Source organism: Adiantum capillus-veneris, chromosome 8 (assembly GCF_014529385.1).
Source record: "Adiantum capillus-veneris isolate H3 chromosome 8, ASM1452938v2, whole genome shotgun sequence".
NCBI classification, from domain to species: domain Eukaryota; kingdom Viridiplantae; phylum Streptophyta; class Polypodiopsida; order Polypodiales; family Pteridaceae; genus Adiantum; species Adiantum capillus-veneris.
The window spans coordinates 42894768-42966856 of NC_140938.1; positions in this window are offsets into that span (position 1 = coordinate 42894768).

Genomic DNA, 72089 nt, shown 5'->3' on the forward strand with positions numbered 1-72089 from the left:
TGCACACACACTAACCGCACCTTGTAGAGAGAGACGAAGACAAGGAAGGCATAGCCAATGGTGTGGATAGAATAGATTAACTCAAAAAAGGGACTAGAGATCTACCATCACACTAATACAACCTCACTCCACATAATCAAACAAAGAAGACTAATAAGAAAGAAAGTGTAATTGATTATTAGAAATCAAGAGCTACATGGGCTTGGAAAGCCTATGAGCCTCATGACTATCCACTCTACAAAGAGGAGAACTCACCCAAGAATGACTTCCCATTAAGCATAGGGCTCTTTTATAGCTTTGGGCCTCAAACCCTTCAACTATGGGATAAAGTTGAGCTCTTTAGCCTAGACTTATACAACTTTGGAACTCCTAAATAAGCCCAAGCCCTATACAATGAAAAGGAAATATTGTGCACTATAGCATATCCACAACTTGGTGCATAATTGGTGTAGCGTGTGTTAGCCGTTGCTAACATTCCCCCCTTCCTAATTTGGCTCACGTTCTCGTGTGCCGGTGAAGCAAGACACGATGACATGGTAGAAAGCAAGTCCCATGGAAGAAATGTTGAGCTGCAAAACATAAGAACAAGTAATGAGTATCAAAGGCCACCAAGAATGAATAAAACATGAAGCACAAATTAACAATCATGCAAAGTGATTTTTTGCTTCTAAAAGATGGATCAATCATAGTAAAAAAGTAGACAACATAAAGCAAAAAAACACCTAACTATTGTGAAGATTAACCACTTCAAATTTTAGTTCTATGCATGAAACACAAACAATCAATTATGACCCTAGGCTAATGCAAGTTCATAAACCTACTAGCCTAAAAACCATGTGAAAAAGAGTAATGTTGTTCTCCGTGTAGAGTCACCTGATTGATAAAGGTGTGCTTTTGCTATGGAAAAAACCAGTTCTTGATTGTAGGCCATTCTTTTGGCACTCCTGATATGCAAACATGCGGATATGTATATTACCCTTGTACAGTTACTCCTTACTGCTACCTTTGATTGGTTTATATATTAGTGTCTTCTCGCTTTTATAGACTCACTTTTTGACTTTGAATCAAAATTGGAAGTATGAATTAATCAAAAAAATGTGTTGTTAATATGCAACATATCATACACTGTTTAGTTCCTTGCTGGATACTGTACCCCAGTTATTGGATACTTGACTTAAGCCGAGTATATTGGTTTGTGGATAGCTAGGATGTGTGGGATAAAACTGAGCCTGTTTTTTTCTTTAAAAAAAGCTCGATAGTCGATTCAAACCAGGTATCGACTGCATTGGGGTTTCTAGTTGGTATTCTGTTTGTGACTAGATATTTATTTGATGTGACCTTGCTTTAAGGTAAATAAACATCTCTATATACTGTACCCAGTTGCTGGATGCATGACATATGCCGAGGATTATGGTGTGTGGATTTTATATTGGGATGTGTGGCTAAACCTGAGCCAGGTAAAAAAAATCTCGATGGTCGAATTGAACCGGGTATCGACGGCTTTGGTGTGTCCAGTAGGTATACATTATAAGACTAGATATTTTATGATGTGACCTTGCTTTAAGGTAAATAGCACATCTCTCTCTCTCCATTTACACTCTGTAGTGTATTTTTACCTCTCTGTTGTGTCGGGCTGCCTGCAACATGTCTTGTGCCTGCGCTAGGGTTGAGGTGGCTTGTGAGTATAGTCACATATACTGATGTAAGGTCAGACCGGATCTTCTGCGGGGACTATCCCTGAGTATCTGGCCCGTATGGGTGGCGTCTAACTTTGTAGCAGGACTGTGACAGTGGTGGATCTGCTCCCGATTCGCTTCACCAATGTATAAAAGCCCCCTAAAATTGTGAGTACTCTTACTCAGTTGGCATCGTACTGTATTCACTTGTGTGCATTCTACACTGTGTGGGTGAGTGGATACTTCCTATTGGGTGCTCAATCATGCCGAAAAAGAACGTGAAGGATACTGTGGACGCTTCGTCGTCTCCTAATCTACAGGTTTTATAAAATTCCTTGTCTTACATTTGGAATCTCTGTAGCTTCGCTGTAACTAGTTTTTTGAAATTCTTTAAAAAAAACCAGGTAGTCTGTTACCGTATATGTAACCTAAAGCTAATATGTCACTCTGAAGCTTTGTTGATGAAATGATTTGAAAATTTGGAAACTTGTTCCAGATACTTTTTACTGGTCTTTTGGAGATTAATGAATGTGTTAGGTACTCTTTTGCTGCTGTGTGACAGTTTGGAAATTATATATTTCTTTGACTAATGATGGTCGATGTCGTAAAATAAACAAATAATTAAGTTGCAACCTGGTTCTGGAAACTGAGTGAAAGGCTCGTTTAAACTAAGTATTGCCTGGATTTTTGTGAATGATGGGAGTTGTATGCATGGTTGCAGTTTAAAGTGCCGTAAAACTGGTTTATGAGGAAAATTCTGTTTTTTTTTTAAAATTGGGGGAAACTGCATGGTAAGAGGCCGTTTTTGCTACTAAGGAAAGAGTATTGTATGTACTTTTTAGAATGGAATTGTATATTGAGGCAAAGATGTTAAGATTCGGTTAAAAATCTGCTCAATAGATTAAATTAACTCGTGTAAAAATTAAAAAAAACCCAGAAACTCACAAATAAAATGAGCTGTAATGATCATATAATGTGGATTTGATATTTTGGATTACGGCTTCACTAATTTACTACTGTCCTGTGTATAAAATTACAGTCACTTGATAAATTTAAATCTCTTGGTAAGGTTCCTATTGCATTAGATCTGCGGTACACTTGTTTGAGGGCACTTTATACTGGTTTCTGTAAAGGCGTCCTGACTTCTCTTAGTGCTTGTTCTCTTATTCATGATAAAGCTAAGAGTTGCTACACATCCGTTATTGAATATGAGTGGCAATACATACTCGGTTTGTATATTGAGCTAAAGTATTGTAGCACATACTGGATTTATTAAAACTGGTTCCAAGATTCTGGTTTTTTTCACATAAGATGATGTTTCTTTTGATACTGTTCGGTAAATTACCTTTACTTCAACTGAGGAATTGAGTTATATATGGCTTGGCTGCGTTGGAACCTCGTCTATTATATAAAATTTGTTCGTCTTCATTTGCTGGATTGAAAAGAAACACTAAAAAATATAGAAGCTGACTCTAACCTAAGCATCTTGCAGTATATACAATAGTGCTTCTAGGAATAGGTTATAAAATCCTCGATTTTATGGAAAGTCGTATAAACTCCCTTTTATACGGATCTGTTCTGGTTTTTTATATGTCGTATCTGTCTCAGACCAGGTCCGAGTCTGATCGAAGGACTGACTCACCTAGTGCCTTATATTTTTTTAATTAAAACAATTGTCTATTTCTGGCTAGTGATACAATATAACAAGACATGACTTGATAAGCATTAATATTTCTTGAGAAATGTAGTTTTTTTATAAAAATATATATATCAAAAGATTTAGAAAAAGATGGTTTAAAAAAAAGAGAGATATATGTATATTAAATTGAGGAATGAACAGGTACATTGCTACTTTATGGTGTGCAATTTCCTTTATCAGATTGGCAAAATTTGCCAAAGAATGGTTTATTTCAAAACTAAACAAAATACTTGTTAAGAACAAAATGTTTTTTTTAAGGTGACATGGATAACAACTGGGATGCCCTGCATCACCTACGTACAGTCACGTGCTAACGAACTGTTTTCTTGTGGCTATGGGTGCAGGTGAGGGCTACCTTCCTTGATTAAATTGTCGAGTTCTTAACAAATGGAGGATATCTTAATGTGACGCAAATTTTCCCAGACTTTGGGTTTATGGATTCTTGAACTATATCTTGTTATCTTCATTACCTTGGACAAAATTTATTTTCAACTGCAAATAAATTATTGTGCAATACCACTGTACTTTTCTAGAATTCATGGTCTGTGAACAGCTTGTGTTCGTTTGCGTATATGTATTTAGATTTAAAACTGCTACACACACACACACACACACACAATGTAGCTTGCTCAAGTGTCAGAGGAGAGGGAGGCTTTCACTCAAGGTGGAGCCATCTCCCAAACCCTTGGTTGACGACTTTATGGAATGCTAGCATACATAGGCTTGTTGCATGACATCACGTTTTGAAATCATAGTATGGTAGGGGTAGCATGCTATGGTAGCCTATTGGCATACATGGGGGTCATTTGCATGACAACATGCTATGGTAGCCTATTGGCATATATGGGGGTCATTTGCATGACAACATGCTATGGTAGCCCATCATGGAAAGTACTCATGAAGACCAACAACGTCAATGAGGCTGCTACATTTTGGATCATGGAAAATGTGGACTGGCATGGCAATCTCAGGCTGCATAGGATTCATGATTCACAAAGTTAATGCCTAGTCTACAATGTGTGATCACAGAGCCAGTGAGGGAAACCTAGTATAGGGTTGTGTTCCAACCTAGAGAACTACATCCAATTGGATACTCTAAAGTGCATGGAGCACAGCTTTGGGCATCTTGAAGATGCGTGACACTATGCAAGAAGTGTTGAATGTTGTACTTTTTTTCAATCTCTCTCTCAATCAAACTTAATTACAAACACTATAGATACTCTCTCTCTCTCTCTCTCTCTCTCTCTCTCTCTCTCTCTCTCTCAAAAAATCAAACATAATCACAAACCTTGCATTGACGAGAGGGATTACTTGAAATGCTTAGTGGCTCCAAGGATCTTGCTCATCTCCAAGCACGTTGAGCAGCCCCGATGTAGATTTCGGTAATGGACCAATGCTATGATAGAAACTCTCATGGTGGCAACATCGTGGAAAGAAAGAAGAAGGGTGGTAGAGACACCATACATGGAGAGGTAGGGGCTAAGACTACATAGATGTAGAGGGCAATGGGGGAGAAAGATATAGTGGAAGAGGGATAGTAGGGGAGTGGGATGCGTACAATGGTATGGGTTGTAGATGCAACCTTGTGGGGAGGAGGAGAGAGAGCGAGAGAGACAGAGAGAGAGAAGTCAGAGAGGGAATAAATTCCCTCTCCTCCTCATGATTATGATGCGTTGGCCTCCACTCCTTCCTCCTCTATTCCTTGCAACCTTCTCTAATATTGCTCCTTGGATTACTTGTGACACATGGCACATGGCAGTGCTAGGAGCATTAGAAGATAATAAGATGTATTGTAATGGGTTTTAGACACTAATGCAAACCCAAATTTTGGTAGTAAGAGCTACCTTTTTGCATTAGATTCATCTTATGAGCTTGAGGGATTAACCATGGAAAACTTACTGCACCATGTAAGTGCAAGGGAGGGGTTCTTTTTACAAGTTACATAAGCGTATAAGTTAGGGGTAGGCCCCCAATAATTTATCTCCCAAGCTTAAAAATAAGGGAAGGGGGTATCATATTTAGGGGGGGGGGGGGGGGGGGGGGGACCTGACTCGGGTTGACTACTTGAAACAATTGGTCACCAGTGTGCACTAGAACTCGGATGAATTTTGGGAAGTTTTTTTATTAGGTCACACATCAAATTTTTCATCAAGCCGGTCATAGATAAGGGCTGATTTGGAGCAGGTCAAGGGTTGATTTACACCAACTTTGGATGGGTCAAAATTGGAGGAATAGGTAGAGTGCAAGCAGATTGAGCACATAGTTTGAGAGTCAAACTAAAACACATTGAGGGTACATCTAGTTATCAACACAAGTGGTTCCTTAGTATGTTGCTAGTCACTATGCTACACACTCTTTGACTAGTTTTACTCAATTAGATCATGTGAGTTTAAAATTTTATATGTAAGATAGGGGTATGCTAGTTTTCTTCATTTATTGCTGTATAAGCGTAGAAAGGGGGGTCATATTCCCTAATATGAGTTGAGGGGTTTTATCAAAGTTGTCCGCTCGTAGGTGGCCTCCCATTTTGTATATAGAGTGAATCCCCCAGGCTTATGATCCATAAGTAGTTACCCTGTGTAACCCATATTAGCCTTCTCAATTAGAATCCATGCACTTTGTGTAAGCTTCAACTAATGGGGGTGTTTGTTGGGGTAATCCTTTAGCTTACTCTCAATACATGACCAACCTTTAAATCCCAAGCATGTTAAGCATGCACCCTTATGTGTATGCATGCATGCATCCTACTACATAGATTTCCCCAGCACATGCTTCTTTATAGTCACATGCTATTTAGTATAGCCACATGTTACTTGAGCTTTTTTCCACATGTAATGCATATCATTTTCCAGCATTTAATGCTACCTTCAAATTTGAGCCTATATAGGAAATAACACTGTGAGCGGGATGGAAACACACACAACGCCTCTATAATGACCCGACACACACACACACACACACACACACACACACACACACACACACACACACACACACACACACACACACACACACACACACACACACACACACACACACACACACACACACACACACTATGGGGCACCACTCGGCTTACACAATCCACCTGGCCGAGGCAGGGAACACACCTATGGAGTGAGAGGAGAGAGACTATCCGTTTTCCCACTCCACACAGAGAGATACACATGCACACACACTCAAAAAACTCAGCTCAAAAGAGGATAATTTTTTATATTTAGATACAATTGAGCTTGGGCCAACACCAATGGGGCAAATAGCTCACACAGTATGGGTAAAATAAGCCAGATACAATCACAAACTGGAGCAGAAGTTTCGCTCATAGGAGAAACTTACACAGCCAAAACAGCAAAAAAACAGTGAGGAATTTGGCAAAATGGACAATGCCATCGCGTCTGGAATGGCCCAAAACCCCAGTCTACAATGTCAAAGTGCTCAAATCCGACCTCGGATGAGCAGTTTACGGCCAAAACAGGCTCCAAAAACTCCAAAAACACACTTGCGACTGTTCCTCCTCTTCTCTCCACGTTTTTTCTGGTCTTCTCTCTGTTTTTCGAGTTCCCACACTTAGCTTTATTACTTGGGCACCCTTGGCATTTTAGTTGACCTCAAACGGACCCCGAACAGACCAAAAACTGACCTTGCAGTGCATAGTTGTCACATTTTTGCATCATCCGCACACCTGGCACTCGACTTTTTTCAATAATGCATCCCGCCACCACGTGAAGTGGCCCAAACATATGATCCTCATGATAACCTTTCTGCATAATTATCACAAGAAAACATCCACGTTGTGTGCGTACTCATCCACATGCAAGTATTTACCCCATTCGACCTCGTGACGCCACTAGATGCCATCTGACGCACCTGCTTACCTCATGTCGTCGGCCCGCGGATAGCTTCCTCGAGAATTTTTACATGCTACCAACTCCTCATTAATAGGAAAAACACACTGGTACTGGTAATAGTGAAAATTGATGCACTATGTACATGATGTCCTACTTGTACACATGTGGGCCCCACGTAACCACCTGGCTCTGGAAAATGGGCAATCCTTTATTTGATGCACTATGCATGTGTATGTACATATGCACAATCCCTTGCTCCAAAAAACTCCTGAAATAATTTGCCCATCCCCTAGCCTGCTAGATCATTCATGATCAGCAGCAGCAAAAAGAGATATGAGACTCGCTGCGTCACAGGTCTCCTCATCTCTCACACACATTACGTGCTCCACAGACAGCTCATCTTGCTCCACCATCATCAATCTAGCATAATACAATTTAAGACTCCATTCATTTACCCTTGACTTATGTAGAATCCCATCCAAGTTAGCAAGCTGATATGTACCATTCGGAAAACACTCCACTACCTTGAAAGGGCCTTCCCACTTAATTTGAAACTTATTTTGGAAGGTGTTGTCCAGCTTACTGTTGTACCGCAAAACCAAATCATGCTTCTTGACACCCTTACTTTTGACGTTTTCATTTATCTTTGCCAAACCCTTATCCTGCATTTGCCCATAATATTCCAATGGACTCATCCTATCCAGCTGAACCTCCTGTAACTGTAAGAGCCTCTCTTTGAATGCATCACTAGGCGGCCCAAGAAACTTCTCTAGCATCTTTACTACAGGCAACTCTACTTCCAAAGGCAATAGTGCTTACTTTCCAACTCTACTTCCAAAGGCAATAGTGCTTCCTTTCCATATACCAAATGAAATGTAGTAAACCCTGTACCTGTCTTCACCGAGGTACGGTAAGCCCATAATGCACTAGACAATTCCAGATCCTAATTCTTTCCTTGGTCCTGATAGCCATTTTTCGGCTTTCCATAATTGCCATAGTAAGCTACCTCACCCTATCAAATCACTCAAACATTTTGGTTATCCCTACCATTTCACTGTACATAGGCGTGTGTGAGTTAGGGGACTTTTCCCATATCTTCTTCAAAACCCTCAATTAGCTAATCACTGGGCTAGTTGAGCCAAAAAAATAAAAAATATAAGTATATTATGGCCCATTTGTGTGTAAATATTTCATTGTATATAGGGCCTAAATATAAGGATTTTTCATAATTATTTTGGTATTTATTTAAATATTTATACTTAGGCGTGTGTTATTTATGCTATGTACATTGACTCACCATTACCATATTTTTTCTTACCATTTTGCATACTCTTTATTCCATATAAAAATAATTTCATGCAAGCTTCTCTTATTTTTTGTGTAGCTCCATCCCAACAAAAATCCAAAAAAACTAGTTTTATTTATGTGTATATTTTTTCACTATTGTGATTTTTCCTTCCTACATCTATTCTCTTTTACTCTCATAAATTAGAACACCAAAAATATTCATCTTTTTATGGTAGACTTATAATTAGAGAGATTTATTTTTCCCCCTTTATATTTTTTCCACCTATATTATTTATATTTGACATGTACATATTTGATTTTCTTAGTTGTACTATTCACTTATATCATGATCTCAACAATATCTTCAATTATAGACCTACCAAATAAGGTCAAGGGTATGTGGCATGCATGCATGCACCATGGGGAGCTCACTCTTGGAGGTATTCAAAAGAATCATCCAAAGAAGGACCTCACAAGGACCTTGTGCAGTGGAAAAAATAGTCGGTTTTGCTGAATTTTTAAAGATCACATGCTCCCCGAATTTGAAAAGGTGATACAAACAAAAGTTGTAGCTCGTGAGCTGAGCTTTCACCTCAAATTTTTTCATATTTTTTTGAGCTATGAGCTGTGAGATATGATTTTATTGGTGGACCCCAGTTTGCCCATGCTATGCAGCCACACTCCCTCTTCCACTTTATCATTTTCCTCTTTCACACACACTCCTCCCTCTCCTTCCCACTCCCAAACCTGCAACTCCCATGTCCTAATTCACCCTCTTCACCATTTCCACATCTCTCACACCTCCATAGCCTTCATCCTCCATTTCTATACCCTATGTGTCCCACTTTCTCTCTACATATATGTCCATATTACCATACTCTCTTCAACTTTGTAAAGAACTTCAAAAAATCAGCAAAAATCCAAAGATAACCTCTGCAAATGAAGGATTTTATCATGAATTTTTCAAGGTTTGAAGATAACATAGCTTCATCGACACACGCTACTTCGCCATGCTGACCGCTTCTTCTACCGATGCTGTAAAGAGGTGAATGTCAACTTCTCAAAGCTTCAACCTTGCTTTACAAGCTTATCCCTTCTCTAACTTTTCTCATCATATATCTCACCATTTGGTGCATGATTTTGTAAATATTTTTTAGTGATAATTACTAACTACTAACCACTAACCTTATTGTAAAATGCACCCTCTTCTAGAGTAGGCCCTCCCAAATTATTCACTGAATCCTCTCTCCTTTCATCCTCAAAAATTCTCTTCCCTTGAGCCCACATCCATGTGACTCAAAGGACAAGAGAGACCCACCCTCATTAAAAAATATATATATATATATATATCTATGCATAATCTTTTATTCCTTCAAATAAACTTGATTAGGCCTAATCCAAATCGGGGCTTCTAAAACCTATAAATAGAGCCCTTCTCTCCCTTGTAAATCATCACATGATCACACTACACTACACCACTCTCAACACATAACACACCACTCTTCAAGCCTAGTTTTGTAGAGTGTGTGCATTGTGAGTGCTCTATTTCATCACTACACATAGGTGCATAGAGAAGCTTGAAGTTAGTTATGCCATCTAGAGGAGTGAAGTGATACTATACTCTGCAATCACACTTGTAGCCTACTCTTGTCCATAAATAAGATTCATAGTTTTGGGTGCAATTGTATGCTGCAACTACGACTCTTCTCTCCAAATTGACTTGATAAGTTGGCTCATCAGGTGGTTGAAGGTATATTGTCCTTGAAGTTTGTTGTGCCATTTCATGCTTGGTGGTTTGAGGGCTTGTTGAATTGTTTGCCAAAACTTTCAATTGTAAGAGGGTGCTCGGTGAGAGGGCTCCCGTGAACCTAACACAATTTGTGTATTGGCAACAAGGTCAAGTTTTGTGTTGTCTCTCTATTTCTCATCAAGATTTGTGTGCATCTAGTCTTTAAGGCTAAGACTGAGTTGCTCAAGTTGATTTGTGCGCTTTACCTCTCTCTGGCGTGGTGAATGTTTGTGTTTGGTGTGTGTGGCTATCTTGCATTCCCCTCTCATTGTGCATTTGAGTACAAGGAGATATCATGTGCGTCCTAGTTTGCATCTACAACTAGGTGGTGCCCCTTTTCTTGTTTGGTTTTTGGATGTGGGTTGTTGTTGTCTCTGATTGTGCTTGCCCCAGCCCCAATTGAGGAGCACGGGAGCCTCGAAGGGTGTTTAGAGGCCGCTCTTCTTGTTGCCTGCCCCGGACCGCCTCAAATTGGTGCCCCCACGGAGGAATGACTTTGTGCTTATTGTTGTTGTATTGCGTGAATGCTTGAATTTCAGCATAATCAAGTAGATTATATGAATCATGAAAACTTGTATGACCGAGTTTAATTTCAAGGCAACAAAAATTGATCTAGAATATGGTTTGGATTAGCATAACATAAGAAAGGAAAAAAATATTTTCACATAAGAATCTAGAATTCATGCTAAAAGACCTTTCAAAACTTTGTGTAGTTAGTTGATGTCATGAGAGAAAATGATTGTTTGGAACTAATCTTTGTGTGGTTCTAGCATTGAGAAACTATGACATGCTATACCTTTGATGATATCCCAATCTTCTTCGGAAATCTAAAAGAAGATGTTGATGATTTTCTTACTGATTTTAGAATGGTTTGTCGTATCCTTGGTAAAAGGGATGACATTGAAAAAGGGGATTTTCTATTGCTATGCCTTAGAGGCAATGCTGAGCAATGGTTTTGGAGTATGTCTTCTCAGATTGAAGATGGATATACCCAATTTTACAAAGCTTTGAAGATCAGATTCTCTAAATTTCCAACAACAGAGACAACATGGGCTTCATTAGGGAGACTTCAACAACATGGTGAAGACTTCAATGGGAAAGATGTGGATTTAGTTCTACATTTCCAGATGATGTAAAAATGGAGCAATTTATTTCGGGTTTGTCTCCATTCCTAAAGACTAAGGTTACTTGTAGTGGACCCTCTACCTTTGAAGAAGCGGTCACTATTGCACGAAGGAAGTTTCACAAGTACTTCTACATCAAAAATGGTTTCCATCATGCTGGAAGAACCAACCATCATGAAAGTGTTTCTATCAAGGAGTCATCTCCTTTGCCATACTTGTCTCCTTCTACTCCAACAAATATTGAAGAAGTTACTTACATGCCAACTGATTATTCAAGTGCTAAAGTGTGTGGCTATCTCGCATTCCCCTCTCTTTGTGCGTTTGAGTACAAGGAGATATCACGTGCGTCCTAGTTCGCATCTACAACTAGGTGGTGCCCCTTTTCTTATTTGGTTTCTGGCTGTGGGTTGTTGTTGTCTCTGATTGTGCTTGCCCCAGCCCCAATTGAGTAGCACGGGAGCCTCGAAGGGTGTTTAGAGGCTGCTCTTCTTGTTGCCCGCCCCGGACCGCCTTAGTGCTCTGTCACTTTCGAAAGAATTTGCACCAAGTCACCATTGAATCTTTCATTTAAGCCATTACACTGCGGGTAATAAGGAGTGGTATGCTGGTGCCTAATCTTCATCTTCACACATAAAAAGTCTAGCAGTTTAGCTCTAAATCCCGGCCCCTTATCCGAAAGGAGCTCTAGTGGCACCCCAAACTTGCAACATATTTCATCATACACAAATTTTGCATCATCCTTTGCAGTGATCTGTTTTACTGCTATAGCCTCTACCCATCTAGAGAGATAGTCCACTGCAGTCAAAATATAGCTTTTGCCCCTGCTTGTGATAGGTAACGGGCCTATTGCATCAATCCTCCACTTCTCAAACACATCAAACGCCATAATGGTTTTTCGTAGCTCTGGCTTCTGTTAAGTATGGAGCCTGATTTGCCCTTGTAATTTTCTGTGGTAAAAGTGTACATTTGTAAGTCCCTCATTATGAGGAGAAGCCATCATGCGTGAAGGAAAAACACTCACCGAAAACCAAAATTTTCACGGACAAGAATCAAGGGCAACTTTAGAGGCCTCAGGGGCGGAGGCCCCCGAGACTTTTTTTTCCGCCGGAATATTCCTTTTCACTGGAATATTATGGCCAGACGGCGGCCGGAAAGTGGTCGGAAAACAACCGGTTGGTTGGCCGGTGGCCGGTAGTCAATGGCCGATGGCCGGTGGTCGGAAGTCAATGGCCGGTGGCCGGTGGTCGGAAGTCAATGGTCGGTGGCCGGTGGCCGAATTTAATGGCCGATGGCCGAATTCAAAAGCGGACTTGTCTTCTCAAGGGCGGCCACACTTGGGCGGATTGGAGGGTCCGATTTGGACTTATTCGCACAAGGGCGGCTACACATGGCTGTCTCTCATACGAGAGGGCAGCCCTTTTGGCCTATAAAAGGAGGCCATTTCTACACACATTATATAGTGTGAAGTTAATGCAACAAGGTGAGTGTGAGGTGGTGAGAGTGAAGCAAGGCGGGAGCTCTATCAAGGATTTAATCCCTTTGTAAACTACTTCTTCTTTTGAAGTGCTAAAGCCATTGAGAGGCTGCTTTCCCGTGGACGTAGCCCACATTGGGTGAACCACGTATATCGTGTGTACTCTCTCTCTCTCTCTCTCTCTACTCTATAATCTCTTGTGTGTGAAATCTATCTCTCTCCATTAAGTAATCTACTCAAAAATCTATTTAGCTACGTCTTATTTCCTAACAACTGGTATCAGAGCAAGGTTTGCTTGTAGCTAAATTATGTCAAGGAAAGGATTCCTTGAATTGAGTGGGAGTTATGGCGGAGGAAGGGAAGCTCAAGATTGAGAAGTTCAACGGCAAAAACTACCAACATTGGAAGATGCAGATTGAAGACTATCTCTACCAGAAGGACCTCTATTTGCCACTAGGCGGTCTTGCGAAGAAGCCCGCAACAATGGCAGATGAAGCATGGATTGTCCTTGATCGAAAGGCACTGGGAACAATCCGGTTAAGCTTGGCGTCAACGGTGGCCTTCAATGTTTCGGAGATGAAGACCACGGAGGACTTGATGAAGTCACTTGACGACTTCTACGAGAAACCATCGGCATCCAATATGGTATTTCTTATGAAGCGCTTGTTCAATCTAAAGATGGCACAGAATGGCTCAGTTGCAGAACACCTGAATGACTTTAACACAAACATAAGTCAACTTCGATCAGTGAAAATCAATTTCGATGACGAAGTGCGAGCTCTCCTTATACTATCATCTCTACCGGATAGTTGGGACAGCCTTGTGATGGCTGTAAGTAATTCTATCTCTAGCACAAATACTCTTAAGTTTGATGATGTTGTGGGTGTTCTCCTAAGCGAGGAAACGCGAAGGAGAAGCATAGGAGAATCATCAAGTGCTGCACTATCAGTGGAAACAAGAGGAAGGCCTAAGGAGAGGTTCAAAAACCAAAAGGGTCGTGATTGCTCAAGGCAGAGCAAGTCACGCACAAAGTCAGTTCTTGAATGTTGGAACTGCGGCAAGATGGGCCACGTCAAGAAGGATTGCTGGTCCAAGAAGAAGAAGGAGACAGAGTCTCAAGACAACAAGCCAACATCGGAGGCCAATGTGGCAGGTAAAGTAGAGCAAGATGCTCTAATTCTCTCATTAGACAATGTGTCTAATTCATGGATAGTAGATTCCAGGGCTTCATTCCATGCGACACCACACAAGCAACATTTCCAAGACTACACCAAAGGTAATTTTGGGTATATATACTTGGGAGATGATGAAGCTTGTGAGAATGTCGGCAAAGGTACAATTTCTGTCAAAACTGCTAACGAAAATGAATGGAAGCTTAAAGATGTTAGGCATGTTCCTTCTCTTCGCAAAAAATTTGATCTCTACAGGACAATTGGACGATGAAGGTCACAACATTGCATTCGGAAACAAACGGTGGAAGATCTCAAAGGGATCTTTGGTGGTTGCCAAGGGAGAAAAAGTCGGTACACTTTACTTGTGTACTGTTGGCATGCAACCTTCAGCTTGTGCAGCAACTACAGAAGTTGACAGTGCGGTGTGGCACTACCGACTTGGGCATATGAGTGCCAAAGGAATGCAAATCCTTCAAACAAAGAAGCTTCTACCAGGTTTGAAAGAAGTGGACTTAGAGTTCTGTGAAGATTGTGTTTATGGTAAACAAAAGAGGATAAAATTTCAAAAATCAGGAAATGAAAGAAAAAATAAAAAACTTGAGTTGGTTCATTCTGATGTTTGGGGTCCCGCAAGTACACCATCACTTGGTGGCTCATTGTACTATGTAACATTCATAGACGATGCGACTAGAAAAACATGGGTTTATGTCATGAAGAATAAATCTGATGTATTTTCCATATTTCAAAGGTGGAAATCCTTTGTGGAGAATGAAACAGGTACCAAAGTTAAATGCCTCAAATCCGACAATGGAGGCGAATATTGCAGCCAAGCTTTTGAAAGCTTTTGTGCTAGCAATGGCATTCGGAGGCAAAGGACAACCCCAAGGACACCTCAACAAAATGGGATTTCGGAAAGGATGAACAGGACAATCATGGAATGAGCACGAAGCATGCGGCTACATGCAGGCCTACCGCTTGAGCTTTGGGCGGAAGCTGTAAGTACGTTTGTGTACTTAATCAATCGGTCACCCTCAACGGCATTGGATGGGGGAGTTCTAGAAGAGGCATGGACAGGTAAACCGGTGAATTATGCATTTCTCAAAGTGTTTGGGTGTAAGGCTTTCATGCACATAGATAGAAGCCTAAGATCAAAGCTAGATGCAAACTCCAAAAAGTGTTTCTTCATTGGCTATGGAGAAGGAGACTTTGGGTATCGCCTATGGAATCCTGAAGATGGTAAAATCTTAAGGAGTAGGGATGTAATTTTTAACGAACAAAATATGTACAAAGATTACTTGGAAAGAAAACAAACAAAAGAAACAGGTGATGAGTACATGGAGCTTGAGGACGGTGAAGACTCAAGGACTGCAAACGGTGACAATGTGCAACAACTTCAACCAAATGAGGAGCCTCAACCTATTCCCCGAAGATCTACAAGAGCAATTAGACCTCCAGAAAGGTTTGTTCCTTCCTTCGACCATCTCTTGATCTCAGATTCTGGAGAGCCGGAATCATACGAAGAAGCTATGCAACATGAATCCAAAGAAGAATGGATGAAGAGCATGCAAGTGGAGATGGACTCACTACATCGCAACCAAACATGGGAGTTGGTTGAGTTGCCTAAAGGTAAGCGGGCACTTCAAAACAAATGGATGTACAAGCTGAAGGAAGAAGAAGGTGGGAAGAAAAGGTACAAGTCTAGGCTTGTGGTAAAAGGTTTTTCTCAAAAGAAAGGTATCGACTTCAATGAAATATTTTCTCCTGTTGTAAAAATGAACTCAATTAGGCTTGTCTTAAGCCTTGTGGCTGCTCATGATCTAAATCTCGAGTAAATGGATGTAAATACGGCATTCCCTCACGGTGGCTTAGAGGAGGAAATCTACATGCTTCAACCAAAGGGGTATGAAGTAAAAGGTAAGGAGAAAATGGTTTGCAGATTAAAGAAGAGCTTGTATGGTTTAAAGCAAGCATCAAGACAATGGTACTTGAAGTTTGATCGATGGATGTTGGATCATGGATTCACAAGATGCAACTCGGATCACTGCGTCTACACGAAGAATTTGGGAGATGGAAAATTCATCATCCTAATGTTGTATGTTGATGACATGTTGATTGCAAGTGCTACCATGCAGGACATCAAAGACCTAAAAGAGGAACTGTCCAAATCTTTTTCAATGAAAGATTTAGGTGTTGCAAAGAGGATACTTGGTATGAAAATATCAAGGGACAAGACGAAGAAGACAATAAAGCTATCTCAAGAAGATTACATCAAGAAGGTACTAGAAAGGTTTGCAATGCAAAATGCAAAACCAGTTTCTACACCTTTGGCTGGTCATTTTAAACTAACGAAGGATATGTGTCCAAAGACACAAGAGGAGATAGCCCATATGTCTAAAGTTCCATATGCTGCAGCGGTAGGTTCTCTAATGTATGCTATGGTCTGGACAAGGCCAGACATTGCACATGTAGTGGGAGTTGTGAGTAGGTTCATAGACAACCCAGGTAAAGAGCATTGGCAAGCTGTGAAGTGGATACTTAGGTATCTAAAAGGGACAACAACAAATGCTTTGTATTTTGGAGGAACTCATATTTTTCTAGAAGGGTATGCTGATGCAGATATGGCAGGTGACAAAGATACTCGAAGGAGCACTACTGGCTATGTGTTCACGGTTGGAGGCACAGCAGTAAGCTGGGCTTCAAAGCTGCAGAAAGTGGTTTCACTTTATACCACGGAAGCAGAGTATGTAGCAATGACGGAGGCAAGCAAAGAAATTCTGTGGCTTCATAGATTCTTAGAAGAGCTTGGATTCAAACAAGCCAATTGTGTCTTGTACAGTGATAGCCAAAGCTCTATCCATCTTGCGAAGAACTCAGCCTTTCATTCAAGGACAAAGCACATTGAGGTGAGATATCACTTCATACGCACTCTTTTGGAAGAGGGACAGCTAAAGCTAGGAAAGGTGCATACAAGTGAAAATCCTGTAGACATGTTTACAAAGGTGGTCAACAAGGAGAAGTTGAGCTTTTGCTCATCTTCAATCGGCATTGAAGGATAAAAAGCCATAATGGAAAGCAGTCACAGGTTTGGTTTGGAGATCAGTCTCCAAGTGGGAGATTGTTAAGTATAGAGCCTGATTTACCCTTGTAATTTTCTGTGGTAAAAGTGCACATTTGTAAGGCCCCCATTATGAGGAGAAGCCATCGTGCGTCAAGGAAAATCACTCACCGGAAACCAAAATTTTCACGGACAAGAATCAGGGGCAACTTTAGAGGCCTCGGGGGCGGAGGCCCCCGAGACTTTTTTTCCGTCGGAATATTCCTTTTCACCGGAATATTATGGCCGGCCGGCGGCCGGAAAGTGGTCGGAAAACAACCGGTTGGTTGGTCGGTGGCCGGTAGTCAATGGCCGATGGCCGGTGGTCGGAAGTCAATGGCCGGTGGCCGGTGGCCGAATTCAAAAGCGGACTTTTCTTCTCAAGGGCGGCCACACATGGGCGGATTGGAGGGTCCGATTTGGACTTATTCGCACAAGGGCGGCTACACATGGCTGTCTCTCATAAGAGAGGGCAGCCCTTTTGGCCTATAAAAGGAGGCCATTTCTACACACATTATATAGTGTGAAGTTAATACAACAAGGTGAGTGTGAGGTGGTGAGAGTGAAGCAAGGCGAGAGCTCTATCAAGGATTTAATCCCTTTGTAAACTACTTCTTCTTTTGAAGTGCTAAAGCCATTGAGTGGCTGCTTTCCCGTGGACGTAGCCCACATTGGGTGAACCACGTATATCGTGTGTACTCTCTCTCTCTCTCTCTACTCTATAATATCTTGTGTGTGAAATCTATCTCTCTCCATTAAGTAGTCTACTCAAAAATCTATTTAGCTACGTCTTATTTCCTAACAGCTTCAACACTCTCTTCCCAAATGCTTGACACCTATTGCAAGACCTACACCAATGGTGAACATCCTTGTGAAAACTAGGCCATACATACCCCTCTTGCAAGATCTTATGTAAGGTGATCTTTAGAGAAAAATGGCCACCACATGCACCCTCATGATTCTCTTCCAACACTCTGTAAAGCTCCTCCCACCAAGGTACACGTCTCAACACGAGATCATCCCCTTTCATGTATAAGACATCACCAATCAATTTGTACCTATATGCTCTACGCACAAAACCATACTTCTTAGACTTCTGAATCTCCTTTGGAATGATTCCTGCTAGCAAAAACTCCTCTTCTTGAGCCAAACTTTCTCGGCCATGATAAAGAGGTAAAGTGGTCCTCAACACAAATAGCTCCCCAATCATGCTTTGGGCTGCTTGATGTGCCTCTGCATTTATAGCATGTTCAATGTGTCTGATGCTCCATGCTTCAAACTTTTTTAACACGCCTTTAATTCTGAAGCACATTTCCTTCCATGAGGTGTTCTTGCTCTTCCACACACCCAACACTTGCTTCACAACTAACAAGGCATCACCTTTTATGCTCAACCTTCTAATCCCAAGCTTCAAACAAATGTGTAATCCGACTTCCAAAGTAGCATATTCAGCCTCATTGTTACTATGTACGTCCAATTTGAACCCTCTCTTACATACTAGCTTCCCCTCTAGATCGTAAAGTGCTATACCCCCTGAAGCCACATCATGGCTCTTTCTGTATGAGCCATCAAAGAACAACACATGTGCATTGCTGATCTGTGGCACTTCTTAAACTACCTTTCTCACCACCTCTTCCTTAACAAGGAGGGGATTCTCTTTGTAAGTCAACAAATCAGCTAGGGTAGCTCTTGTACTGTCTTCCACTAAAAAATAGAACTCAAACTCTTGCAAATCAATTACCCATTTCTTGACCACATTTGACATGTTAGTGCCATTAATTAACTGTGTCAAAAAGGCATAACATGTCAAGAAAACAAAAGGTCGTGGTAGCAAGTAATGACGAAATCCTTGACACAAGCAAATATTACACTGGCCATCACTAGCTCTACTTCGGAGAATTTTCTCTCTGCTACGAACTTCACTCGGCTTGCACAATACACTGGTCTATAATGACTGCCCTCCCCCTTTTGCAATAGCATGGCTCCAATGGCATCATCCCCTACTGATGGATTTACATAAAAAACTTTCTCCCAATCAGGAGCCTGCATGGATGACAAACCCCCCTAACACCTCTTTAACCTCTTGAAACACCTCTTTGCACTTGTCATCCCATTGCAATGGATCATGCTTTTCCACTTGTTGTAATGGATAAAGGAGCTGTGAAGACAATGGAATAAACCATGCCATGTACTTCACTTTGTGTATAACGGTTGCCAATCACTTTGTACTCGTAGGTGATGGAAGAAGAATAATAGACTTAACCTTGTCTGGATCAGCGTCAATGCCATTTTCTGACACCATGTGGCCCAATAACTTCACCCTTGGCTATGCTAGATGGAATTTCTTTGGATTTAGTTGTCTTCCACATTCATCATATCGAGCCAATACCATCTGTAGCTTCTCATGGTGTTTAGCCCTACTATTGTAGACATAGAAGTCATCCATAAACCAATGAATGGTTCCAATACCCAATTTGCTCTCTCTTGATAGAAAGATGGTCCATTTGACAACCCAAATGGAAATATCGTGTAGCAATAATAGCCCCATGGCGTAATAGAAGTTGTTTTTGTGCCGTCTTTAAGAGCAATCTTCAATTGAAAGTAGCCTGAAAAGCCATCACACACACTATACCTCTCATAACCTGCCACTGAATCCAAGATCTGATCGATGAATGGAAGAGGATATGGGTTCTTCTTAGTGGCTGCATGTAAGGGTTTAAAATCTACACAAATCCTCCACTTCCCATCCTTCTTTGGACTGACTACTACTGGACTCACCCATTCTGTGGTCTCCACAGAGACTATGAACCCTGCCTTCAATACCTTGTCCACCTCTTCCCGCAAGGCTTTCATCTGCTCTTGACCCATCCTTCTTAGCCTTTGTCGCACTGAGCACCTTCCTTCAGCTCTATATGCATCTCTTCTCCTTTGAACCCTCTGATCCCTTCATATGAGGTAATGAACAAATCATGAAAACTAGCCAGCATGTGAAAATATATCTCCTTCTCCATAGCTGAGAGGTCTCCACTGATCATTTGTGTCATCAATTCCTGCTTCTTTGACAGCTCAACCTTGGTTTGCATCAGCCCTTCAATTACTTCATAAGGCCCTTCACTTTCATATTCAACCTCATTTGCAAATGAGACTAAACCAGACTCCTTGATTCCTTTGTCCATCAAAAGGAATGCAACATCAACATCCTCATCACTGATGGTAGTGCTATCACTGTCCTCATCAGTCACTATGGAATAGTCTTCGTCACTAGACTCATCCTCATCTTCATAAAGCTCCTCCAATCATTTCCTTGTGTCCATATTATATAGCTTCATGGCACCTGTCTTTCCATAGAGGCGAATTGTACCACGTCGCCAATCTTGAACAGCTCCCCTGCACGTAACCATGGTCTGCCCAGTATAATATGATATGCTCCCAACCCTGCTGGCATCATATGAAAATCAACCACCACCTTTGCATCATACGCCTCCACTTCTAAGCTCTTTACAACACCCAAACATTTTACTTTCTGATGGTTTGCCAATCTGATTCGAAATCCTGACACCCCAGTCACTGTAAGACCCATCTTCTCAACGCATGAGTGTGTTATGACACAGATTTGGGCTCCACCATCCACATACCCTTGTCCCATATTTTTTCTTTTATGTCACACATCTACTATTGGACAAACATCTACTATGCCACACATCTACTATTGGACAAATGTTTGGTAACTCATCCATTGCCAACACCTTTACTGTGCCTCTCTTTGGTTCTTTCTCCATTGGGTTAACCATCCTCTTCCACTGTCGCTTTAGCTTAGGCACCATCTCTATAAGCTTCCCAAAAGTAACATTTGCCTTTCTGCTTGTCAGATCCTCCTTCAAGTCATAGCTCAATTGCCCATCCCCTAGTGGAAAATCTGAAACATGAAACTTGCAACGAGCTCTCCTTTTCCTCTTGGCCTTGACGTCCTCGCCTTCATGGCTCTTTCCCTTCTTCTTACTAGGACGTGGGGCACTTCTTCCTTCCTTGTCCTCTGTGGTCCTCTTCCCAATAGGCATCACTAATGTATCCTCTAGCTTTGATGCCTTCTCCAAAGTGACTACACTTATCACTTTTGTCTTTCCCTTTTCCTCCTGGGTTAATCCACTGATTCCTTCTTCTCCCTTAATTTTGATGCCATAATCATTTGAACTAGTTAGCACCTGTCTTGGAAATGAATACATGTCTCCCCCCATCCTGGGTGGCTTATCACATTGTGGGCTGATGTGGCCCAACTCTCCACAATTATAACATGTGGGCGTCTGCCTCCAGAACCTACCATTGCTTTGTCCACCACCATTCCTGGGTCTTTCCTCACCTCCTGGCTGATTTGCAAACCTCCCTCGACCTCGAGTATTTCCCACTTGACCTAGCATGTTTAGGCTGAGATTCTTCATTAAATCTACCACTTGCCTCATGTCTTGCCTTAGCCCAGCATCTTGCACTGCTGTAGTGACCACTGCTGGCATTACCTGAGGAGTAATAGAAACCACTGGTTCATGATGAACCCCTGGCATGCGACCTTGTAAAGAGTCTATAGGCTGAAATTCAAACCTCATGGGCAAAAACTCTACTCCTAGCTGACTCATTTTCCTCAGCTTCCACTCTTTGTTCCTTGCCACCTCCAATGCATCTTCATATGTCCTAGGCTTCTTTAGCTCCACTCTTTAACGTATATTCTTCCAAAGACCAGCCAAGAACCTGTCTTCTTCATCATGTCAGGTGGGGGTACTTGTGGTGCTAAGGCCTTGCACATCCGCTCCCATGCCAATGAGAACTTATGTATGTACGCATCTACTGGCTCACCTTCCTTTTGCACCAAACCCTGTACAGGTGGATCAGCCACATGCAACTCCTCTTCAAATACTTTGGACCAAACTCGTGCATCACTATTCAAACAAATTTGGAGAAGATGTAACATCTGTGCTGGGTCATGAATCTGGCTGCTAATACAGGCAACCTCCATCTTTTCCAAAAAGTCTTCTACATCTTCATCACTTCTTCCATGAAACTCCGGATAAGAGAAAGCCATGGCTACCCAAGTTACGATGCTTTGAGAAACCCTTCGAATACACGTGCAAGAACCCAAAACTTTTTACTGATTCAATTCCTAGAAACTTCAATGGAGCTCAAATTTAGATAAGGACAAACACATGCACATCAAATGATTTTTCATAGTTAATCATCGGAATTACAACAGGCAAAGGACATTCCAAGATCTCTCTTAATCTTCTTGGCCTGAACATAAAGACTATGCGCTGCTGGAAAAAAATCTTCCTGGACACATGAACATTTATCTAGATTCTTTGAGTTAAATGAAAAGGAGTGAACTGAGCTCCGTCGTGATTATCCATTAAAAGCCATCCATGTAGCTCCAAGACAGCAGACTTGACTAATCCTCTGATTTTGCCAGAATTTCAGTAGCATAAGAGCATAAATGGCTCAAAAGACCAAAAGACTAGCCCTCATATCTTGGAAAAATTTTGACAGAGTTTCCCCAGAAATAGAGGAGTGAGACCCAAAATATAGACTGTATATATATGCATAAACTGCCAACAATAGAACCCGAGCATCAAGTAGGAATCACTAGTACATAGCCTATGGCGAGGTCACGAAAAGGGTGCTACGGCTATCTGTATCACCGAAAGGATCTCCACATTTGAGAATCCCCCAGCTCAATAAAACCTCACGCTATCGACCCTCACACGAAGGCTTATGCAAATCTCGTATAGTCAAGTCTCAGAAATGACTATCTTCTAGACCAAGACTCAGAAATGGTTGGGACTGCCAAAAAAAACCAAGTATGGCTCCACAAAGGCGTACAATGGCAGTTTCCACAAGTAACATACAATCCAACAGAGAATGCGCTCAAACAGGCGCCAAATGATGCATACCCACAACAACGGCAAGTGACACCACTATTAGTATATCACTGTACTCCACATACCTGTACATGTGTAAATCACTTGTACCTGTACCTGCCCATGTAACCTCGAACCTGTAGTCTGCAACCTGTAATCCCGAATCTCGAAGCTTGAAGCTCGAAGTAGAAGGTACTCGAAGAAGATCCTCCGTGGGGGTGCCAAAAGAATGTGAGCGGGATGGAAACACACACAATGCCTCTATAGTGACCCGACACACACTCTTGGAATGATACACACACACACACACACACACACTATGGGGCACCACTCGGCTTACACAAGCCACCTGGCCAAGGCAGGGAACACACCTATGGAGTGAGAGGAGAGAGACTATCTGTTTGCCCACTCCACACAGAGAGTACACACACACACACTCAAAAAACTCAGCTCAAAAGAGGAGAATTTTTGATATTTAGATACAAATGAGCTTGGGCCAACACCAATGGGGCAAATAGCTCACACGGTATGGGTAAAATAAGCCAGATACAATCACAAACTGGAGCAGAAGCTTCACTCACAGGAGAAACTTACACAACCAAAATAGAAGAAAAACAATGAGGAATTTGGAAAAATGGGCAGCGCCATCGCGTCCGGAATGGCCCAAAACCCCAGACTACAATGTCAAAGTGCTCAAATCCGACCTCGGATGAGCGGTTTATGGCCAAAACAGGCTCCAAAAACCCCAAAAACACACTTGCGGGTGTTACTCCTCTTCTCTCCAAGTTTTTTCTGATCTTCTCTCTGTTTTTTCAGTTCCCACACTTAGCTTTATTACTTGGGCACCCTTGGCCTTTTAGTTGACCTCAAACGGACCCCGAACAGGCCAAAAACTGACCTCACAGTGCATAGTTGTCACATTTTCGCATCATCCGCACACCTGGCACTCGAATTTTTTCAATAATGCATCCCGCCACCACGTGAAGTGGCCCCAAAATATGATCCTCATGATAACCTTTCTGCATAATTATCACAAGAAAACATCCACTTTGTGTCCGTACTCATCCACGTGCAAGTATTGATCCCATTCGACCTCCTGACGCCACTAGATGCCATCTGACGCACCTGCTTACCTCATGTCGTTGGCCCGCAGATAGCTTCCTCGAGAAGTTTCACGTGCTACCAACTCCTCATTATTATAGGAAAAACACACTGGTACTGGTAATAGTGAAAATCGATGCACTATGTACATGCTGTCCTACCTGTACACATGTGGGTCCCAAATAACCACCTGGCTCTGGAAAATGGGAAATCCTTTATTTGATGCACCATGCATGTGTATGTACATATGTGAAATTCCTTGCTCCAAAAAACTCCTGAAAACACTTAACTTGTACTTTGATATCTCATCCTAATCAATTAAGCAAGTCCGTTTTCATTTGATCAGAAATCATTCTCTCTAATCTGCTTGCTCCTAATTTTTATGAAGCTCTCACTATGATGAATCCCTAGTTTGTCTATCTACCATTGACATTACACTTGATATCTCAACACTTGTGGATTAGTGAATTATCAATTATGGGCTTCCTTATGCTTGTGGACAAGTAGATTCACGCTTGTGTGTTTTCTTCCATAAGGGACAACTAAGGGTCAATCAATGCTTGAGTGGGATTGTGAATGTGTGAGTGTGATGAATAGCATTGTGTATATGAGCATGTGTGATTGCCATACATTGATTTTTCTCTTGATTAGTGTAGTGGGTTCAAGATTGATTGAGTACTTGGGAATGGTAGGAATGTCTAGTGGTTTGCTCTGACCTCTCTTACAAGGGATGGGCCTTCATGAACTAATTGGGTCTAGTATCTGGTCAACAATCCTAGCACTATGTTGCAAGGTAGAGAGCACTATCTCTTTACTGATGCCACACACACACAACCCTTGACGAGCATTGGGGGAGATGCTTAAGCACACATTGAGCGTCGCTAAAAACATGAACATTTCAATGAGCAATGAACTCCGTTTCTCATAAAACTTCTTGTGCATACTCATGACACTCAATAAAATAAGCATGACAGAAGTATTTGCACTTGATTAAAGGAACCATGTGATACAATGAAGTTCTTTAGAAGCTCGCAAATCTTCTACAAGAAGCAATGTAGAAGGAGCTTCAACTTGTTGCCATAGACTCATAAAATTAGAGTTATCTCAAATCTAACAAAAAAACCCTAAAATATTTGGAGTTTCTCACGTATGTAATAGGCTAGATGGGTCATGGGTTCAAATCCTTTACATAATTACAGAACATGAATTTTCCCAAGGCTATTATCTCATGTATACTTGCTGGTTCAATTTACTTTGCTTTTGAGCTCCAACTTTCTTTTAAGTTCTCGCTTTGATTTTAAATCTTGATGGTTGCTCTTGCTTCTTCAAAACACTCCCCCCTCCTATTTCAATGTCTATCCTTGGCTAAAGCTTTGATAGTCATATTGGTGTTTTTCCTTCCCTGTGTGCTGATAAGGTCTTGTGGTACAATCCACTCTCTACAGGTCTTTGACTTGTAGCTTCTTGCATGGATATTGACAAGGCTACAACTTCTTGCTGTAGTCATTTGATCAAGTTTTTTTTTAAGGAAACCATATCTTCTCAAAGATACCATTTTCATTAACAAGGTAACAAGTGAGAGAATTGTACCATTTATGGTATAGTCACCTCCACTTTTTCTTTGAAGTGTTTGTGGCTGTGCTTCTTTGTTGCGGTCCATTGGATGGAGCCAGTGGCTTGCAAGGAGATTCTATATCCCTCTTCATGAGTGGCTTTGGATTCATGGTAAGTGCATTCCAAAGCCAAAACTTGAGGTTGGGTAAAACCCTAACTATTGCAAACAATACTGGCTGATTAAATGTAGCAACAAATAGCCACAAACACTCTCATCTAAGTCTTAAGATAAGATGCCAACATCATTGACTTGAGAAATATCAACCTCGCCAAAACCATCGGCAACAAAATTGAAATTAACACAAGCAACTTCATCAAGTCACAACATCAAACAAGGGTCTCACGTCATGACCAAACAAAAATAGAGGACACCAACAGACAATGTGGAGGATGCAGCCACAAACAATCTCGTCTAAGTCAGATGCCAACATCATTGACTTGAGAAACATCAGCCTTGCCAAAACCGTCGGCAACAAAATCAAAGTTAACACAAGCAGCTTCATCGAGTCACACCATCAAACAAGGATCTCATGTTATGGCCTAACAAAAAATAGAGGACACCAATAGACAATGTGGAGGATGCATCCATGGATATAATTAGTGTTTAAATGCCATAGGCATTATAGACTTGACAAACTCTACCATATTGGGAGCCATTATTGATGCCTCCAATAGTCAATCATGTCTGATAATTGTTCTCTCTTCTTTCCTTGTAAGAACATACACACATTTTAAACTCCATAGATAACAAATGCCATGTGGATCCTGGGGAAAGCTCTAGCTGCATCTGTAGATCTTGTTATTGTTTGTCTCTATGCAGTAAAATTTCTACATAACAATCCATAGTAGCACCCAATTTCATGAGGACCGATGCAAATGGGTGGACTTTCTAATCATCTGTTACACCTTGTGGATTCATGGTTCAGGAGGGACCATACCATAACTTTACTTTTCCATTTACACTCTTTGCTTGAATAACTAATGCAACCATATTCATTGGCCTCAAGGTGTGCCGACCTCCCCATGGAAGTAGAATTGGCAATATATGCCGTATTTTACTTGGTTAACCTTGCAAATGACAGTCTTTTCCAATTTGAAAAATTCCAACAAATTATAGATAGTAGGGGTGTACCCAATGAGAACATTGAAGCCTTTGAAATTTAGCAAGCTAGTATGTAGACTTGCAAGTTATTTATCCAACCTTTTTTCCACACCTTCCAGGGATTGTTGTGCTATTCAGGTTTTGTTGATTTTCTTGAACCCATGCTCAACAAGATCACCACATAGTACCGGAAAAAAGTGGCTAAGTTGCATGACGTGATGATGTTCACTATGGCAGGTGACAAATCTCACCAATCTTTTCTTTTTCTACCTAGCTCTATTCTCCACCACCTTTGCTAGTTTCTCCAAGGTAGCAAGGGTGGAGCTTGAAACAGCCATGTTGATACAGGCAACTATTGTGATGATTGGATCCCAAGTCTTGTAAGTTACGAGAGCTTACCTATGATAGAAGTGATAATTATAAAGCTCATATGGTTGGCCACTAAATTGACTACCAATGTTGAGTGTGGCTAAACATCCAAGACAAGCCCAGTCCCTAGAATTGCGATGGCTATCTCACATGAAAGATGCTTTCTAGTCCTTATCATGGGTAGTAGTTTGGACTTCACCCCTCCACACGACTTATTTTTAGCAAAGTGTTCCTCCTCTGGTACCACCTCGACATTATGTTCTTTTTCCTCACTCAGACTACCCATGAATGAAGCCCATCGAGGCCTCCCATACCTACAAAGTTTGTTTTGGGCGAGGCTAATTTACCATGAACAGAGTGTAGTTTTTGCTTTTGCAAGGCGATGATGCACAGCCCTTGTCATCAAAACAATGAATCTTGCATTTTAGATACTCAACCAGTCATTACAACCAATAGCATATGTAGGCCAAGTTGTTCAAGCCACCTATGTGCTCCAATCTTTTGGTATTGGGAAGAGTAGATCCTTTGTGGAACATAGTGCACTTGGAATTGATCCTGGTAAGATTGATTGTTCTTGACGACAAGGGTTATGCATCATTACCTTACAGAAGCAAAGAGTGGACTCATGTGCCTTTTCCATAACAAACCTTATAAGTATGGGAGGCCTCTATGGGGATTCACTCATGGATGTTCTGAGCGAGAAAAAAGAACATAATGCCCAGGTGGTATCAGAGGAGGAAGACTCTGCTAAGACAAAGTTAGGAGGGGTGAAGTTCAAACTACTACTCATGATAATGATTGGAAAGAATATGTAAGACTGACACTGAGCCTCCTTGTTACCTTTCACAAAAAGGAGCTTATCTGCAAGGCAAGGGGTTTGAAGAGGGGAGCTTGATTTTTCCCAAAAGGAGCAAGAGAAATAGCATACAAAAGTGCCAAGTACTCTATGTTCCACAAAGGATTGACCTACTCTTCCCAACACCACTAGATTGGAGCACAGAGATGGCTGCAATAACTTGGCATACATATGCTTTTGGCTACAATGCTTGACTGAGTATCTGAAATGGAAGATTGATTTTTCCCCGGGGCGGTCACTTTTTAGAATGTGTATCATATCACGTGAGTTAACCGGAGAGGATTATTAAAAGACCAAAATGTATACTTTTATGTATACATTAGAGGGGGGTGGGGGTTTTTTAAATAGGCTCACAGTGTAAGTATAGCATGTATATTAGGGTATTATTAATTACCTCTTGAATGCACGTGATACATGGATCTTTTGATAAGTGACTGCCTCGGGGATTTTTCTTGACGACAACGGTTGTCCATCATCTCCTTGGAGAAGCAAATAATGGACTCCTAAGCATGTTAACTTGGCCTTGCCGAGAATAAATTTTCTAGGTATGGGAGCCCTCGATGGGCTTCATTCATGGTTAGTCTGAGTGAGAAAAACAAACTTAATGCCCATGTGGTATCAAAGAAGGTCGAGTCCAAAATACTACTCATGGATAAGGACTAGAAATCATCTTTCATGTGAGACAACCATCAAAGTTATAGGGGTGAAGCTTGTCTTGGATGTTCAACCATACTCAACATTGGCCATCAAAGAAACTGCCTGCAATTTTTTTCAACATGGCCATTTTAGGATCGTGCCTTGCTACCTTGGAGAAATTAGCAAAGGTAGTGGAGAAAATGGTTGGGTAGACAAAGAAAAGATTGAGGAGATTTGTCGCTTGCTATAGAAAATGTCATCACGTCATGTATCTTAGATACATTTTGTAGGTACTCTGTGGTGATGTTAGTGAATAGAGGTTCAAGAAAATCAAGGAAATTTGGACAACACAATAATCCCCTAAATGTGTGGACAAAAGGTTACATAAATCACTTGCAGATCTAGATAGTGGCTTGCCTAAATTTCAAAGGCTTCCACATTGTCATTGGGTACACCCCTATTGTGTCTAAGTTGATGGAATTTTTTAAAATGGAAAAGGCTGTCATTTGCAAGGTTAACCAAGTACAACTCGAACTATATTATCAGTTCTACTTCCATGCAGGGATTTCATTGACATGATCACAATCGTGTGAATACGTTAATAACACTAGTAATTACATAAGAAAAAGACGATGACCACATTAATTGTTTACGTGATCCAGATGATGACCTGCAAAAATGAATAGTGCTGGTTAGCCCGTCGGGTATAAACATATTCTCTCAGGGCCCACCTGGGTTTTTATATTTCTTGGCGGGCCAGTAGGGAAAAAGACATTTCCTGGTGGGCCAGCAGAAAAAAAACCTCGGCGGGCGTAATTATATAAAGTAAAACCCGTGCTAACCGTGGTAATTTGATTAGGTAAATCCTTGGGGAGTGTATTCGGGCACCGAGTATAATCATCTCCTTGTGAATTGACCTAAGATTACAGAGTCACATGGCCTTTTTTTGGGTTGAATGTGATTCTTAATTCGATAACCACTTCAAAAAATATTTAAATCCTTCATTGAACATAAAGGTACAAAACCAAAACAACTGAGAAGTTGGAGCATCATCCTTATTGCGACAAAGCCATTGGTCCATAAAGTTGGTTTTAGAAGATAAGTATATGTAAATGATGAGTCTATAGTCAAGGGTCGGATGCCCTGTAGTAGTGTATTGGGTATATAAAAATCTTGGAAGTCTTTCATTTTTCATCATCATAGATTTGAGTTGATAAACATTGTCAATGCACAATATAAGAGCTATAATCTTTAATTGGGTGAAAGTAGATTTTATATATTGAATTGGATGCATAAGGGGGCTACAATCCTTGACTGGGTACAAGTAGTCCTCAGTTGTGTGATTGTATTGAAGATTTCTTAGCGTTGTTTCATGTATTGGTTTATATGTGGGGAGTGCATTATGTATTATGAGAGATTGTTATTGCATGACATGGCCAATCATACAAATTATTGATTTCGTATGTATTTTGCAAATAATTGACATCATTTCAGTGTAGAAGTTGATTATTCTTTGTAGCATTTAAAAATAGATTTGTTTTATTGTTTACAAATCAAAGAGGATGTATAAATAATTATCACAATAATAATTGCATTGAGAAATTCATAGCATTGTTGTTTTTTTACTGCCATGTAGAGAGTGCATTGCAATGTGTATGTTTGCTCACAAAATATGTGATCGATATGTGGATGGACTAGAGTGCATTGAAAATCTCATATTGTGCAGATTTGATTACTTTCTTAGTGATTGGTTTTCTATTATATCTCGAAAAAGAAAAAAAATGTATTAAAACCTGAACATCTAGTTCTTATGCCTTCAGTTTTAAATTGAAAGCAATGGAGCAAACTGTCGGCACATATGGTACAAACAAGGAAAATAATAAAAAAGCCCCTGGCAAAGAGTGGGATTATGCTCACAACATATATAGTCGATGTATAGAGTGGCAACATAAATTTTGCTTCACAACAAAATCAGATGGTGCACCATGTATTAGGGACCATTTTTGGGTAGCATTAAAAAGAGTTGTAAGAAATATAAACATCCTTAGGCACCTGCAATTGAAAACTGTTTGAGAGAAGAGCTCACCAAAAAGGGTGGAAAGAGACAATAGATGCATAGCTCACCAAAAAGGGTGGAAAGAGACAATAGAGACAATAGATACACCAACTAACCTTGTAGAACAGCCTGCACAGGGAGAGGAAATGTCAAGCAACGTTCCTTTTAAGCGTCACATTGAAGGTGGAAGTGGGAAAATGTATCAAAAATCATTGCATCAAAGCTTTCAAATGCAGTCTCTAGAAGAAGCACAAATCGCACTCGCCAAAGCAATTTTCTTCATTGGAAGGGCTCTGGTCATGGTAGACAACAATCATTGGCAGGCCGCTTGGAACAAAATCATGAGTTTGGCCCAGGATTTTCAGCCCCTTCGTATCACACAATACAAAATGTTCTCTTGGACAAATGTTAATCGAGGTCAAAGAGCGTGTTTCCAAAGTAATACTTGGGAATATTTCCCTTTCAGAATGCAGAATTGTGAGTGATGTTTCGTCTAATTTTCAAAGAAGACCCACTGATCAATGTAATACTGGTTTGTCCAAAGGGAGAGACATTCATAAAGCCTATTAATAGTTTTGATGCAATTAAAAGTGAAAAATACATTTTTGAGGTCGTGATTAATGTAATTAAACAAATCGGAGCTGAACATGTCATTCAAGTAGTCATGGACAATGTAAAGAACTGTAAAAATTCTAGCAAATTCATAAAGTAGTGCTTTCCACACATTTTTGCTAATGGGTGTAATATGCACAGCTTAAACTTGGTGTTGAAGGATTGGTACACTAGTGAAGAAACCACATGGTTTGCCAAAATAAGTGACACAACGCAAAAAGTTGTGAAATTTATCTTGAAATGACAAAGAGTGCTTGATTTGTACAGAATGCGCATGTCATTGATGTTGAAACTTCTTGCTGAAACTTGATTTTGCACATATTTTTATACATTGGAATCACTTCTTTGCAATAAGTGCACTGTGATTGACACTTTCAATTGCATAGCCTTTGATGAATGGTAGCTTGAGAAGAAATAAAAGTGAAAGAGAAAATTACATGTCTACGTGGCTCCATAAACAAGGCTGCTTGGTGGAGAAGTGTAATGGATGCATACCATGTAATGATTCTCGTTATGTTCCCAGTTTGTAACCTTGATCAGAAGGTGCCAAATATGGGCAAAGTGTGGATGACATGGTGGTCAGTCCAACATAGTCTTGAAAATCCTAAGGAGCTAAAAGAGTCTGTAGTAGAAAGAAATGGCGACTATCATTCTATATCAAACAACGAAGAATTTTGGCCAAATATTTTCATGCAAGATGGAAAAGCGCTCATAGTCCACTCCATAGTGTGGCTTACACTACAAGAGGTTGTGTACTCTTGTGACGCTATTAGCGACGGAAATACACTGGGTTTTTATAACCCCCAGCGTCGCTAAAACCGTCGCTAATAGCGTCGCTACGAGAGCGTCGCTATATGCGTCGCTATAAGCGTCGCTATATAGAGACGCTCATAGCGATGGTCATAGCGACGTTTACACAGAAGTCTATAGCGACGCTCATAGCGACGCTACAGAGCCATAAATAGCGACGGTTATAGCGACGCCCGAGAGAATTTTTTTTTGGTGACAGGGCATTGAATGCCCTGCCACCCATCAACCATATTGTACTTGATTCACTTTTAAAAAAAAGTGCAAGGGTAGATAATAGACCCAAAATAGTCACCCACAAGACGCATTGTTTGCAAAATTGACAAGCGTAAAATTGACAATTGTACACATCATAGGCAAAATGAATTGATTGACAAATGTAATAATGACAATTGTACAACATCATAGGCATAAAGAATTGATTGGCAAAATGAACTGCGGTGACAAATGTAATAATATACATGGTTCAAAAAGACGTATAAAATCCGTCTCATGATACATAAGCTATGAGAAACCCTAAACTAATGCTCTAAACTGAAGTTGTCTAGTCAGACGTCTCATCGCATCCAAGCGGCGTATCCGTCGGATTCTGCAAAAAAAGACAATAAGACAGCTTTCAGTAAGTATAAACATATAACGACATTTATAAAACAATACAAAAAATAGAAAAGAGTAAACCCTAATACTAACCATGCCGCCGTGAGAACTGAGAATGTCCATCAGGGTGTTTAAGCCCTTCCTGCCTGCGTACTCGCACTCGTATGGTGTGGGATCACGTCCTGTCATCGACCACTGTCAAAACATACAAAGAATTCATTATGTTAGAATTAAAAAACTCATAAACCCTAAACTATCGAACATAAAGAGCAATGCGAAAACACTTACAAAATCGGCCTCAAATGATGCCCATCCACCGCTCCCCAAGTGGTGCGAGCTCCCTGCCTCTACTCGCGCTCTCGCTGCATCCTTTTGTTGCTTCCACTTGTCCGGATTCTCGCGCGCTGCTTTCTTCGCATTCTTCCAATCTTCTTTGGCCAGCCAATCTGGCCTGTTCCACCCATGCTTGATTGCTTTTTGCACTTCGGAACGCTTGTGTTTGCAGTATTCACGCATTCGAATCTTCATCAGGTCTTCATTGAAGCGCTGATCCCATGTTGGAACGGGAAACTCATCATGAAGTATGCTGATGACTCTGTTTTTTAAATCACTTGGTACTTCACTCCATTTGTTTAGTATGTAGTGTCTAAACAGCTGAGAGCAAAGACCACGCATGCGCGAGATCACCTTCTTGCCGTCATCATCCATGATGATGCCGCCGCTGAAGTCGACGGAGTAAGGCAAGCCCTCTGGCCGGTGACGCGTGAACCTGGGTGTTCGGAAGGGGTCTCTAGCGGCATGTCGATGGGGGTACGGACGTCAGGTGTCTCCACCGGCGTCTGGGCCCTGAAGCGAGGAGTGTCGAGTGGGGTGGCTCCTGGCGGAGTAGGTAGAGGTGTGTAGCTGCTAGGAACAGTCAGCCGTGCAAAACCTGGCGTAGATGGCGATGCTGTGGCTGGTGTGGGGGCGGGCAAAGAAGGGGAGGGTAAAGAGCCTCGTCGAACACGAGGCGGTGTGGAGGCATCGGTGGCGGAATCCCCACAACAACCGCCGCCGCCACCACTAGAGAGCCGGTGTCTAGACGAGTGTGAAGCTTGTCTCGTTGACGCCGAAGCTTCGGAGCACGCCGAATGCTGGCACAGGGCCTCTGGCTGTGGGAGGTGTGAAAGAGAGAGAACAAGAGACACTGACACCTCTGGCAATCACCGCAATCATCAAATAATTGAATATTACCATGAGTACAACTTGGTCTTTATCCAAGGCGGGCTGTTAACAGCACCGTCCCTTGGATCAACTGCTAACTAGGAGTTTAAGATCCCGTCAGGATTAACCGGGTCGTTAACGACATCGGACTTAATAGAATGTTAAATCAATTTCTAGCTGATGACGGTGATGGAAATTTTCTTATACCGCTTTATCTGCTTCTGTTAGATTCTGCAAGCTTTATTCTCCTCACTGCCTCAATCATCAAGCTTCAGTTATTATCAAATATTGTGCAGCTTCTTGCTCCTTATGCTTTGCACTGGCTTAATTGTCACTCACAAATTTTTCCATCTCCTCTAATCAACTTACCTTGATTGGCATCAGTCTCTGTATACCTTTGATTACCTCTTTTCAAGCATCCTTTGTTACACTTCCTTGCCTTCACTAACGTTACCCTATTACCCTCGTTCAACTCTTCATTAATTTCCCTTCGATGCTTCTTGCTTGCCAAGGTTGAGAGCGAGAGAGAGTAAGAACTTTGGTTCTCGAGTATACGATGGAGAGAGAGAGGCTTCGTTCTTACTTAAGCCGAGAGAGAGAAAGAGCTTGTCTTGTTTGGATTGGAGATCGAGAGAGAGAGAGAGAGCTCGCCTTGCTTACCCTCATCGTCGCCTTGCTTACCCTCCTTCTCCTCGCCTTGCTTGATCTCGTTTCTTCCCAACACGCATGCAAAAGAGACCCTCCCCTAATAATAGCGTGCCTTCCCTAAGCAGTGGCGCCGGGCGTCACTGACATGGCGCAAGAACTAGCTATGATGACGTGGCAGTGACGGACTTCAAGCAGCGCCAAATTTGCTGCCTTTGACATAAAAAATCTGCGCCTTGGTGAGCTGACCAACTTTCGACTCACGGTCGCTCTTGTCCAAGCGCCTCTACGGCCTACGCAAGCACAGATTCATCGCCCTGCGGTGCTTCCCGTCCTCTAAAGGCCATGGCCTCGTTTTTATTTCCCTTCTAATTTGCCCCCTTCACATCCACTTACTTACATTGGGCGGGCTTCTCTAGCTTAACTTGGGTGGCCTTAGGCCCTTGGGTGGCAATGCCATAAGGCTTTGGGCTTTGGGCACCACACTTGGTATACATATCTAGCAAAGCACTGCCAAACACGGCATTCTCCGAGAGCATTCCTTGACTAACATAATCATCTTGAACTTCGATGCCCGTATGAACATTTCGTCATCCCTCGATCATTGCATTTCAAGAGACGACATTCCGAACGTGATACTCCTCAAACCAATTACTGCTCCATGCATTCCAAAACCTGGACGAAAGACAAAAACTCCCAGGCTGAGACACCAACTGAGCCGACGAACCGGCCCCCGGTGAATCTTTAACAACCAATATCTTGGCAATCGTAACTCCGATCTCACTGATCTGAAAAGACCAACGCGCTCCAGAAATTGAGAAATTCAGGCCCATGAATTCATTTCATTTTTGTCCCCTCAGCTGCAGCTGCCCAACCCGGTACGGGTCTGCAATCGACTTGAACTTCAAACTACCATAACTTCTTCATCGTAGCTCCTATCGACAAGCCGCAAAGACAGGCCGATAGAGCACTTCAGGCACTACAGTTCTAGATCATAAACTCCCATCTATGCTTGCTTTAAGAATAATAATTTTTGGCATCGTTAAGGCATCTATTAGCCCTTTTAAGCCGCATCTGGCATACATTAATCATTAAACTTGGCCTGTTAACAAGCCCTAATCACTGCTCATTAAACGTGTAGGCTTCAAAGAAGCTTAGCTTGCATTTATCTGCTCTTTTTTCTTCATGGCAGTGGAGTTGCACGACATTCACCCCCTCTGAACCTGCATAGCCTCCGGTCTGTGCCAACTGCACTTTAATCGGCATCTACTTTAGGTACCTTAAACTCCTTACCCATCATTAGACTCATGTAACTAGTAAAAATATGAAAAATGAAATAAGGGTTATACCCTATCATCAATGTTTTAGCTTAATCATTAGGTAGCTGCCCATCAAAAATCTCTGAACCACATCTGCCGTATCTTCAAAGCATTCAATCATGGATAACTTGTTTAGTGAACCCCGCTACACTAAAGTGCTCCAGTTAATGATGCACACGGCTTGACCATTAAGCTCTCTTTAAGGAACCATGTCAAGCTCAAGTATGCCTTACTCTATCTACACACGGAATGGCCGTCAAGTCCTTTACCTCAAGTTCTGGTAGCAGAACCAACTGAAAAGATGTAAAGATACTTCAGCAATTGTCCAAAGAAGTTACCTGGAAACCAAAACCTTGTACCATGCAACCTGCTACATCAAATAGCTGGCACTCTTCAAATCAACAACTAGCAATTTAGTATCCCCCAGGATCAAACGCGAACCCAATCATCTGTCCCACTGTGAGCATTACTTTAAAAAAATTTGCACCATCCTCCAGGATCATAGGGGATATACAAGAATTTCCAATCATTACAACATAAACATAAATTAGCCCACAAATCTTCATGAACGCCGCCTGGATCATATGGTATATAAGTCAATTGCCTAGGACCATGCATATATATGTCACCCCTTGGGTCAAAAGCTAGCTCAAAATCCCCTACATCATAGGGTAACATCAAATCCCAGATAGGATCAGGTAGCATCAGATACTGCCATATCCCCTGTGCAACTAGCTCTCCAGTTGTTGACCATCAATCACAGGTACAAGCATTGGCAGTGCACCTTCACTCTCACTAGTATTGGAATCCCAATCATGCATATCTAAATACATCAAGTCTCTGGTAAAATCCTCTTCATTAGGCACAAAAGATGCATCTGAAAACAATTCTCTCTCGTAGAGGCTCAAAATCAAGTAGTGCATCATCTAACAACTGCATAAGTTCATCATCTGCTGCATCTAAACAAATTGGCTCATACATGACTCTGAATTGATTGGTATCCTTAGCATTTGTATTTGAGAGCCCTTCCAAAGCTTCGTCCATTAGCACATAAGGTCTAGGTCCACCACTTCAGAAGGTTCCTCCATCTTGCACATCTCAGGCTACTATAGACTAATATTTGCACATGTGATATGCATACTAAATGAATCTGCTGTAAACTACTCTTCAAGTCTTGCACCCTCATCCAGATATCTTTGCACTTCTGTACTTCTGTACACAAAGTTCGACATGCACATTGAAATTTTCATTTATTGTCCTGTCTGTATCATCGGCACAATGAAACCAATCATATTTATCAACAAGAGATTGCAGTTCACTATGCACCCCCTCTAAATCAACATCATCAATTTCATGATCATTCTGCCATAGTGTGAGCCCTGTGTCACAAATTCTCGATATAGAAGAAGTTTGCTCCCTCTCTAAATCACCATCATCAAATTCTGGATCAGTCTGTCATATCGGTAGCTCTAGATCACAGAAGATTTTCAAAGAAGGAGTCTACACCCCCTCTGATTCAGTATCATCACATGCAAGACCAATTTTCCACTTTTTTAGATGTGCTTCACAAAAGCTTGTCAATGAAGGAGTCTGCACCCCCTCTGAATCAACATTTTGTAAATATTCAAGCACATACTCTTGCTTAGTCAAGTCCTCAAAATCTGGTACATCCAAATTTGGTAAATATGGTATACCCAAATCCATATTCTCGTTGCTCTCAACAGTAGCCCTACTTTGACCTATAAGTTCTGTGCCATTAATCAACTCTTTGGCAAAACCTGTACCAGTATCTTCAATCACCTCTATGGTAGAATTTGTACCAGAACAATTTTGCTCTAATTTTGTTTTAGTAGCAAAAGTATTAGCTAAAACTGAATCTTGATGCATGTCTTCTTGAACATGGCTGCACTCATTCATCTACACAATTTCTTCCTGAGCTTTAGCCAATTCGTTGTTTTGATCCCATGATTTCTTTTCTTCATGTACTACAGGTATATGTTCTTTGAAAAATTCACACCTATGTAGTTTGAGGCTGTAGAGACTCACCCTCAAGGACTTCTACTTCATGCAAGACATGTGCAAACCCCAACTTTTCATACACAGCTTTGACTATGTCTTCATCATTAGCCTGTAGGAAGGTAGCATCCTACACAATAAAATCATCAATCACACCTTCTAACTTTGATCGTACTTGTCCTCGAATATCTACGTAGTCTGGTAGACTTGCACTCTGTTCTTGATAGCTTTCATACTGCTCATAACTTACCTGTACAATAGCTTCTTTGAAATACTCCGAGTTGCCGTTGCAGGCTCTGGTAACCTCTTGAATCTGCTCCTTCACATCTGTACTCACTAACTGATCAAAAGATTTGATCATCAATTCTTTCGGTATCCCTCTTACCTTGGTCTCCAGCTCATAGCACTCTAGGTAACCCTCTGGATCGTATCCCCATGAAAGAGTCGTCTCTCATCGTATATTGCATCTAAAGCTGCATCTAAAGCTTCATTGATTTGGTTTTTCTTCTTTATAGTCTCTATTTCAAGCAGAGATCCTTGAACCAATTGAAGCATCTTTGAAAAATCTGGAACTGTTGACTTATCATCAAAACCGTTTGCACATAATTCTGCAATTATCATCATCTACTCTAAATTCTCCATCTTTACCTGCCACCCCGGCTTGTTTTGCATCGGGTTCACCAAAGATGTCGGGGGATATGTGTTTGCTACGTGAGCTGGGCAGGCGCCGGGCCTCTGGCTGTGGAGGTGTGAAAGAGAGAGAACAAGAGACACTGACAGCTCTGGCAATCACAACAACCATCAATTAATTGAATATTACCTTGAGTACAACTTGGTCTTTAGCCAAGGTGGACTGTTAACAGCACCGTCCCTCGGATCAACTGCTAACTAGGAGTTTAAGCTCCCGTTTATAGGATTAACAGGGCTGTTAACGACATCGGACTTATTTGAATGTTAAATCAATTTCTAGCTGATGACGGTGATGGAAATTTTCTTATACCGCTTTATCTGCTTCCGTTAGATTCTGCAAGCTTTATTCTCCTCACTGCCTCAATCATCAAGCTTTAGTTATTATCAAATATTCCGTAGCTTCTTGCTCCTTATCTTTGCACTGGCCTAATTGCCACTCACAAATTTTTTCGTCTCCTCTAATCGACTTACCTTGATTGCCGTCAGGCTCTGTATACCTTTGATATCTCTTTTTGAGCATCCTTTGTTCCACTTACTTGCCTTTGCTAACGTTACCCTATTACCCTCGTTCAACTTTTCGTTAATTGCCCTTCAATGCTTCTTGCTTGCCGAGGATGAGAGCGAGAGAGAGTAAGAACTTCGCTTCTCGAGTATACGATGGAGAGAGAGAGGCTTCGTTCTTACTTAAGACGAGAGAGAGAGCGCCTTGCTTACCCTCCTTCTCCCCTCCTTGCTTGATCTTGTTTCTTCCCAACACGCATGCAAAAGAGACCCTCTCCTAATAATAGCGTGCCTTCCCTAAGCAGTGGGGCCGGACGTCACTTACGTGGCGCAGGAACTAGCTGTGATGACGTGGCCGTGGCGGACTTCGAGCAGCGCCAAATTTGCTGCCTTCGACATCAAAAATCTGCACATCGGCGAGCTGAACAACTTTTGACTCACGGCTGCTCTCGTCCGAGCGCCTCTGCGGCCTGCGCGAGCACGGCTTCATCGCCCTGTGCTGTTGCCCGTCCTCTGAACGCCATGGCCTTGTTTTTATTTCCCTTCTAGTTTTCCCCCTTCACACCCACTTACTTACATTAGGCAGGCTTCTCTAGCTTAACTTTGGGCAGCCTTAGGCCCTTGGGTGGCCATGCCATAAGGCTTTGGGCTTTGGGCACCACACTTGGCATACACATCTGGCAAAGCACTGCCAAACACGGATTCTTCGAGAGGAGTCCTTGACTAACATTATCATCTTGAACTTCGATGGCCGTATCAACATTTTGTCATCCCGCGATCATTGCATTCCAAGAGACGACATTCCGAACGTGATACTCCTCAAACCAATTACTGCTCCACGCATTCCAAAACCTGGACGAAAGACAAAAACTCCCAGCTGAGACACCAACCGAGCCGACCGGACCGGTACGGAACCGGCCCCCGGTGAATCTTTAACAACCAATATCTTGGCAACCGTAACTCCGATCAGTGATCTGAAAAGACCGATGCACTCAAAAAATTGAGCACTTCAGGCCCATGCATTCATTTCATTTCTGTCCCCTCAGCCTGTAGTTGCCCAATCCGGTACAGGTCTGCAACAATCGACTTGAACTTCGAACTACCATAACTTCTTCATCGTAGCTCCTATCGACGAGCCGTAAAGAGAGGCCGGTAGAGCACTTCAGGCACTACAGGTCTAGATCATAAACTCCCATTTGTGCTCACTTCAAGTGTAATCATTTTTGGCATTGTTAAGGCATATGTTGGCCCTTTTAAGCCTCATCTGACATACATTAATCATTAAACTTGGCCTATTAACAAGCCCTGTTCACTGCTCATTAAATGTGTAGGCTTCAAAGAAGCTTAGCTTGCATTTCTCTGCTCTTATCTCTTCATGGAAGCGGAGCTGCATGACACTGCTACGCAGCGCTCCAGCACTTGGTGCAGCTTCTGCGATTTCCCTCGTGCGGCTTCGACCACCGATTGCGAGGGCCCCCTCCTCTTCTTCCAATTCTTCCTCTTCGTTTCTAAGCCCCAAGAAAAAGACCCATCTCCCTTTTTTCAAAAACTGCTGCCCCCTTTTTTTCACTGAACCTCCTCCTTTAACAAGGGGAAAAAAAAACTCCTCTTTTGAGCAATAGCACCGGGTGCTATTCTTCCTTCATCCGAGCCTTTTCTTTTGTTCCCTTTTCCTTTTTGGAACTTTCATTTGACTTATGAGAAAAACTCCCAGCTCACCCTTCTTCTTTACATTTACAATTTATAGCCAAGGAAAAGTTTTAACACAAGCCTCCCATGGTGTCAGTGCCCTGTGTGCTCGAGTTAGCCAAACTTCCCTCTCATCAAGCCACACCCTTGCCTGCCTCAAACCTTGAAGACTTTGCCACATTTCAATCACTTCACGCCCCCAAACACCAAGTCACAAAAGTAGAGAAAAAACCCAATGCACGTCTGTTTGCGATCGTCTATCCTCTCGAATTGAATGTACCTTCATGCCCCTGACTCCTATTGGTGATCTGCAAGTTTTGGCTGACTCACCACCCTGCATGCAACTTTCTACAACCTTGGCAAGCTTAAGAAAATTCATGTCAATGCGCCTACCATGTGGCCCGGTGAGCACATACCCGACCCGTGGCAAATATTCCACAGGCCATAACTTACCTATCTGAGCTCCAAATGGAAATCCGAAAAGACCGACATGCTTCCTAGCTCAAGCACTTCATGCCTATCCATTCATATCACCTCAGACCACCTACCCCTATCTGCCTTGTTCATTAGGGATCTGCGAAGAATTCTAACTTTGAACTTCAATATCTCTTACCACGGGGCTCCGTTTGATGAGCTGTCTAGACCAACTTGCACAACATCTCAAAGATCATATTCTAGAGCACCAACTGAGCATCTCAAGCACCTTTACCTGTCACCCCAATTGGACCATTTTTGAACAAAAAAACCGCATTAGACATACGCTTCTACTATCATTTTCCTACCTAGGTCCTCCACATTGGCGTTGGTGCTTTGTCCTATACCTGCTAGCACCCATAGCTTGGCATAGAGCATTTCCCTACACAGACTAACTTTGGTTGCACCATCATTGCCCACCCCTTTCTTGAACATTTATGTTCAACCACACGCATATGTTTAGAGCTTAAAATTGCCACGCTACACAAACACGATGTGGAAATGGAAACCTGCTTCCATATGTACAAAAAATGGCTCATGCTACCCGCATCCTTGCTCAAGCGGGTTGCCCAACCCCCTGCATTATCTGCTATCATCCACCTGGATCAAACACCTGACTCTGATCACTCCCATCCACTTGCAACACCTTACCATAATGCCATACATGTGTATCTATCCCATCATCCACATAATCTGTCCATATCATATCTCCACCACTTGGAACATCCATAGGCATATTTCCCACTTCCAAAAAAACACCACCAAACACACTACCACTCTCATCAGATGTGCTATCACTCACACTGAGCATGCCATTCCCTCCCTCCCAACCATGTAATGTGAGATCCTCCTCAAGCAAATTGTGTACTTTCTCAACAGCCCATTGCACAACTGCATCTATCAACATACCTTTCAACCACCACACACAAACTTCCGTGGAAAGCATGGACACAATCTGGGAATCTACATCATCTACCACAGAGTGTACTTGCAACACTAGAAGCTTTTTCACGTTTGACTCACTGTTTGCCTTCTCACTTGCAAAGCACTCAATTCTAGCATCATCAAGATCTCCCTCATCTACTGGCTGTTCAAGGTCTACCAACACACCTTCCTGTCAACTTCAATCACCTGCCCTTCAAGCATCTCTTCTACTGCTGCATCATGCTCCATCAAGGAAGAGAGAAACTCGTTCTCTTTTCCATTATCCTTGTCTTCTCCCATAGGAAAGGTTGCTCCATTCCTCCTGGCAAAGCTCTGCACCTGTTGTACCACTATGGAGCATTCCACTGCAGTCTTAACCAACATGGCCATTAGCATGGTACCACACATCACTTTCACTTGCATATCATCACTTGTAGGCTTGGGATCCTCAACTTGGTCTTATCACTAAACATAGCGGTTTGCACTGCTCCCTGCTCCTTGCACACATTCACTGCATCTCCATCCACTTGCAAGAGATCAAAATCATCATACCTTGACTGAGATGACTCGGTCTCCCAACTCGTGTCAGCATCCACAGAGCTATTATCACTCAACTCAACCTCTTCCTTTGTCTCAAGCTTGAAATATATGCTAGCTTCACCACTTCAATCTCATCTACAAACCACACTCTTTGACCTCTACCACACTTCAATGGAGCTTGAACCACCATACCTTGACTTGGCAGCACATCCTTTGCCCGATATGGAACCACTTGTACATCCTCCATAATTGGAGCCACCCTAACCGGCATTCTTGGCATAGGAACCACTTTGTCTTTCTGTAGACATAGAACCCTTGGTTCCTCTTGCATAGGCACTTCCCTTTGCACCATTATTGGCTTGGCTACCACCACATCAACCTGCTTTGGCATCACCACGCATGGAAAACCTTGCCTGGCTTCATGATTCTTTGAGAATATTCCTGGTCTGCCGTTTTGCCAGAGCCACCCCCTCTTTATATGACACTGGGCCATCAATCTCCACCTTATCTCTTACTTCTTCATGCAGACAATCCAATTAACCTTTATCAGCTTTCCCCAAAGGGCTTCGAACTCCCACAAAAATCCTTGAAAATCCCCTTCCAAGCTCTGTTTTAACCCGTCTAGCTTTCTATTCACCTCCTCCAACTGCACATCCACTACAAATTTGCTTCAAAAAGCTGCTTCCAATCCTTCATGGTCAATCTTCACCTCTTTGCACAACCCATCGTACCACCTTCTCGCTTTTCCACAAACCAAGAACAGGAACACCTGCACTGTGCCCTCTTCCCTTGATACACTACTCTCTAGTAGAAACAAATCGTAGTCTTGGAGCCAGGTTCCTTCATCTTCAACACTTGTAAAAATGAGAAAGCCTGTCAATGCCATCTCTAGTAGCACTTGCTCTTCAAAGGCCGCACCTTTGGCATTGATGGCCGGCTTTGAGAAGCCAACACTGCAGGAACCAACCCCACTCGGGGGGGGGGGGGAGTTTAATAATAAGAAAAGAAGAAAAATGTGTTTTTTTTGTTGCGCCACCACCACCCCTCCCTCCTTGACTCGTGTGTCCACACTGGGCCGCCCCCGCCTTGGCACCACCCTCTCCCTCTTCTCCATTATCTCCCACTCTCTCTTTCCTATCCTGATGAAATCTATCTCTCTCCTCCATTATCAAAACGGTCAATCTCTCTCTCTCTCTCTCTCTCTCTCTCTCTCTCTCTCTCTCTCTCTCTCTCTCTCTCTCTCTCTCTCTCTCTCTCTCTCTCTCTCTCTCTCTCTCTCTCTCTCTCTCTCGTTCGTCCTCACCAACCAAAGCGGCTGCCACCCTCTCTCTCTCCCTCATCCTCCATGAGCACACACGCTCACTCCCCCCCCCCCCCCCCCCCCCCTCTCTCTCTCTCTCTCTCTCTCTCTCTCTCTCTCTCTCTCTCTCTCTCTCTCCCTCTCTCTCTCTCTCTCTCTCCCCCCCCCCCCTCATTCAGCCTCCCTCTCTCTCTCTCTCTCCCTCCCTCGTTCTTGTGTTGGCAGCCCACTCTTCTCCATTATCTCCCCCTCTTGTTCACTCTCTCTCTCTCTCTCTCTCTCTCTCTCTCTCTCTCAGTCCCATGGGCACACACAAAGTTGGCGGTAAGCCTCTCTCTCTCTCTCTATCTATCTTTCTTTCTCTCTCTTAAACGTGTAATGTGCAGGCAACCTCTCTCTCTCTATCTCTATCTCTATCTTTTTTTAAAAAGAAACCCGTAAGATGTGGGAGCAGCACTAATTTGATCGAAACCAATTGCAACCCTAGCCTTTTCAAATACACAACATGGTTTTTTTTACCTTGCTCTCAGTGTTGATACTCTAGCAAATCCGATCTTACTCAATTAAAGGCTTTTGTGCATATAAGGACAGTATCATTTGGACGAAAACTAACTGCACCAAATATAGCAGGCCTAAACCGGGTGCATACAGTTGGCGAAAGCACTAGGGCATCATAAAGGTTGTGTGGCAGACTGCGTATAAATAACGCAGAGGGCATGCGAGTGGAGCACCCAACTGTGCACTAATACTCAGCATTCTTTCACACACACATAAACACACATCGTAGGAAGCATGGCTCAGTGCTGCTTCAGACTTTGAAGAGACGACTCATGTCTACTTGAAGGAGGGTTGCCCTGCTTGATCACACACAAGCGGCTCACACACAAAATCTCAGTTGGAGAATCCTCATCATTCGGAAGCACAATGGGAATAGGCTTTGACATCATTGGAATACGGCATGGTAAGGGAAACCTGCGGTTCTTTATAGTACTGTGAATCTTGTTACATTATGGCAATGTTTAAAGCTTAGTAGATTGATTTACGTAAGCAAGGTAAACATAACTGCTGTTTGACATGTAAAATCCTGTCCTTTGTATATATAAAAAAGAAAAACGTTTTTTGGGAGAAGAAAACACTCTCTGCAATGCAATAGAAGAAGAAACGGGGAACATATAACTGCTCTACATAAATGTGCATAAACGCATAAAGAAAAAGGGCGGAATGTTTTCAATATGATATAAACATTGTTCACATAATCTGGAAGACTATCTGATCTGCATGCTTTGGAACACGGGATATCTCATATGCAAACAAATACATGGTGTAACATATAGGGTCGAAAATACATAAACAAACATCTGATATACCATGGTCTAACTCTATCTGATATCAAATTCCAAAACAAAGTAAGATAACGGTTGAGACAAGCATAGCAAAGGAAAAAAGGTTTTTTTTGAACAATGATTTCCTGAATAATGGTAAACATCTACTCGTGAATAGCATTCTATATGTGTTTTGTTTGGCAGCCTCATATCGAAAAGCATTCAAAACGGTTTCAGTACGAAGCATACATTTGACAACCTTGAGCTCTCAGGTAGACTTTCGGTCTACTGAGAAGGTGTTTAACCAGAATTAGGCATAAGTTTTCCTTTCTTCCAGTAGACAGTGAGAAATTATTAGCAAAATGTGTATATTGTTTTTATGAAAAGTCTACTATAATTTTTTAATGAGGTACTTGTAAACTAAACTAATTTAGAAATGAAATGCTACCTAATATGTGCACAGAAGAAGATCCTTATAGAAGGCTCCTCAGAGAGGAGGGTGGGATGTAGTAGAAACAAAAATTCGGATTTTTGTGCTAGAAGGAAAAGACTGTCTAAAGGTTTAAAGGTGTGACATAACCATATCTTGGAAAGTACTTACATATTTGGATGGATAGTTGTAGTTTTATTTTCTTCAAACATAAATCCTCCAGTGTGAGGCTCCTACAAAAGGAGGGCTGGTCTACTTTTTGAAAAATGGGTCCACATACAAAAAAAACTATGCCAAAATTTTAGCAAAATATATCTTATCTGTTATACAAACCCAAAAATGGGAATCCGGTCCTACATTTTTCTCTAACAAACTTTTTTTATATCTCTCTCTTTATCCTCTCAGTCTATCATTCTATCCAATTAGAGGGTAGGATGCCCAAATCTCACAGATAATTAATATAAAAGTGTTGTTGTATAGCTGAGGTTTTTTTCCAGTTATTCTTAGAAACTAGCATCTAGAATAGACGACTGATAGACAAGATTTGGTTTATATAAATGTACTACAGGGCATGATGCTATCTATCGGAAGCCAAACTATGGGGGATATACCATCCTCTGAGAATGCGAGGCCAAAAGCGGGCAAAAGATGCTACCTACCCAATGGAAAGCCACGTCCCTCTGTCATACATGATTTTCCAGAAGGATGCAAACCAGCCTTTATCATCAAACTTGAAACAACCAGTGTACGAGTTGAAATTATGGTAGAGGAAAGTCTGCCAAAAAAACTTATGGTGGAAAATACCTTTTAAATGATGGATAATGCTTGCTAGAGAAGCAAACAAAGAACTCCCTCGAAATGCATATAAGGAGAGTGAAGGGATTTAGGGCTACATGACATCAATGACAAGCAGAATAGATTATTTGGATACATGTCTTCCCATCAAGGTTGCCCATGTTCTAAGTGGCTGCTTGTGTTGGATGGTGGTAGGTATAGGTCTATTCTCTCATGGATTCTGGGACTCAATTAGTCTGCTACCAGAATCAGATGTACCAGCTTCATTTATAAAACTTTTGATTGTGTCGATTTTGTCTTCATATGTTGTCTACTGTAATTAGGTCTTGTCTGTTCTAGGTTAAGTGTCAATATATGGTTCTATAAGAGGGTATGTCAAAATTAATCTCTCTCTCTGTCTCTCTCTCTCTCTCTCTCTCTTTATTTCTTGCGTTGTCCTTTGTCGGACAACTAACATATATTGAACTTGTCATAATAATCAATATCTAATTCTCCTAAATGATTTTCTCATGTTAAACTGATCATTTAATATGGGGAAGTGCTAGGGAAGAAAAAGCTAGAATATTGGTTAAGCTAGCAAACCGGCCACAGTAGGGATCCAAAGGAGGGAAAATAGGGATCCAAAGGGGGGGCCATCTGCAAAAGAGCCATGTGCAACAATGGGCTAAAAAGACCCTAAGGTTCAGCCCATTAAGACTTCCAAAATGCTAAGGTTCCAAAATTCAAAGCTTGTGTCCAAAGGTCAACCCTAGGGGAATTGGATGCTTTGTGTGTGACCCAAAAAGTCTTTATAAATCCCTAGATAGGAGGGGGCGAGCCTTGGGAGTAGGGGATGAGAGAGAAAGTCACACACACACACACACACACACACACACAAGCTCCCTTTACACAAAGGGAATGAGAGACACATGTCAGCTCCCTAGCCCAGATGCCCACAAGGTGTACCCAATTCCTATTGGATAGCCTTGGAGGTGGACCAATGAGAATTAGACTAGAGTAAATCTAGTTTAAATAATTGAAAAACACTTAATAAAAGAACCAATGAGAATTAAGTCCTCTAGAAGACTATTGGACAGTCTCCCAAGTGGTCCAATGAGCATTCAGTAGCCCAATGGCTTGCCTGATTCCTATTGGCCAGGAGGCAAAGGGGTCCAATGAGAGTTTAGATGAATTATTAAATTACCTTAAGCTCTCACAAAAGGGGCAAGGGGGACACATGTCAGAAGGCTATCACTTATACTGCTTACTTGTCATTGGCTAGCTCTAGGGAGGTCCAATGGGAGGATAGCAAGAGCAAATAGCAAGGGGGCTTGCCCAAGAGAGAGAGGGGGCTGATTTTTGCAAGGCATTATCACACACACACTCACACACAGTCTATGTGTGAAGAAAAGAAGACTATCTCTTCCCAAGCTTTAATGGAGAGCTCTTGTGAGATAGAAGCCTACATCGACACATTCTTGGAATGTGGATACAAATCCAACCAAGAGCTAAGCTTCAATGCATGCTCATCGCCTCTACCAAGATAATTACTAAGCTAAGCTATGCTAATATGAGTGATTATGTGAGGAGATGTACATATTTCTCGTAAGATACTCCTTCTTCCTCTCAATCTACTCTCATACCCTGCTAGCTCTCACCATCTTCGAAGGTGTGTGAGGTCTATGGTGTGAGACCGGGGATAATTGATGTTGTGTTTGCTAAGTGTTTTGCTTAGTGCATGAAGCTTTCATCTTCATTGAAGTAGCTAGTCTTGAAGGAGCACATAGAATTGTATTGTACAATGTCTCTCTTGATGGGAGAAACGATAATACAAAGCCTTTTGGAGGGGGGACCGACTCCATGCAAATCCGGTCCTCAACTGTTGTCAATAGCTTAATTTCTCTCTCTTTTGAAAGTATTGTTCATGCTATCTAACTAGGTGTTATGCTTTTTGTTGCTCTCTCCACCCAAGCGCTCTTGTAATTCTCATTAGGAATCTATTCTAATGAAATGCCCACTATGTTCATGCTAATTTTCGCTACACACAAGTTTTTAGGCCATTAAATGTTACATTGGTATCAGAGCACAAGGTTTCTCTTTTCTTGCTCAAGAAGGGAGGTCCTCAAGCTAGCTATAAATGGTTGGTATTATTAATTGCCTGTGAGTAAGTAGAATAGGGATTTTTCAGTCTTACAGTGCGCCTGCCTTCGTGCAGCTAACGGGGCATCACCATCGAGAGCTATGGTCGTAATAGTGGAGTCCTACGGGGCTTGCCTACGGCTTAACCACTATTGAGCTATTAGAAGCTTGACAGGAGTCGGTGCTGTTTTGGGTGTTGAAAGACCCTCTCTTCTATTTCTTGCAATTAATGGTATTCGAGCCGCGGGTATAGTAGCTTGAGTGCTTTTTCTAAAGGGGTAAAGAGGAGTAGCAACTAGGGCTTGAAGTGCCAAAGTACACCTAAAAAGTTTACACCTAAAAGTTTTTAGAATGGCTGACAATAGTAAAGAGAGTGAACTTAATGTTGATAACTTTGATTTTGCTAATGAACAAGCTACTAATGATGCTCCGATGCTTGTTTCTATCTTGTTTCTAGGCTTCAACAAGCCATGGGCAACCCATCTCTCCAAAGTGAAGTGCAACGGCAGCTCTGTGCTGACGGGATTCTCCAAGCTCATCACCATGACAAGAGAACACCTAGGACGCCTCCTTGTGAGACTTCCAAAAGAGGTCTCTCTCCGATTTGGGAAGAAGAAGAGAATCCATACGAAGGGCTCAAGAATTTACTTCTTGATGATGCATCTCCTCCCCAAAGGAGAACTCAAGAGCCTCCACCGAAGGAACGAGAAACAAGTGAGTCTCTCGTCAGCTCGGTGGAGATGGCTCCACGAAGACGGCGGGCTAAACGCTCTTCATCACCACCAAAGAGGAGAAGACCATCACACTCTTATCCACGCCATAATTCAAAGAGGGATGATAAAAAGCAAGAGAAGAAAAAGGCGAGAAAGAGGACACCCTCTTCTCCATCTTCCTCATCCTCTTCCTCTTATGAAAGTGATGGTGAAGACAATCAAGATCAAGACAAGAGAAAGGCGAGAAAGAGATAACCCTCTTCTCCACCTTCTTCAAATTCTTCACCTTCTGAAGAAAGTGATGGTGCAACCTTTGAACCATCAAAAAGAAGATACCATAAAAAATCCTATTCCGCATGGAAGAGGTCGTCCAAGCTAAAGAAGTTCAAAGAGGGAGGGAAGAGCATCTCTTTCCTTGCCTATGATGGTACCTTTGGTGCTATGGACAAAGTCTTGGCCTTTATCCAACAGTTCGATGCGACGTTTGGAGATGTGGGCTTCACGGAGTCCTCTAAGCTACGCCATGTAGCTATGCACTTTCAAAAGTCCCCAGACAATGGTGGTCTAGCCTATGGGCCAATGGTGAATCTCCACGAACATGGAAAGCTTGAAGAGCTTGCATTATGAAGCAGTTTTTGGACACCGATGCCAAAGACAAAGTACTCACCGAATGGCGAAGCTTAAAGCTCTGTCCCTATGAATCCATCTACAAATATGTAGACAAGTTTTGGGACCTACAACTCAAAGCCACTGTCTTCAAAAATTCGAATTCTGGAGAGCAAAAGAAACAATTTTGTGCGGGCTTAACCGAAGAAATGGCGGAGTATGTCAACTCCCAAAGGCCACGTACCATATCGGCGGTAATACACCATAGTATGGTGGCCTCTCGAATCAATTTCCAAACGGGGGCCAAAAGAAATAATAAGCCCACGGAAAAAAAGGGTTCCAAGGAGCCTAAGGGGAAGGACAATGTCCAAAAGTCTCCTAAGGTCAACTCCAACAAAGCTAAAGAGAAGGGAGTTTACAAAGGGAAAAAAAAACTCTCTCCTGAAGAGGTTGAGCATTATTGCAAGGATAACCGGTGTTTCAAGTGCGGCGAACAAGGGCATGTGTACCGCGCTTGTCCCCAAAAGAACAACCGCCAAGATCCTCCTATAGCTTCCTTGGTTGAAATCCAAGAGGAGGAGACTCACCAAACTCACCACAAAGGATCTCCTCTATGCCATGCTTGGGGAAAGGTAAGAGAACATGATGCTTTTATTCTCTTTGACCCTGGTTCCACTCATAATTTTATATCTATAGAGTTGGCCACCAAGCTAGGAATACAAGCCTACGAGATGGGAGATGTCCTACCCGCAGACAGTGCCTTCAAGGGGCAAGAAGCTTCAGTCACTCCCTTAATCGGGAAATTGAGGCTTCATGTCCAAGGCTATGTGGACAAAGAGGACATTTTTATCTCTCCTCTCAAGCACGATGATGTAATCCTAGGGGAACCATGGTTTGACCATCTAGCTGCCAATGTTAAATTTCCAGAAAGGAGAATCTCAGTTAAGTTCAGGGAAAAAGACATGTATATAGATGCTAAGGAAATGGGTAACACTATCCCCATTGTACATACACCAGCTTTCAAGAAGTCAATAAAGAGCTCTATTTCCGTGTACATGATTTTTGCTAAAGATTTTTAAAATGAACCTAATGCTTTAGGAAAAGAAAATAAAAGAAACCAAAAGGAATTAGAGTTATCCAATTTTCTCAAGGGGTTTCAAGATGTGTTTATTGACGACATCCCTTGTGAGCTACCTCCTAAACGAGGTAATGATGACCATGCAATGGAACTTCTTCCAGGAAGTTCACCGCCTAACAAACCTCCTTATAGAGTTTCTCAAGCTCAACAAGAGGAGATTATGCAGCAAGTGCATGAGTTAGTTGAGAAGGGCATGGTTAGGCCTAGCTCATATCCATTTTGCTCACCTGTGCTATTAGTGCAAAAGAAAGACGGCACATATCGTATGTGTGTCGACTATAGAGCACTAAATAGGATCACTATCAAGAATAGGTTTCCCGTTCCACGGGTAGAAGACCTATTTGATAAGCTACAAGGATCGACCTACTTCAGTAGGATTGACCTAAAAAGTGGCTATCATCAAATAAGGATAGTTGATCAAGACATTGTAAAGACCGCATTTCGCACCACATTTGGTCTTTATGAATACATTGTCATGCCTTTTGGCTTGACCAATGCACCAGCCACATTCAACCGCTTGATGGAGAAGCTGTTCAGGCCTCATCGAACCTTCATTGGAGTGTTCTTTGATGATATTATCATCTACTCTAATTCATTAGACGAACACAAGCACCATCTCCAGGTGATATTTCAAGTTTTGAGAGAGAATAAACTTTATGTTAATCGAAAGAAAAGTGAATTTTTCTTGCAAGAGATTCAGTATTTAGGTCACATTATCTCTCAAGATGGCATCCAAATGGATCCATCAAAGTTAGAGGTAATAAAAGGATGGCCTAAACCAAAGAATCTTCATGAACTAAGAATCTTTATAGGTAATTGTGCATACTATAGACGCTTCATAGAAAAGTTCTCACAAATTGCGGGACCATTACATGACATAACAAAGAAAAGAGTTAGGTATACATGGTCTGCTAAGGAGAACAATGCTTTCAAAAATCTTAAAGAAAAGCTTATCTCTCAACCTGTGCTTACACTACCGGATCTCTCAAAACCATTTGAGGTCCAATGTGATGCTTGTGGTGATTGCCTTGGAGCTGTTTTGATCCAAGAAGGGCACGCCATAGGCTATGAGAGTCGAAGACTCGACCCTGTTGAGCAAGCTCTAGGCATATATGAAAAGGAACTCCTTGCAGTTCTACATGCCTTAGACTCATGGAAGCACTATTTACTGGGGACTCCTGTCATTCTGCGAACGGATCACCAAAGTCTTAAGTACTTCATGACGCAGACCAAGCTCTCCGACAAACAAATGAGGTGGGCAAATTTCCTTTCGCAATTTCATTTTCATATTGCTCACATTGCTGGCAAGCATAATCAAGTAGCTGATGCACTCTCAAGACGGCCGAGAGTGAATGCGGTTTCCATAGCAACTCACTATGATCTATCTTCAATGATAGATGAGTATGCTATTGATCCCGATTTTAGAGATGTGATTTCAGCCCTTGCATTAGGGAAGAAATAAGAACCATTTACTTTACAAGATGGTTATCTTCTCTACGACAATAGACTATGTGTTACTAACTCACTACGTGAGAAAGTAATGTATGAATCCTTGTGAGGTCCTTCTTTGGATGATTCTTTTGAATACCTCCAAGAGTGAGCTCCCCATGGTGCATGCATGCATGCCACATACCGTTGACCTTATTTGGTAGGTCTATAATTGAAGATATTATTGAGATCATGATATAAGTGAATAGTACAACTAAGAAAATCAAATATTGAGGGGTCTAAAAAAATATGTACATGTCAAATATAAATAATATAGGTGGAAAAAATATAAAGGGGTCAAAATAAATCTCTCTCATTATAAGTCTACCATAAAAAGATGAATATTTTTGGTGGTCTAATTTATGAGAGTAATAGAGAATAGATGTAGGAAGGAAAAAATGACAATAGTGAAAAAATATACACATAAATAAAACTAGTTTTTTTGGATTTTTATTGGGATGGAGTTACACCAAAAATAAGAGAATCTTGTATGAAATTATTTTTATATGGAATAAAGAGTATGCAAAAATGGTAAAAAAAAATATGGTAATGGTGAGTCAATGTACATAGCATAAATAACACACACGTAAGTATAAATATTTAAATAAATACCAAAATAATTATGAAAAATCATTTTATTTAGGCCCTATATACAATAAAATATTTACACACAAATGGGCCGTAATATACTTATATTTTTTTATTTTTTTATTTTTTTATTTTTTTGGCTCAACTAGCCCAATGGCTAGCTAATTGAGGATTTTTAAGAAGATATGAGAAAAGTCCCCTAACTCACGCACACCTATATATAGTGAAATGGTAGGGATAACCAAAATGTTTGAGTGATTTAATAGGGTGAGGTAGCTTACTATGGAAATTATGGAAAGCCGAAAAACGGCTATCATTAGCCCTACCCCAGGATGATGGTATATTCATGTACCATCATAGAGCATCTTTTCCAAAGAGAGTGCTTCAGAGTCCTTGACGAGGTCTTCATTGTTTGGCCCCTCAGAATTATGGTTGGAGTTACACTCATGCTTTATGTAACAATACTTACATGAGACAGCTGCCCTTTGACAGATCTTTGGTAGATCCTTTGGTAGAAGGCGACTCAAATAGGGCTTCAAGCGATAACCATTTACCTTCCTAGAGTGCTCTTTCCCATTCAAGTCCATAAGTTGATAGTAACGTGAATTGAAAGCCTTCTTAACTATGTATGGCCCCTGCCATCTAGTTTCAAATTTGGCATCAAAATGATTATCGAGTCGATTGTCATACCTTAGCACAAGATCTCCTTCATTGATTCCTTTGTCCTTTAGTTTCTTGTCAAGCTTCTCCTTCGCCTGCGTAGCTTTCCTCTTGTAGCACTCATATGCTGCTTCTCTTTTCCACTCAAGCTCAGCTAAGGTAAGAAGTTGATCCATCCATGCTTCTTGATCATCTTGTGCTGCTTTGTCATGAAGTCGCATTGTTGGAATGTTGAGCTCAATTGGTTGTAAAGCCTCTTGACCATAGACCAAGTGAAATGGTGTAAACTCCGTGGCTTCCCTATATGTGGTTCGATACGCCCACAAGGCACCATCCAAGAAGTCATCCCACAACTTTGTCTTGTTTTTCACCATCTTTCTAATGATGCCTGCAATGACACCATTAGCTTTTTCTACCAAACCATTTGATTGGGGATAGTAGGGTGTACTATGACAATGTAGAATGTGAAGTTCTTTCACAGACTTCTGTGAGCAAGCCCTTTCTAAACCCTGGACCATTATCAGAAACAATCTCCAAAGGTGTACCAAATCTACAACAAATGTGAGTGTAGACAAATTTGCTCACTGTCCTCTCATTTACCTTTGCCACACTTTGTGCTTCCACCCACCTAGTCATATAGTCTACCGCCACTAGAATGTAGAGTTTACCATTTTTTGTCCAAGGGAGAGGACCCATAGCATCAATGCCCCACTTTTCAAAGGGTCCATTTGCAAGCACGATTTTCCTTGGACCATAAACCAATCTTCTATTCCCATTTATCTGACAATTGTGACAATTTTTACACCAATGTTGGACATCCACATGCAGACTAGGCCAAACATACCCCGCAAGCAAAATCTTCTTCACAGTTAACTCTTGGGCAAAATGACCACCACATGCCTCTTCATGCAAACCTTTTAGAATGGCTGGAATTTCCTTGATAGTTGCTACTCTTCTGCACACTTGATCCTTCCCTCTTTGATAGAGGGATCCTTCTAGAAAGAGATAAGCGCTTGCCTTTTTCATGAGTCTCCTCTTCTGAGCCTTCGTGAAGTCTTGTGGAAACTCACCCTCCAAAATGTAGCTAATAATGGGAGTCAATGACTCCAATCCCTGGTATCTTGGTTGCTTGACAGTTGCTGCCACCATGATGACCTGCACTTCTTTCTCAACATATGTAACTGCTTGTTGTGCAAGTAAATCGGCATCTTCATTCTGTTTCCTAGGAATATGATATAGTTGCACTTCTTCAAATTGATTAAACAATCTACGAATGGCATGAACTTTTGTCCTTAGGTTTTCATTATTGCATGCCCAAATGCTTAAAATTTGCTTCACGATGAGAAGTGCATCCCCTTTTACCATGAGACGTTGTATACCTTGGCCAATGCATATCTTTAAACCATGAAGTAGTGTGTCATATTCTGCTTCATTGTTGCTAGTTGAACCTAGTAGACTGACCTTCTCTTTCATGACCACCTCTCCACTTGGGTTGAGCAATACTAGCCCTCCCTCTGCTTTTCTTGTGACTCGTCGAAAAGCTCCATCATTAAAGAACAAGGTAAAAGCATTAGGAATACTTTTAGGTGGTGGCCATGGTAGGGTCTTTACTTCAGGCACCTTAATCTCCTTCTCATGTACCCTATAAGTAAGGATCCTTGCCAATTGTGCACGCACACTATCTTCTACCTTGAAAGAGTATTGGAACTCTTGCAATTCCATAATCCACTTTGAGATCCTAGTGCTAAGATTCATTTGAGATGACACCCAAGGAAACAAATTTTCTGCAGTGAGAATTACAAAAGGTTTTGGTAGCAAGTAGGATCTAAACTTTCTCACCACAAACATGAGAGAAAGCATCATGAGTTCTGCCTCCGTGTAGCCTCTCTCCAAAGCATTCATGACCCTACTAGAAAAGTAGACGGGTCGCATTCGGGTACTATGGGGATCTTGTTGTAGCAAAACCGCTCCAATTGTTTCTTTCCCAACACTAGAGCTAACAAAGAATGTGTACTCCCAACAAGGAGGTATGAGTATTGGTAGCTCTGACAAAATGACTTTAATGTTACAAAAGTACTCTTCAAGCTCATAAGACCATGCAAATTCTACTTGTTGTGTCAAGTTTTGCAAAGGATGACGCAACTCCAAAGCTAAGTGAATAAAGCGTGACATATACTTCACCTTTTGAATGAATGAGATGACCTCTTTGAGATTCTTGGGTGATTGGAGCTCAATAAGAGCCTTTGCCTTTGAAGGATCCACCTCAATGCCTTTATAGGAAACCTTGTGACCAAGCAAGATCACTTCATCCTCACCTATGTGACACTTGTTGGGGTTGTGTTGACCTCCCATGTCGTAGAGCTTCTTTAAACCTTCTTCTACCCTTTGTAGATGCAATGATTTTGAGCTATAAATGCAAAAATCATCAATAAAAACCCTAATGGACTTTCCAAAGAATTCTTGAAACACCATGTTCATGAAGCGTTGGAAAGTTGTAGGAGCATTTGTCAGTCCAAATGGCATGACTCTAAAAGCATAACAACCCCAAGGAGTGATGAAGTTTGTTTTCAAATGATCTTCCAATGCGATACCTATTTGAAAGTAACCCGAGTAGCCATCACACGCATTGTACTTCTCATGACCAGCTACCTCATTTAGTATCTCATATTGAAATGGGAGGGGAAAGTAATCTCTTTTTGTTGCCTCATTGAGTGGACGGTAATCCACACACACCCTCCACTTGCCATTTTTCTTAGGAGTGACAACAGTGGGAGAGACCCACTCTGAATTCTCCACTGGATAAATGAAACTTGCTGCTAGAAGCTTTCTTACCTCCTTGAGTAAAGCCTTCTCCTTGATGACTCCTAGCCTTTGTAGCTTCTGAGCCTTAGGTGTGGCCTCTGGCTTCAACTCAATTTTGTGTTGAACAACATCTACTCCACGCACATCGGTGTAGTCTTTAGAAAAAAGCCTAGGAAATTTCCTTAACACACCTTTGAGCTCCTCTCTTTCATCCTTTGTAAGTGTTGTAGATAACATACCTTCTAGCATTCTTTCATCTTCCACTTTTTGGTTTTCTTGGGAACCTACCTCTTCCAAACCTGGGCAAGAGGTCTCTTGGTTTTTTGGCTTAAACCTTACCCCCATGACTTTGATGGAAGACTCCTCTTCAGTAATGCTGCCGCTACTTTCTCCTTCTGAAGTGCTATCGGTCCAGCCTTCCTCCGTCTCACTTTGAGATGATTCTTCATGGAGCTCCTCTTGGCGTTGCTCCTTCATGTCAAAGACAACCTTCTTATGATTGTCATTCCTGCAAATTAGCTTTCCACTCTCCCAATCCTGCAACGCTCGCATTTTCATTAGCCATGGTCTCCCTAGGATAAATAGATAACCATTTCCTTTGGTAGACATGACATAGAAATCCACTCCCTTCTTAATGCCAAAGGCCTCCACAGAGAAAATTTTACAAATGCCTACACACCTAGCTTTGCTATTGTTTGCCATCTTGACTTTAATTTCAGGTGTCTCATGGATGTGCATGCCTAGTTTTTGCATGAGTCCCTCTGTCATGATGCAAATTTGTGCACCCCCATCCACTAGACCTTTCCTAACCAATCTTCCTTTGATGTAACAATCTAGCACAGGTGTAATATCCTCATTCATTTCAGCATGTGAAATTTTTACAACAGGCACACTTTCTTTTACTTTTCTCCTAGTGCTAACTGCCTTTGTTAAATCCCTCCTAACTTGTGGGCATAATGCAAGAAACTGAGGCCATGAGATATCAGTACCCTTACCTCTCATGTCTTCCAATAGGTTGTATGGAGCCATACCATGTCCAAGAGGGAAGTCTTGGAGATTGATACGACGTCGAGTCCTCTTAGCTTCCTTGGTCTCCTTTGCCTTCTTGCCTCGTTCATGGTCACTCTATGATGAGAAAAAACCTTCTTTCTCTTTACCTTTTCCTCGGCCACGCTTAATGCCATTTGCTTTCATGTCAACCTCATTTGAGTTTGTCACCTCTACCACATGCACATTTGGGTCTGGTAAAGGTGGAACTCCTTCCACTGCTTGTGGAGGTGGTCTTGCTCCATTTGGCCTTTGTAGAAGCCTTGGTTGTTGACCAGTTCCTTCACCTGCATTCATCTCTGGGTAATTCAAGTTAGGTCTCCCTGGCTCCCCACGGGGCCAAGGACAATTATACATCCCATGTCCAAACTCTCCGCAATTCCAACATTGTAAGACTCTCCTAGGTCATGGATCTCACTCTTCAGACTTCTTTGCTTGTCCTTTTGGACCTACAGCTTGTGCAAGGTGAATTGACAGGCTGCTTAAAGATTCATTTAACTTCTCAATCACTTCTACCATTACCTCAGGAAGCTCCCTAGATGTCGATGCTTGTGACTTACCTTTGGGTCTAAGACCTTCTATTGGAACCTCCCTCCTTAGGCACTTGAGTTTTCTATATTTCTCAGCAACCCTAGTTTCAGCTGCATCAAAGGTAGCAGGTGCACTCGCCTCAACTTTTATCTTAAGGTCAAGAAAGAGTCCGGCTATGAACCTCTTCTTCTTTAGGAACTCTGCACCATCACCAGGGTTAGCAACATTTCGTATCCATAGAGCCCAAAGATGTAGAAACTCTTGCTTGTACAAGTAGTAGTCATCTAAGTCTTTTTGCTTATGAGAAACAATGTCTTGCCATAGCTTCTGAGTGTTTTGGGGATCAAAGAAGTATCTCTTGAAATGATTCACAACTTCCGTGTAATTCCCTTTAACTTCCTCAGGCAACGAGTCAAACCAAGTGCTAGCATCTTTCCTAAGGACCACTTCAAACATCTCTACGCGTTCTTGATCAGTTACTATCCTCTTGATACGACAAGACATCTTGAAATTTGCTAAAAATAATTCTGCATCCTCTCCAGGATCTCCAAAGAAAAGAGGATATCCGGACATTTGGCGTTGGGCCTCCATTGAATCGGTTTCAAAGTGACAACACGTTTTTGTTTTTCTTTCTTAAAAAAATTTACACAATAATGTTTTCTAAATTGCAATCTATTCTACAGTAAAATAAAAATATTCACATCAAGTGACCTATGATAATCAATAAGAGGCAGGATGATAGGGTTTGGTGGTGCGAGAATTTCTCCTACTCTTTGGGCACCAAACATGACCACCATACGTTGTTGAAAATAGATTTTTCTACTAATTGCAATGTTTATTCTAATGTGTGGAGTGAAATGAAAGGGGAAAACCTCTATTATTGGGCCATTATCCATTGTCTATGCATGACCTTATGCTTAAAACAAAACAAAAACATAGACATCCAAACTAAGGTCATACCTAATGAGAGGCAAAATAAAAGGATTTACTGATGCGTTTATCTCTGCCAACCTAAGAGGACCTAAAATTCTACGAATTACACGTTGAAATTGCAACTTAGTACTAACAATTATGTGTACCTTTTGCCTTGCAATGGGAATGAAGGGATCATACAAATTCTCGTGAGTCATGCAAGCTACTTGATTATGCTAAAGGTTGAGCCTACACAAAACATACACAAGCCGTCCTCCGTGGGGGCACCAATTTGAGGCGGTCCGGGGCGGGCAACAAGAAGAGCAGCCTCTAAACACCCTTCGAGGCTCCCGTGCTACTCAATTAGGGCTGGGGCAAGCACAATCAGAGACAACAACAACCCACAGCCAGAAACCAAACAAGAAAAGGGGCACCACCTAGTTGTAGATGCGAACTAGGACGCATGTGATATCTCCTGGTACTCAAACGCACAAAGAGAGGGGAATGCAAGATAGCCACACACACCAAACACAAACATTCACCACGCCAGAGAGAGGTAAAGCGCACAAATCAACTTGAGCAACTCATTCTTAGCCTTAAAGACTAGATGCACACAAAGCTTGATGAGAAATAGAGAGACAACACAAAACTTGACCTTGTTGCCAATACACAAATTGTCTTATGGTCACGGGAGCCCTCTCGCCGAGCACACACTTACAATTAAAAGTTCTGGCAAACAGTTCAACAAGCCCTCAAACCACCAATCATGAAATGGCACAAAAAACTTCAAGGAAAATATACCTTCAACCACCTGATGAGCCAAATTATCAAGTCAATTTGGAGAGAAGAGTCGTAGTTGCAGCATACAATTGCACCCAAAACTACGAATCTTATTTATGGACAAGACTAGGCTACAAGTGTGATTGCAGAGTATAGTATCACTCCACTCCTCTAAATGGCATAACTAGCTTCAAGCTTCTCCATGCACCTATGTGTAGTGATGGAATAGAGCACTCACAATGCACACACTCTACACAACTAAGCTTGAAGAGTGGTGTATTATGTGTTGAGAATGGTGTGGTGTAGTGTGATCATGGGATGATTTACAAGGGAGAGAAGGGCTCTATTTATAAGTTTTAGAAGCCCTGATTAGGATTAGGCCTAATCAAGTTTATTTGAAGGAATAAAAGATTATGCATATTTTTATTTATTTTTAATGAGGGTGGGTCTGTCTTGTCCTTTGAGTCACATGGATGTGGGCTCAAGGGAAGAGAATTATTGAGGATGAAAGGAGAGAGGATTGAGTGAATAATTTGGGAGTGCCTACTCTAGTAGAGGGTGCATTTTACAATAAGGTTAGTGGTTAGTAGTTAGTAATTATCACTACAAAATATTTACAAAATCATTCACCAAATGGTGAGATATATGATGAGAAAAGTTAGAGAGGGGATAAGCTTGTAGAGCAAGGTTGAAGCTTGGGGAAGTTGACATTCACCTCTTTACAACACCGATAGAAGAAGCGGTCAGCATGGCGAAGTAACGCCTGTCGATGAAGCTATGTTATCTTCAAACCTTGGAAAATTCATGATAAAAGCCTTCATTTGCAGAGGTTATCCTTGGATTTTTTCTGATTTTTTGAAGTTCTTTACAAAGCTGAAGAGAGTATGGTAATATGGACATATATGTAGAGAGAAAGGGGGACACATAGGGTGTAGAAATGGAGGATGAAGACTATGGAGGTGTGAGAGATGTGGCAATGGTGAAGAGGTTGAATTAGGACATGGGAGTTGCAGGTTTGGGAGTGGGAAGGAGAGGGAGGATTGTGTGTGAAAGAGGAAAATGATAAAGTGGAAGAGGGAGTGTGGCTGCATAGCATGGGAAAACTGGGGTCCACCAATAAAATCATAGCTCAGAGCTCGTAGCTGAAAAAAATATGAAACAATTTGAGGTGAAATTTTAGCTCACGAGCTACAAATTTTTTTTGTATCACCTTTTCAATTTCAGGGAGCATGTGATCTTTAAAAATTCAGCAAAACCGACTGTTTTGTCCACTGCACATAGTCCTTGTGAGGTCCTTCTTTGGATGATTCTTTTGAATACCTCCAAGAGTGAGCTCCCCATGGTGCATGCATGCATGCCATATACCCTTGACCTTATTTGGTAGGTCTATAATTGAAGATATTATTGAGATCATGATATAAGTGAATAGTCAACAAAGAAAATCATATATTGAGGGGTCTAAAAAAATATGTACATGTCAAATATAAATATTATAGGTGGAGAAAATATAAAGGGGTCAAAATAAATCTCTCTCATTATAAGTCTACCATAAAACGATGAATATTTTTGGTGGTTTAATATATGAGAGTACTAGAGAATAGATGTAGGAAGGAAAAAATGACAATAGTGAAAAAATATACACATAAATAAAACTAGTTTTTTTGGATTTTTATTGGGATGGAGTTACACCAAAAATAAGAGAATCTTGCATGAGATTATTTTTATATGGAATAAAGAGTATGCAAAATGGTAAGAAAAAATATGGTAATGGTGAGTCAATGTACATAGTATAAATAACACACACCTAAGTATAAATATTTAAATAAATACCAAAATAATTATGAAAAATCATTTTATTTAGGCCCTATATACAATAAAATATTTATACACAAATGGGCCATAATATACTTATATTTTTTGTTTTTTTTTGGCTCAACTAGCCCAGTTAATAGCTAATTGAGGGTTTTTAAGAAGATATGGGAAAAGTCCCCTAACTCACACACACCTATATATAGTGAAATGGTAGGGATAACCAAAATGTTTGAGTGATTTAATAGGGTGAGGTAGGTTACTATGGAAATTATGGAAAGCCGAAAAACGGCTATCAGTAGTATGCATGCTTAGATCAGGTTTGTGGAGACGATGTCTCCCAAACACCAAGTAGAGCCTGTCACTCTACTATGGAAGACTGATAGGACTAATGTGCACACATGCTTGCTAGCCTTAGGCTCTCAGGCGCAAATGGACTAGTCGTCCATTGTGGAATGATGTCGTAGGGTAACATAGGGATCCTCTACCCGCTAAGAAAAGGACTTATGAATATGCTTTATCTTCTCTACATCATAGTCGAGTACAACTATGATTTCAAGAGAGAGGTAATGTCATAATAATCAATATCTAATTCTCCTAAATTATTTTATCATGTTAAACTGATCATTTAATATGGGGAAGTGCCAGGGGAGAAAAAGCTAGAATATTGGTTAAGCTAGCAGACCGGCCCACAGTAGGGATCCAAAGGAGGGAAAATAGGGATCCAAAGGGGGGGCCATCTGCAAAAGTGCCATGTGCAACAATGGGCTAAAAAGACCCTAAGGTTCAGCCCATTAAGACTTCCAAAATGCTAAGGTTTCAAAATTCAAAGGTTGTGTCCAAAGGTCACAACCCTAGGGGAATTGGATGCTTTGTGTGTGACCCAAAAAGTCTTTACAAATCCCTACATAGAAGGGGGCGAGCCTTGGGAGTAGGGGATGAGAGAGAAAGTCACACACACACACAAGATCCCTTTACACAAAAGGAATGAGGGACACATGTCAGCTCCCTAGCCTAGATGCCCACAAGGTGTATCCAATTCCTATTGGATGGCCTTGGAGGTGGACCAATGAGAATTAGACTAGAGTAAATCTAGTTCAATTAATTTAAAAACACTTCATAAAAGAACCAATGAGAATTAAGTCCTCTAGAAGACTATTGGACAGTCTCCCAAGTGGTCCAATGAGCATTCAGCAGCCCAATGGCTTGCCTGATTCCTATTGGTCAGGAGGCAAATGGGTCCAGTGAGAGTTTAGATGAATTATTAAATTACCTTAAGCTCTCACAAAAGGGGAAAGGGGGACACATGTCAGAAGGCTATCACTTATACTGCTTACTTGTAAATTGGCTAGCTCTAGGGAGGTCCAATGGGAGGACATCAAGAGCAAATAGCAAGGGGGCTCACCCAAGAGAGTGAGGGGGCTGATTTTTGTAAGTCATTATCACACACACTCACACACAGTCTATGTGTGAAGAAAAGAAGACTATCTCTTCCCAAGCTTTAATGGAGAGCTCATCACCTACTCCAAGCTTGTGAGATAGAAGCCTACATCGACACACTCTTGGCATGTGGATGCAAATCCAACCAAGAGACAAGCTACAATGCATGCTCATCTCCTCTACCAAGATAATTACTAAGCTAAGCTATGCTAATATGAGTGATTATGTGAGGAGATGTACATCTTTCTCGTAAGATACTCCTTCTTCCTCTCAATCTACTCTCATACCCTGCTAGCTCTCACCATCTTCGAAGGCGTGTGAGGTCTTGGGTCTGAGACCGGGGATAATTGATGTTGTGTTTGCTAAGTGTTTTGCTTAGTGCATGAAGCTTTCATCTTCATTGCACTAGCTAGTCTTGAAGGAACACAAAGAATTGTATTGTACAATGTCTCTCTTGATGGGAGAAACCATAATACAAAGCCTTTTGGAGGGGGGCAGGCTCCATGCAAATCCGGTCCCTGTACATCTACATTCAGTTAAAGCCGAATTCAAGAAGGGATGGGAAAAAATATGCCATTTACTAAACATAAAATGTACACAGTCTCACTTCCATTCAATTGAAATAACACTGGAAAAAACCTTCCACACTATCTTTCCAAATTATAGGCATAACCAAAGTCCTTGGTTCATGGAAAAAGATCTATTAAACAAAATTGAATTTATCCAAAAACACATTTTTATATTTGGTTTGGTTAAATCAGCTCAACTCTTGTCTTTATTGTAAATGAATCATTTGACTGTATGCAAAGAACATATTAAATTCTTCAGAATGCATGCCGATAAACAAATGCAATAACACATCATCTCACTCATTAATACACGATGCAAGGATCGAGTTTAATAATATACCTTCTCATGATAGAGGTCTTCCCTATATTATGGGAAATTAAAAAATTCACAAAACAGAGTTCCGTTGGATAAAAAATGCCCATGATTGTGTATTTTCTCCTGTGACTAGTAAGATCACTAAGTTCCTACATGCTTTATCTATTGGGCTTATTGAATATACATAGAATTTTTTTAAAAAAACTTCAAACATTTGCAAAAGTGAATAAAAATGCATAGTGGGTCATTAACAACTAATACGGTGCTTTGATAAACCTCGCCAAACTGATTTACGATGTTCATACATATGGTATTAAAGCCTGTTATGAAGCAATTCCTCACCATGGGAAGCATAGCCTGATGGAGTCTTTGAATAACATTAAAAGACTAGTGATTGGGCAAGGTTATAAAGGGTTTAAACCATCTAGAAATAAAATCACCAACCACAGGGGCCGCCACCCTCTCTCTCCCCCTCATCCTCCATGAGCACACATGCTCACTCCCCCCCCCCCCCCCCCCCTCCCTCTCTCTCTCTCTCTCTCTCTCTCTCTCTCTCTCTCTCTCTCTCTCTCTCTCTCTCTCTCTCTCTCTCTCTCTCTCCCCCCCCCCCTTTGTTAGCCTCCCTCTCTCTCTCTCTCCCTCGTTCCTGTGTCGACAGCCCATGCAGATCACAAGCAAAATCTCTCTCTCTCTCTCTCTCTCTCTCTCTCTCTCTCTCTCTCTCTCTCTCCCTACCCATACACACACACACACACCCCAAACACTCACAATCTCACACAAACCCTACACACACACACACACACACACACACACACACCCTCTCCCTCCCTTTCTCCCCCTCTTGTTCACTCACACACACTCTCTCTCTCTCTCGTTACTTACACACACACTCATACACTCACCCACCCACACACACACACACACTCCCTCAACCTCTCTCTCCCTATCTCTTGCTCTCTCTCTCCATCTCACTTTCGCCATCTCTCTCTCTCTCTCTCTCTCTCTCTCTCTCTCTCTCTCTCTCTCTCTCTCTCTGTGTGTGTGTGTGTGTGTGTGTGTGTGTGTGTAGTAAAAATCACTCTCTCAGCATATGAGGAAAGAACCAAGAAGGTCAAGGTGTCATCTCAAGAAGAAAAGTCACTTGAGGAGAATTCAGTCCACCCAAGAAATAGGGACACATGATCTATTAGACCAACTCACGCTTGCGAATAAGATTTTGGAATTGTAACGGCTATCCATGGAATGAGGGAATTGGCATCGATGAGCTTACCAATGACTCCGATGTGATACTTCTTGTTGAAACATGGGAGCATGATCCGCAACGAATTCTTGGATTTGACAAATATGATGTGCATTCTTTAATGTGGACCAAAAATGCAAAGCAACGTAGAGGCCAAGGAGGCATAGCATGTAGATCAAAAAGGGTTTGAAAGATGTTTCCATTGTCAAAGAAGATAAGTATAAACACTACTTATGGCTGAAAATTAGCCCACCCAATGGTCAAGTCATGTTTGTGGTTGGTTGCTACATTCCTCGCTATGACTCCAACTTTTATGCTCGCTTGGATATGGATAGAGATCAACCCTTTGTTGAACTAGAGGAAGACATTTCTCATTACAAGGACCAAGGTGAAGTCATTGTCTTTGGATACATGAATGCTCGCACAAATACGTTACAACATGACACACAACAAGTTGATATGCCGCATGTTTCAAGAAGAATGGATGATTCATACATGTATAATCGAAGTTCTAATGATTCAAAAGAATTGGATCACTATGGAAAGTCACTTCACATATGTGCAATAGTACCTGAATGCTCATTGCAAATGGTGTATCTTTATGGCAAGGTACCAATGACTTTACATGTAGAAAGCACAATGGTGATAGTGTGATCGATTATATGTTGTTTTCGGAAGCCACTGTAGAATACATACAAATCTTTACACTTGGTGAATGGAATCCGTAATCGGATCATAGGATGCTATGTATTGACATCAAGTGTGGTAAAAGACCCGAGCATGTAGCCTCCAATCATGATGTGAATCATTTGTACCTACATCTAGAATTCAAACAAGCACTTATATATGTTGATATGGTGGACCAAATGTTAAGCATGAGAGAGCATCAAGAGAGCCTAACATTAGAATGCAAGTGCAAAGTTTTCAAAGAAGTAATTTTCTCTTGTGCAAGGGAATGCTTTCGATGAAACACATGTCTTGCAAAAGATCTAAGAAAGGTAGCACCAAGAAGAAATGGTTCGACATGGAATGTAGTCAAACCCAAAAACACTTGCTAAGGTTGGATGCAAGCAAAGACAAGGAAATTTACTTGGAACATTCACACACATACAAAGCACTTGTTCAAAAAAAGAGGAGAAGGTGGGAAGTCAAAAAACAACTTCTTTTAGCGCAAGAGAAATCACATGCATGTGGCAAGTTTTGGCAAAATCTAAAAGGCAAGCGTGTTGAGAGTTTCGGTGACTTGACTCTTGAGGATATGTATATGCATTGCAAGAACCTCTATGAGCAACCCAATGTTGATAAGATGGAGTGTTGCAGCTCCCTTCCGTGCCTCCCTTCTTTACCATTGAAGATGTATGTTGCGCGCTTGAGAAACTTGCTACCCGCAAGGCAGGGGACCTTCAAGGTATCAATGCTGAAATGATTAAATAGACAAGCAAGAAAACACGATATTGGATATGCGATATGTTTAACCTTGCACTTCAGCATGGCATGCCTAATGATTGGAGTGAAAATTGGATCAAACCTTTGCACAAAGGAGGAGATGTAAACAATGTGAACAACTATCGCACTATAGTGGTTGGTTCTTTGATGGAAAAGTTATTTGGATGTATCATGGAGATGAAGATAAGTGCATGGGCTGAAAAGAATGACAAACGTGCGCTAGGCCAAGTAGGTTTTTGAAAGCATCATAGCACTATTGATCACCTTGTCACTCTTCGAGTTCCTATGGAAGAATCTCGATTGAAAGGAAAAAAGTTGTATTGTTGCTTTGTGGATTTCAAGAAATCTTTTTTGCATCTACCAAAAAGTGATATGTCGACTACGTATGAGAGATGGAATTTCAGAATTTTTTGCAAGCACCATTGGTGTCAAACAAGGATGCCCACTTTCCCCAACCCTCTTTGGGCTACTCATTGATGAATTGGAATGCATGGTTCTTGATTTTATGCAACAAGAAGGCATAGAAGAGGTTAAGATTGGAAATCTGGTGATCATGCTTTAGCTATATACCGATGATGCAGTGCTCTTGGCACATACCTTAGAAGTTGCACAAAAGCTTATGAGTGTCTTGGAACGCTTTTGCCTACATAGCGGGCTGATCGTGAATGGAAACAAAACCAAGGTTATGCTTGTAAAGACCCTCAATGATGAAAATACATGCATTGTATACAACAATGAGCAACTTGAAGTGGTAGATAGCTTCAAGTACCTTGGCCTTGAGGTTCCATCCAATCATAGATGGAAGGATTGAGCAATGCGTCGCTTGGAAGCGGGAAAGAGAGCTTATTATGCATTTGAGAATATGTGCAATGCTGGAGAGATCAAGTGTTGGGCTCTCAAAAGTACCTCTTTGACACATTGGTGACACTGGTGCTTCTTTATGGAGTGGAGGTGTGGGGTGGTAGCATCGGGAAGTCTACTTGGAAAGAGTTTGAAAATGTCCAAAAGCGTTTTCTCACCAACTTTCTCCAAGTCAAGACACAAACACCCTACATGCTCTTAATTCTTGAGTCCGGATCGCTTCACATTGAGGTCTTGGGCATGCAAAGGGTTGTGGAGTACATGCTTAATACACAACATAGCCCTTTGTATTGACTTCCTAGAATCGCATATGAAGCAAGTCAAAAGGTCCAAAAGACATGCAAGAGCAAAATACTAAGTTCAGGGTGGATGCTTGACATCAAGAAATGGTTTGGAAGATGGGATGCATGTCACTTGGTCAAGGATGCATTGATTGACTCCCAAGTTAATGAGGCCTTCTACAATGCCAATGTATCATGGCGTGGGATAAATCCGGAGGTTCTCACTTTAGCCATTACACCACACACATTGCCCCAAACTACAAATCTCTCTTCTTCTCCGAACCCGGTAACCGAACTCATCCCTACATCCTTGAGCCCATCCCATTGAGTGCAATCCACACCATTGCCTCCATTCCTCTTAGCTCCCATTCTCTACACTGCAAGACGGGACGTTGGGGCACTGGCGAGGAGTCTCATCGACTTTGCACCTTATGCCCTCATTACGTGCGAGAGAGTGAGTACCACACACTACTTGAGTGCTCATCTTTTGACCACATTAGGTCCTCTTTTCCCCATATATTCAGCCATGAGCTCTCCCTACATACCTTGATCTCCCAACCACGATGTGGACTCTCTATTGCGACGCTCATTTCAACCATTTTTGAGCATCGAGAGTCACTTATGACCTCCACTCACACCATGTGACATGTTCATTTGGTCCCATAGGTCATATTTGACCTCCGAGGATGATAATAAAACTATCTATCTATCCATCTATCTCTCTCTCTCCACACACACACACACTTACCTACACACATACACACACACACACACACACACTCACCCTCTCTCACCTATCTATTTCTTGCTCTCCCACCATCTCTCTCTCATTCAGTATAAATGATGCCTCTCTCTCTCTCTCATACCCATGTACACTCTCTCGCTCTCTCTCCATCTCTCTCCGTCAGATAAAATCTCTCTCTCTCTCTCTCTCTCTCTCTCTCCCTCCCTCCCTCTCTCTCTCTCTCTCTCTCTCTCTCTCTCTCTCTCTCTCTCTCTCTCTCTCTCTCTCTCTCTCTCTCTCTCTTACCACGGTCACCATCTTGCTAAAACTAAGGTTTTTGTAATACAACTTTGAATCAAGTTTCCCTCACATCCCAAGGGTTTTTCATCATCTATGTCTACCTCTACGTCTCTCTCTCTCTCTCTCTCTCTCTCTCTCTCTCTCTACGATGTGCTACATTATTGTCATTTGAATTGATGTTGTCCGTGTCCTAGCCGTTCAAAGCTAGGTAGTGCCCCCTGTGCACTTCTTGTGACGAGTTCTGTGTGCACTTTCCTGGTGTAGAGTCCACTGGGTCATTTTGCGCTTGCGCTTGTCAGCATCAAAAGTCCATTTTTTCGTCTTCAAAAAGGAGCATTAGCATGCTCCTCAATGGGGGCACCAAAAGATGGAGAGGGGGAATGGGGTACACACTTGACACACAAAAAACTACCCCTATATAGCTCAGGGTATCCACAACACCCTTGTCCTCTTGAAAACACCTTCACAAAATAATAAAATTTCACTAGCAGGGCCTCGCCTCCAATCCACTAGATTTGTACCTATCGCTAACAAGATCACCAACCCACATGTAGACACCACTGTAACTGATCTCGACCCCGTCAACCCATACGACTCCTCATACTCCCTCTCTCTGTGCACACACATATGTTGTCGGTTCGGGGGGAACACACTTCTACATTGCCGACACCACATGACAAGAAAAAGAGCTAGAGAAAGAGAAAAGGGAAAGGGAAATCAACACTTGATAAGGGGAAAGGGGGTTTGATTACAACCTTCAAAACACCATGGCCATGGCCACCCCAAAGGGAAAAAACATTGTTTCACTACAAAGACACAATCCCTTGTGTGTGTGTGTGTGGGGGGGGGGGACTCCCAAAAAACTCATCGCTACTCGACAGACACTTCCCTCGATCCAGAACCACCAACCGACTCGTCAACTAGAATCATCCTTCTCCATTCGCCCCTGCGAGGAAGCACCTTGGAAAACTTTTTTGGCTATTTCACTTCCAAGACACTACACAACGATCCACCAAATGGTGCAGCTTTGGCGATTTCCCCCATGTGGCTTCAACCACCAATTGCATGGTGTCGACAAGTTTGTTGTCTTGCCAGGAAAGAACTAGGCGTTTGGCTATGATATTTTGTGAGAGAACTCCAAAAAGTAGATAAAGGAGTTATACCATAGATGCAATGAAGTCTAGGGTTTGGAAGGAAGTGCAATTAAAGGAGCCCCACTCTTCTCTCTTGCACTCACACACACAAAGAAAGAACACAAAGAGAATATTAAAAGAACACAAAGATGAAAACATCAAGGTTATGGTCGTATCGTATCATGGGTAATATGAAAGGGTTAGTAGATGAGTTAATGGCGTTCAATCTTTGCCGACCAAATAGGCTAAGAATTGTTCTTTGGAATTGTAATTTTGTGCTTAACATAATATATATGTTTTTTCTAGTGATTGGGATTAGTTGTGTGTACAAATCCTCTTGGTTCATAGCAAGATAACTACACTTATGTCAAAAGAAAAGCTCTAGTCTATAAGTGGTAGTATGATGGAATCCGGTGAAAGAATTATTTCATTGAGTCTTTATGGGCCAAAGAGAAACACTATACGTTGTTGAAAGTGTATTTTATGGCTAATCCAAACGTGAATTGCAATAGATCACACAAAGTGAAAGCGATAGAATTTCCATCATGTGGATTATTCATCTAGGATAACTTTAGTATGTGCAAAATGTAGATATGCGAGAAGAGAAGAGAATTTTTTCTCCCAAGCCCTATTCTTGCCCATAGGCAATAAGGATACTATAGGGAGAGATATACCTGTAGCAAGGAGAACCTAGAATTTATAAAGAAAACGAATTTTTAAGAGTGAAAGAAATAGATATGATTATGGAGATGAAATTAGAGATATATGTTGGATTAGAGATGAAAAAGAAAACAACTAGAAACCAATGACACATCAAAGTAAAACACATCTTACTTGACAAACTCTTTAGGAGTTATTCACCTTTATGATGGAGAGAGAAGAAGAGGGAAGAATTCAACTTTAATTGATGCACCAACTTCAAGACCTTCTTTGATTAGAGTTGATCTTTCAAGGATAGCTTACAAGAATGGGTAGTCTTCCTCTAGGAGCAAGTTTAGGCTTAGGCTTATGTTTAAGGTTAAGTATAATTAGGCATCAATCCTCTCACTCCCTCATGAGGACTAAATTTGAAGGAAGAAGAGGTCCCCTTTTATAGGTGAAAGGAACTCCCAAGGGTTACACACGAAAGAGAAGATGAACGTGAACAAGAACTGAAAAAGTTTGAAATGGACTGTCCCTGCACATTAGAAAGAGAGTGGATTCTAGAAGGGCCTCTTTATTTGGCAGTTTAAGGGAGTCAAACCTCTAGCATTAAGAGAGCAATCAAAGGACAGCTTTTGAATTCAAACAGTCAAAACGGCTAGTTTATTTGAGCTCAAAATTTTCCCCCAAAATAAAATTTAAAATATAGCGGGCAAAACCATATCATGTAACATATCTATGGAAAGAGCTTGGAGTGTAGATTTCTTATCTATAATCTCCGCTCAAAACGGAGATCATAAGTAGGAGTTATGGAAGGCCAAAAATCATAAATTTATCCACCTCCTTTTTTGGGAGGAAAAGTGCATCCTTTGACTACTCTTACACACCCACCATTCTTGCACACATGGCATGTATCCATTTGTCAAAATGTTAATCACTTCCATAATCTCATGGAAAATAAAGAGGCCCTCCTAGATCCCATCCTCTTCCTAATGATGATGTGGGCACAGACTCGGGTCCACCATTTTGATCATATCTCCTCAACTGTGGCTCCAAATAAAAAAGTAAAAATAGGGACAGAAAATCCAACTTATACGCTATGAGCCTCATATTATATACCTTTTCCAGTTCAAATTGGAACCTTGTATAAAAAAATCATTAAAATAGGGTATTTGGCATCAAAAGTCTTCTTGTGGTCCCCTTAGCCTAGACTTTCATTTGATTCCAATGGTCACCTCATGCAATATGAAAGCATGACATTGCTTCTTGACAGAGTTTTGCAAT